The sequence below is a fragment of the Pipistrellus kuhlii genome, unplaced genomic scaffold (genome assembly GCF_014108245.1).
Source record: "Pipistrellus kuhlii isolate mPipKuh1 unplaced genomic scaffold, mPipKuh1.p scaffold_m20_p_3, whole genome shotgun sequence".
Classification (NCBI taxonomy): domain Eukaryota; kingdom Metazoa; phylum Chordata; class Mammalia; order Chiroptera; family Vespertilionidae; genus Pipistrellus; species Pipistrellus kuhlii.
Genome location: NW_023425529.1, coordinates 1530494 through 1598959, shown reverse-complemented (window position 1 = coordinate 1598959; position 68466 = coordinate 1530494). Strand labels below are relative to the sequence as shown.

Below are 68466 nucleotides of genomic sequence, written 5' to 3'. Positions count from 1 at the left end.
GGAAGAAAGATAGAAAGAAAGAAAGAAAGAAAGAAAGAAAGAAAGAAAGAAAGAAAGAAAGAAAGAAAGAAAGAAAGAAAGAAAGAAAGAAAGAAAGAAAGAAAGAAAGAAAGAAAGAGGGAAAGAAAGAGGGAAAGAGGGAAAGAGGGAAAGAGGGAAAGAGGGAAGGAGGGAGGGAGGGAGGGAGGGAGGGAGGGAGGGATGGAGGGAGGGAGGGAGGAAGGAAGGAAGGAAGGAAGGAAGGAAGGAAGGAAGGAAGGAAGGAAGGAAGGAAGGAAAAAAGAGTCAATCTGCTCAGTTTCTTACCAGAGCAGGGCTCGCAGCCCGGCTTCCTTCAGCCTGCCTCCACCTGCCCCTCGTGGCTCCCAGCCTCGCCCCGTGCCCAGGTGGGAGCGGCAGGTGGACGGGGGGAGGACGTGCTCACCAGGGACAAACGTGCTGCTTCCCGCAGACCAGCGGCCAGGCGTGCCCACCTGCCCCCCGCCAGCCTGAGCACGGTCTCCCGCAGGCCCACACCTCCCGCACCTGGTGCCCAAGCGTGCAGGTGGGCCCAAGTCCCAGACAGAGGCCCTGCCCACAGCCCCGCAGGCCGGCGACCGAGGGCGAGAGGCCCGGGGGTCCGGAACGGCCCAGCCCTCCCCTTGCCTTCAGTGGATCCGATCCTCACAGCGGAAGGAAGGATGGGCGGGTGCCCAGCTGGCGTGGCTCAGTGGTTGCATGTTGACCTATGAACCGGAGGTCACGGCTCAATTCCTGGTCAGGGCACAGGCCCAGGTTGTGGGCTCGATCCCCAGTGTGGGGTATGCAGAAAACAGCCGATCAATGATTATCTCTCATCATTAATGTTTCTATCTCTCCCTCACCATTCCTCTCTGAAATATATATATATATTTTAAAGGCATGGGTAGATGGGGAAACTGAGGCAGACAGAAATAAGACCGAGAGTTCAGTTCTTCCAGTCTGCAGTTCCAGGGCTGAGGATGGGACTCCTCATACCTCCTTTCCCCCCCTCCCCCCCACACACACACTCACCCACACCCTCCACTCCCACGATTGTGGAATGCATGGGCCCTTCCTCCTCAGATACAGTGCCCCCCCCCCCGGGAATTACCGGGTGACCCAGTAACTCCCCACCTAAGTAGATACCCAGCGCTCGCCAGCCCTGTCCCCGCCATCTCTCGTTAGCTTCTCTGAACTCCAGCTTTCTCGTCGCCACCGGTGGAGCTGATGAGAGGACACACCTCATGATGCAGGGAGCCTTGAGTGAGTGACTGCCGTTTGAACAGACATTTTTTCCAGGACTATATCATGGCTAATGAGCACACGAGGAGATGATCAACATGATTAGTGGGAGATCAAAATCAAAACCATGATGAAATCCCAGTTCACACCCAGCAGGCTCACGATAGTCAAAAGGACAAATAGTAACGAGTGCTGGCAACGGCGTGGAGGAGTGAAGCCCTCCTGCCTCGCTGGAGGGCATTGAAGTGATTCAGCCGGGCTGGGAACGGTGGAATAGTTCCCCAAAATGTTAAACACGGAGCTACCAGGAGACCGGTAATTCCCCACCTGAGTCCACACCCAGGAGGAATGAAAACCCAGTCCACACAAGGGCTTGTACAGGAATGTTCCGAGCAGTTTCCTCAGAATAGCCAAAAAGCGGCCCTGACCAGTTCTGCTCAGTGGATAGAGCGTCGGCCTGCGGACTGAAAGGTCCCAGGTTCGATTCCGGACAGGGGCATGTACTTTGGTTGCGGGCACATCCCCGGTGGGGGGTGTGCAGAAGGCAGCTGGTGGATGTTTCTCTCTCATCAATGTTTCCAACTCTCTATCCCTCTCCCTTCCTCTCTGTAAAAACCAATAAAATCTATTAAAAAAAAAAAAAAAAAAAGGATAGCTACAATAAAAAGTGGACACAGCCCCCGGGTCTGCCCATGGATGAATGGATAAACAGATGTGGTGTATCCACACGACCGAATACCATTCAACCATAAACAGAACGGAGTGTGCCCTGACCGCGTGGCTCAGTTGGGGCGCCGGCCCACACACCAAAAGGTTGTGGGCTTGATCCCTCGTCGGGGCACACACAGGAGGCAATCAAGCAATATTCCTCTCTCACATCGATGTCTCTTTCTCTCCCTTCTCGCTCTAACGTCAATAAACATATCCTCGGGTGAGGGTTAAAAATAATAAAATGCTGATACATGCTACAGCGTTTTTGCTAAGTCAAAGAAGACAGTTACAAAAGACCGAAAACTGTATGATTCCATTTATATAAAACTGGAAGGCCAGGTCACGGATTCCCTCGACCTGACCTGCGCCCTCTCGCAATCTGGGATCCCTGAGGGGTGTCAGACTGCTGGTTTTGGCCCATTCCCCCCAGGCCAGGCCAGGCACCCCACTGGTGCACCAATCTGTGCACCAGGCCCCCAGCATGCATATAAGATCTTTGGTTACTCTCTTCTCGCCCTCCCCCGTCTCTCCTTCCCTCTGAGATTCATCAGACTGAACGGTCGCTTAGCTTTTATATATATAGATGTTCAGAGCAGGCAAGCCAGGGAGCTGAGATGGGTGGTTCCATGGGCTGGAGCAAGGGGAATGGAGTGACAGCTGGTGGGCAAAGGGTTTCTTTCGGGGACAATCTAAAATTATTTTGTACAACTCTGTAAACACACCAGAGACCACGGAGGCAGACACTTGAAATGAGTGAGCTCTGTGGTTTGTAAATTCTGTCAGTTCATCGGTGTTAACCAGTGAGACGCTCCCAGCCTCCTGCTGGGGGTCTGGAGCTCACTGAGTGGCATCAGCTGGGACTGGAGTTCCTGTTATTTGCATCATCATCTCTTTTGTTCTTTATAACAGCCCTGTGAGGTGGCACTTGGCAGCTACGGCAAAGTGAGGCTGGAGAAGTGGGGTGTCCGACACGGGAACTGATGGAACCCCAATGCCTCCCTGGCCTTCTGGGCAGAGGAGAGCAGGGTGGGGGCTGCCCGACAGCTTTCCGGAGGAGGCGGGCGGGGGGAGGGGGGAGCACCGGGAGCTGTGTTCACAGGCCAGGCTCTGCAGCAGGGCCCCAAGGGCTGACCCTCCCACCGTTCCCAACCCCAGGCCTCTGTTTCCCCATCTGTCTAAAGGGCTCTGGCGGTGGTTTTCAAACTGTGTTCCAAGGCACCCCGGGGCCAAGAAGAGGTTTCAAACACCCCTGAGAGAGGATGCTCCTGAAGTCCCCCCCGACTCGCGTCCCCGCCTCCCTGCAGGCCTGGCCCAGCCCCGGAGGCAGGATGTGGCTGCCAAGCGTAGGTGGGGGAGAGGAAGGCGTGGGGGGTCGCGCATCCTGGGGACCAGGAGATGGGAACTCCAGGTGCCTGCGGCCCCGCTTCCGGCTCCAGCCCCGAGAAGAAGCCTCAGTGGCAGCTTCCCCAGTCGCAGCCCTGGCCCGCAGCCCAGAGCGTGTCCCGGAAATGGAGCCGGCACTTCCGCTTCCTCCTGCTGGGGAGACTCTCCGGAGCCTCTGGCTCGGGAGCGGTCCCAGGGCTGGGTCAGCTGTGGCTCCCTCTGCCGAGTCCCAGGCCCGCAGAGTGAGGCTGGGCCTGTGGGCAGTTCCCAGAGCCCCCGTTAGGTTTGTGCAACTCGAACCCTAGGGGAGGAAGGGACACAAGTGAGCAATGGGGAGCCTTGGGGCCTGTGCCCAGGCGGAGCGCCCTTGTCCCATCCAAAGGGCTCAGCAGCCGAAACCAGCTTGGTCCAGCGTCGACCTGTGGACTGAAAGGTCCCAGGTTCAATTCCGGTCAAGGGCATGTACCTTGGTTGCGGGCACATCCCCAGTAGGGAGTGTACAGGAGGCAGCTGATCAATGATTCTCTCTCATCGATGTTTCTAATTCTCTATCCCTCTCCCTTTCTCTCTGTAAAAAATCAATAAAATATATATATATATATATATTTTTTTTTAAATAAAATAAAATAAAAATAAATAAGCAACTCCCCCTTCTCCTCACCCCCACCCCTCCCCGTCTGGTTAGGTTAAGGCTGGAACCCCACAGGTCTCATTCAGGGACAGAACCAGGAAGTGCTGTCTGTAAGATGCAGGTGTCCCCAAGGGGAAAGAGAGAGTTGGTCCATATTCACCCATGTCTCGAAGAAGACTCCAAAACTGGACCAGAGAAGTGGTTAGAAGGGAAACTTCACTTTTCAAAATACTGCTATGTATTTTGTTTGTTGGACATGTGGATGTGTTAGCTCTTCAGCAAATATATCGTTTTTACTTGTTTGTTTTAATTGTCTCTTCTTTTCCTGTCACTCTCTGAGCCTGGGACATGAAGGGGGATTTGCAAGTGTCCTGGGGTCTGGGGCGAGCCGCTCCTCGGGAGTCAGAGCTGAGGGGGGAGGGCAGCTGCCCTGAATGAGGCCTCAGCTCTCACTACAAGCCTGTGAGGTCAGGCAGTTATAACCCCATTCTACAGATGAGGAAACTGAGTCCCACAACCAGGAGTTATAGAGCTGGCTCAGAGCTCAGGGGCCAGGTTCTCAGGGTGTTCCTGCTCCCCCCTCGGTCTCAACCAAGGATTCACAGCCTGGCATCTGTCACTGGCCCACCCCCAGGCAGCCCGCTCCTTCTCAGGCTCCTTCCTGAGAAGCTGCGCCAGCTACACCCTCACACTCTGCCCATCCAGCTGGGCTCAGAGCAGCTGCTTTCCTCCTGGGAATGGCCCAGCCTCAAGTCCAGAGACCATCTAGCTTCCAGCCAGCAGCTTTTCCACGCCAGGACCTCCCGTTCGGCTGGGACCAAGCCTGTGCCTGGGGACCCCCCAGGGCATGCTGCCCCAGGTGGGACCGGCACCTCAAGAATCCACGGTGTCCCCTTAGACAATGCACAGGAGGAGGTTAGTATCCATCGCTTCCTCTGATTGGAGACCAGAGAGTGCAGGCCATTAGCCTGAAGTCACACAGCAGATGGGGACTTTGGGCCAGACACGGCTCCCCTGCAGAGGAGGACAGGAGGACACCTGCTGTGATGGGGAAGGGAGGCGTGAGGGACCGCCATGGGGACGGGGAGATGGAAAGGATGGGCTTCCCTGTCCTTAGAGGCTCCGCTCTGGAGACAGAACCCAGAGGGAGCGGCCGGGGTGGGAGTCCGGAGGACGCCAGGCAGCCTGGGGGTCAGGAGGGCTTCCTGAGGAAGGGGCGAGGGAACCCAGGGCCAGTGTAGCTGACGCGGGAAGTGCCTTCTCCGGGGTGACACAACCCTCCCGAGGCCAAGGGGACGGCCAGACCCGGGCAGGAAGCCCTCAGGCTTTCTGGGCGGAAGTAGAGGTACGTCCCTCAAGGTGGAAGATGAGGTCAGGGCTTGGCCATCAGCAGGAGGTGATTCCTCCGGCCAGTGCCTGCCCCGCCCTGCCCTGCCCAGAAAGATGCCCTGCCGCCAGCCAGTGGGCAGGCCCGGCTGTCCGATGCCCCCGGTGCTGACTCATGTCCACCCGGCTGGCCTGGCTGCAGGGAGGGGGCGGACCCCACTCCACGCCTGACCTTATCAGGCCTTGCTTGTGTCCAGTGGCCTGGGTGTGGGCAGGGCCTGGGCACTTCCCCGCCCCCTCTCTGGCCAGGCTGGGCCGGGCAGCCTGTATGAGCTCATGGGAGCCCACGGCAGGGAGGGGCAGGCAGGGCGGCGGCCCAAGAAGGGAGGAGGTCAGCAGCTTGGCCAGGGTGCCCTGTGGGGCTGCCCGTCGGGCCCCTGCCTGCTGGGGCAGGGCCGGGCATGGCTATTTTTAGTTCTCAGATGAGGAATGGTGGGACCCGGATGTAACAGCTGCTCCGAGGAGTCTTTTCAGTACAGCAGCCTGCCCTGGGGCTGCGCATGCACACACACAGGACACGCCCGTGCACACAGCCCTCGTGCAAATACACGAGAGCGTGCAGAGGCATGTGTCACGCGCAGAAGCATGTACATGGGTGTGCACAGAGACACGCCCCACACGCCTGTAGACATGTGTACCGCATTCATGTGTGCACAGACTTGCACACACGCACCTCGGACAGGCCCACCCAAACACACAGAGGCCTGCACCCCAGGCCCCCCAGGTGTTCACTCGGTGTGCACAGGCCGGGTGAGGACCATCCGCTCTGCAAGCACCCCAGGCCCTGGGTGCACACAGACCTGTCCGCATGGTGGACGCCGCCCCCCTGGTGGCCTCTGACGATGCCAGAGAGAGCTCCAGGCCCGCGTGTAACAGGCCACAGCCACGCGTGGCAGAGCAGAGGAGGCTGGGATGGGGGCTGGGGGCTGGCTTCCTGGGGCTGCTGGTAACAAAGTGCCACAAGCCGGGGGCTCAGAGCCACAGACAGGGACTCACAGCTGTGGAGGCTGACATCCCAAACCAAGGTGTCGGCAGGGCTGCGGGGAGAGAACCCTTCCGGCCCCTCCCAGCCTCGGGCCAGTCCCGCCACCCTCGGCGTGTGGCCTGGTCGCTCCATCACCGCCTGCCTCACATCGCGTGGCTTTTCTTGTGTCTCCATCTTCACATCTCCCTCTCCCTTCTCTCTTTTTAAAAAAAATATATATATATATATTTTTTTTTTTATTGATTTCAAAGAGGAAGGGAGAGGGAGAGATAGAAGCATCAATGATGAGAGAGAATCATTGGTCAGCTGCCTCCTGCACGCCCCCCATTGGGGATCGAGCCCCCAACGCAGGCACGTGCCCTGACCGGGAACCAAACCATGACTTCCTGGTTCGTAGGTCAACACTCAACCACGGAGCCAGGCCGGGCTGGCTGGGCCCCTCTCCGTTGTCTTATGAGGACGCTGTCATTGGACTCAGGACCCACCCAATTGCAGTGTGACCCTTACTCTGATCAATCTGCAAAACCCTGTGTCCAGTAAGGCCTCATTCTTTGGTTCTGGGAAGACCTGGATTGGAGGGGGTGGGGGCACTATTCAACCCTCCAGGGTGGGAAGGCCCATGTGCCTTCTAACAGCGAAAGAGCTTTCATGAATCGAGGCATCGCTTCTGCTGTTTCCTTCCAGCTCTGAGAAGGTCTAACCTCCCAGAAGACGTGATGTCACCAAAGGCCCCTCGCGCCCAGGGCCGACGTCCCGGGGTTTCGGGGCACCGGCCCCCTCGGTGACGAGGTGAAAGCGGGCAGAGTGGGCAGGGCCAGCGCTCCTCCCACAGCCGCCCGGCTGGCCGGGCAGGAAGTTGCCCCTCCAGGTAGTGAGCCTCCCGGTCCCTGCAGATGACCCAGTGACATCCACAGCCCCGCCGCCCCCTGGGGGTGGGGAGCTGAGCGCTGGAGCGCGGTGGGGCAGAGGGAGCGGGGCTGCGGCCCTGCGAGGCACCGATGACCCACTCCCCCAGTGGAGGCCTCCGGGGCTCGGCATTCCCGGGTCCTACATCCTTTCACGGGTGGGGAGGCCAAGGCCCAAAGAGAGGGAGGGAGCCGAAACGGTGCGGCTCAGTGGATAGAGCGTCAGCCTGCGCACTGAAAGATCCCAGGTTCGATTCCGGTCAGGGGCATGTGCCTTGGTTGCAGGCACATCCCCAGTGTGGGGGGGCAGGAGGGGTACAGGAGGCAGCTGGTCGATGATTCTCTCTTATCGATGTTTCTAGCTCTCTATCCCTCTCCCTTTCTCTCTGTAAAAAATCAATAAAATATTTATATATTTTTTTTTTAAAGAAAGAGAGAGAGAGAGAGGGAGGGACTTGGCCAAAGGCACCTCCTGCATTAGGCGCCCTTTGTCGTCTCCAATGGCTTCTCAGCAAAAGCCCTGTCCCCAGGGACCCCTCACCCCCCACCCCCACCCCGTCCCAGTATGGCAGCCCAGTTCCCACTGGAGACTAGCCTTCCCCGTTTGCCCCGGGGGCCGGTACACAGTGAGGTGGATGAGGAAAGGGAGGCTCGGCCTCCGTCCGTCCCGTCCAGTCACTGGTGCTGGGCTCAAGGACACGAAGCTCCCAGCATGCCCTGTGGGTTCAGACAGACCCCATGAGGCGGGGAGACGGTCCCCGGTCACAGCATGAGGTGCACTCGACCGCGCCCCCGGCCGGGGGAATTAATTCATCATCGGGCTGTTTAAAGATTAACGCAGCCTGGCCGTGGGAGACAGGGTGCCCGCGATGGGAGCCCAGAGGAGGAGCTGACCCCTTCCCCGGTGACCCCTGGGCCCTGGGACGGGGGTGTAAAGGAGGCTGGCTCTGCACACACACACACACACACACACACACCCGTCCCTCCCTGCCTCTCCCCTCCCTGCCTGCTCTGCTCTCCGGGGGGCTGGGAGCTAGAAAGGTCAGATGGGACAGGAAAGCTCTCCGAGGACAGCGTCCCGGGCCTGGTCAGCCCTCCATCCACAGCGTGCGGCAGGCAGTGTGACCTTGGGCAGGCCACGCGCCCGTCTGAGCCTCAGTTTCCTCTTCTGCAAATGAGGCCCCGACAGCAGGTGGGTGGGTGAGTCTCCAAGGTGCCATGGAGGCCATGAGCCTGGAGCTTCTCAGGCGCCCCGTGTCTCCCTTCGAGAGGCCTGACTCCCTGAGACCTGGCGCTGTGTCCCTCCCCACCCTCAGGCAGAGCCTCTCCTGAAAGTCACAGTCAAGCTCAAGTTCCAGCCCAGCCCCACGGGGAGAGAAAGCAGCACTTTCCCCGGGGCCAGGGAGGGCAGGTGAGTCAATTTTCTCACCCGGGCTGATTCACATCTGTGCTGGGCGGCGCAGGGAGGAGGCAGACAGACAGACAGACAGACAGGGACAGGTTCCTTCCCCGCAGGGTGCAGTCACAGCCAAAGTCCCAGCTGGCCCATTCCAGCAGGCCACGCTGGGACAAAGCGGGGTGGCCCTAGGTGAAGCCCCCAGAGGCGGTGACATGGCCCCTGAGGCTCAGAGGGGCCGGGATGCCCCTACACAGCACAGCAGAGGCCCTGCCCCCGCCCTCAGCATCCTCCCCTCCCTCAGACGCCCGAGGGTCAGGGAGTGAGCGCAGGTGAGTCAGAGCAGGGAAAGGCCTGTGAAGTCATCCTGCGCCCGGGTCAGCTCGGGAGTCTGGCCCCTGGACTCGCCGGCCGGGGAGTTCCCTGGAGGAGAGCCGTCTGCTCCCCTGGCCGAGCCATGGGGACCAGCCGCAGGGACTCCCAGCCTCCGCTCCCCCTGCCCGGTCGGCCCCCTCACAGCCCCCAACAGAGAGGAGACTCCTCGGACCAGCCCTTGGCCCAGGGCCCAGAGCTGTGCCCCAGTGAGAGTCTGGAAGCGTGACTGCCCTGCTTGTATTCCTCGCTGGGCACCGCACCTGAGCCTTCTGAGCTTGGAGTGCGTGATCAGCCCCAAAGCGGAAGGTCAGTGCTGCCCAGGCCGAGGCCCCGGGCCCAGCACCCGAGGTTCAAACCGCGGCCTTCGGGCTGCGAGGCCAGGAGCACTCACAGCCCTGCTCTGGGCGTCGGTTTCTTACCTGCAACATGGGGATTGAGAAAGCCACCCGGCCCGAAGGCGGGGTCAGAGTCCTGGAAGAAACAGACCTGGGGGTTTAGGAGGAGAAATCCAGGGGAGGGACCGCTCCGAGCTGTGGGCAGGTGGGGTGGGGAGCCCCTGGCGGAGCTGAGGGGCCGAGAGGCCTGAAGCCGGTGGGGGCGAGGGGGCAGGAAGGCCACACACAGGAGAGCCTTGGCAGCCGCAGCCAGAACGAGGAGGGAGCAGGGGAGACATACCCTCCTGGTGCCAGTGTTCCCAAAGCTCCATTCTCCGCCCTCGCCTGTCTGCCAACCTCGGAGTCTGCGGTGAGCTGTGGCCCTAAGACACCACTGCCCCAGCTCCACTGCCCCAGCTCCACTGCCCCAGCACCACTATCCCAGCTCCACTATCCCAGCAGCACTGCCCCAGCACCACTGCCCCAGCACCACTGCCCTGAGCACCACTGCCCCAGCTCCACTGCTCTGAGCACCACTGCCCCAGCTCCACTGCCCCAGCTCCACTGCCCTGAGCACCACTGCCCCAGCTCCACTGCTCTGAGCACCACTGCCCCAACTCCACTGCCCCAGCTCCACTGCCCTGAGCACCACTGCCCCAGCTCCACTGCCCCAGCTCCACGGCCCCAGCTCCACTGCCCCAGCACCACTGCCCCAGCTCCACTGCTCTGAGCACCACTGCCCCAGCTCCACTGCCCCAGCACCACTGCCCCAGCTCCACTGCTCTGAGCACCACTGCCCCAGCTCCACTGCCCCAGCTCCACTGCCCCAGCTCCACTGCCCCAGCACCACTGCCCCAGCTCCACGGCCCCAGCTCCACTGCCCCAGCTCCACGGCCCCAGCTCCACTGCCCCAGCTCCACTGCCCTGAGCACCACTGCCCCAGCTCCACTGCCCCAGCACCACTGCCCCAGCACCACTGCCCTGAGCACCACTGCCCCAGCACCACTGCCCCAGCTCCACTGCCCCAGCACCACTGCCCCAGCACCACTGCCCCAGCTCCACTGCCCGAGCTCCACTGCCCCAGCTCCACTGCCCCAGCTCCACTGCCCCAGCTCCACTGTCCCAGCACCGCTGCCCCAGCACCAGGGCATGAAGGTGGTGGGGCAGGAGAAGGCATAGAAAGGACCGAGGGCAGCAGCTGAGTGGTCATGAATCCACAGCAAGTGGCTGGGACCAGGCGCCCTCTCCGCGCGGGGAGTGGAGGCTGTGAGGGAGGTGACGGGCCTGAGTGGAGTTCCAGCCTGAGGAAATCCCTCCAGGGTGCTCAGAGGCCACCGGCAGGAAAACGGCCTGGAGGGAGGCAGGCACTTGCTCAAGGCCACTAGCAAGTCAGGTCCCGGGAAGGCCCTAAGCCCCACCCCTCATTTTCCAGGCCCGGGGAGGATGCTCAGGCCTGCAGGGGGTGGACTCCCGGCCCAGCAGCACCCCCTTGGCCATTCCAGGCCTCAACCCCGAGTGGCCGGTGTGTAGGCCAGTGAGGCGGCCCCTGCGGGGAGCGGACCGTGAGGGGAGCCAGGCGCTGAATTCCCAGACAGACCGGCACATTCCTGAAGGAGTGCCACCGTGCCATCCCCAACCCCCCCCCCCAGCCCCCACACACAGTGCCCATTGTCTGCCCCAGACACGTGGCGCTGCCTCTGCCCCCGGCCTCCCCCACCCCACTCCCAGGTGGGGCGCCCCGGTCCCGGTGCCCAGCCCCGAGAGGCACCGTGGCATTTACCTTGGAACCAAGCTGGGATCAGACAGGGGAGGGGACTGGCCCCAATCACACAGGCCAAAATCCAAACCCAGGGCCCCAGTTAGTTACTCTCCCCTGGGAACCCCTCTATCCGGTGGGCTGCGGGCACCCCAGTCCCCGCTCCTCCGGGGGGGCCAGGCCTGGGCTGTGACACCCCCATTTTGCAGCCCGGGAAGCCGGCTGAGAGAGGGAGGGAGGGAGCTTGCCAAGGCCACCCAGGAGGCAGCAGATGAGATCTGGCCCACGCCCTGCACCCCGCAGGGAGCAGCCGCACGGGGCAGGCCTGTGGGCGGCAGGAGACCGCGTCCAGGAGCGAGGCCGCGTCCAAGCCAAACCTCGCCGAGGACGTGCCCGTCCACAGAGGCGGGCCGCCTGTCCACGCTGGCTCGCCGAGGACGTGCCCATCCACAGAGGCGGGCCGCCCGTCCACGCTGGCTCGCCGAGGATGTGCCCTGTCCACGCTGGCTCACGTCCCTGCACATGTACGAGCCCACAGGCTGGCAGCAGGGCTGAGGCCGAGATAAGGGGAGGACTCAGGGGCAGTGGAGAGAACGCAGACTCGGATCAAGCCCAGTCAGTGCTCTGCAGGCAGTAAAACTGAGCACTAAATATCTACCCCTGAATACACCAACTTCCGACCTCAGCCCCTAGAATGACAGTTCTGATTGCCCGCTCCGGCTCCCGGTTCTCCTCAGCTGTCAGGGTCACCCTGACCCAGTCTAGCCAGGGACGGCGTTATCAGGACATGTTCCCGGGTCCCCCCGTTGCCTGCTGTGCCTCCCGGACACCCCGAGAGAGCCTCCTTCCCCCACATCCTTCAGGCCCAGCCCTCATCCTTCCACCGGCCGGCCTGGTCCCTTACCTCCTGGCTCCTCCCCATCTCTGGTTCATGGCAGATTTACTTGTTTTTCTTGTCCTCCCCTGCTCCCCTGCTAGGACGAAGCTGTGTGCAAGTTGGGATTTCTCTCCAGTGGATGAGGGAAGAGAAGAATCTAGACTGATGATTAGGTTCTTTGGTGGGTATTCTCAGCATACCCGCCAAAACGGCTCCCAGATTAAGACACGATGATTTCTGGCCCCAGGAGCTCCCTGGTCCTCTCTCTGGTCAGTGCTCCCCCGCCCCCGCCCGGGGGACCTTCCTCCTGCCCTGCCTGCTTCTGACCCTCACGGACGCGGAGCCACACGGTTCCCCCTTGCGTGCCCTGCCTTTTGTTCTCCGTGTGAGGTGCGTGGGGCCGTGTGTCGGGGGAATCTGTAGCCTAAGCCACTGGGTGAGCACTGGTACCGTTTCCTGAGCCAGGGACAGCCAGCCAGGAGAGGGTGGGGGGACCCAGAGCTTGGTTTGGGGTGGGGGAGGGGAGCGGGCAGCCAGGAGAGGGTGGGGGGACCCAGAGCTCTGGTTTGGGGTGGGGGGGAGCAGGCAGCCAGGAGAAGATGTGGGGGACACAGAGCTCTGGTTTGGGGTGGGGGGGAGCAGGCAGCCAGGAGAGGGTGGGGGGCCCAGAGCTCTGGTTTGGAGTGTGGGAGGGGAGCGGGCAGCCAGGAGAGGGTGGGGGGGACCCAGAGCTCTGGTTTGGGGTGGGGGAGGAGCAGGCAGCCGGGAGAGGGTGGGGGGACCCAGAGCTTGGTTTGGGGTGGGGGAGGAGCAGGCAGCCGGGAGAGGGTGGGGGGACCCAGAGCTCTGGTTTGGGGTGGGGGAGGAGCAGGCAGCCAGGAGAGGGTGGGGGGCCCAGAGCTCTGGTTTGGGGTGTGGGAGGGGAGCAGGCAGCCAGGAGAGGGTGGGGGGGACCCAGAGCTCTGGTTTGGGGTGGGGGAGGAGCAGGCAGCCAGGAGAGGGTGGGGGGCCCAGAGCTCTGGTTTGGGGTGTGGAAGGGGAGCAGGCAGCCAGGAGAGGGTAGGGGGACCCAGAGCTTGGTTTGGGGTGGGGGAGGAGCAGGCAGCCGGGAGAGGGGGGGGGACCCAGAGCTTGGTTTGGGGTGGGAGGGGAGCAGGCAGCCAGGAGAGGGTGGGGGGACCCAGAGCTCTGGTTTGGGGTGTGGAAGGGGAGCAGGCAGCCAGGAGAGGGTGGGGGGACCCAGAGCTTGGTTTGGGGTGTGGGAGGGGAGCGGGCAGCCAGGAGAGGGTGGGGGGACCCAGAGTTTGGTTTGGGGTGGGGGAGGAGCAGGCAGCCAGGAGAGGGTGGGGGGACCCAGAGCTTGGTTTGGGGTGTGGGAGGGGAGCGGGCAGCCGGGCACGGGACCTAGGCTGCAGATAAAAGTCGGGCCACATAAGCTCATCGATGATGCTGGAGCCAGGAGAGTAGGCGAGAGTGAGAATTAGCGAGACTATCAGGGAGGCATCTCTCGATGCCACGGACGGACGCCTCTGCCAGGAGGCAATTAGAGGCCTCGGTCTGGAAGCGCAGCCCTATTCCAGCAGAGCACCGAGGCCCGGAGGGAGGAGCCTGCCCGAGGTCACACAGCGGGGAAGGCGGAGCGGGAGCCTTGCTCTGCCTCGAGAGCCCTGCCCGGCCTCTGGTGCACCACGCCGGCCGGCGTGGGGAGGCCCAGCGCCCACCCCAAAAAGCACCAGCCCGCAGTGAGGGTCTGGAGCAGCGGAGTCGTCCCTGCAGGCTCCCTGCGGGCCTGGCAGGGTAACCCCACCTGACGGCACTGTCTCCCCGACGGTGACATCACTGGCTGGTCAGACGGCTGAGGGGCCGGGATGGGGGGCGGGGCCCTGGGGGGGGGCTGGAAACATGTCATTGGCCCCGGGGCCACCCCCCATCGGCAGCCAAAGGCCTTGGAGGAGGACTGGTCCCGGGAACCTTGGAAGTGAGAGGAATGGCCATCAGCGTGCCCACCACCGCGTCCCAGGGCCCGGAGGTCAGTGCCCCTCCCACGGTGTTATAGCAAGTCAGGGGCGGCCCAGCCACCACGGCTCAGTGGCTGACTGTCGAACCAGGAGGTCACAGTTCAATTCCCTGTCAGGGCAAATGATTGGGTTGCAGGCTTGGTCCCCAGTGTGGGGCATGCAGGAGGCAACCGATCCATGATTCTCTCTCATCATTGATGTTACTCTAGCTCTCCCCCTTTCTCTTCCTCTCTGAGATCAATAAAAATATATTAAAAAAAAAAAAAAAAGAAAGAAAGAAAGAAAAGAAAAGAAAAAAAGAAAGAAAAAGAAAAGAAAACCGCCGAAACCGGTTTGGTTCAGTGGATAGAGCGTCGGTCTGCAGACTGAAAGGTCCTGGGTTCGATTCCGGGCAAGGGCATATATCTTGGTTACGGGCACATCCCCAGTGGGGAGTGTGCAGGAGGCAGCTGATCAATGTTTCTCTCTCATCGATGTTTCTAGCTTTCTATCCCTCTTTCTTCCTTTCTGTAAAAACTCAATAAAATATATTTGAAAGGAAGAAAGAAAGGAAGAAAGAAAAAAAGAAAGAAAGAAAGAAAAGAAAGAAAGAAAGAAAGAAAGAAAGAAAGAAAGAAAGAAAGAAAGAAAGAAAGAAAGAAAGAAAACCATTAGGGGCAGATCCAAGGAGGAACCAGCCCTCCTGACCCCCAGCACAGTCTCTGCCCTCCCAGCTGAGGGCACCCTCCCCAACACGTGTTGGGTTTGGGTTCTAGGGAAGGCAGGGGGACAGGGGTGGTGTTCAAGGGGGGTCCAGAGGCTGCCAGGCCAGGCCAGGCCGTGGCCTGTGTCCACAGGAGCTCACCCTGGGGTGAGGGGGGGCACAAGCTCAGAACGTTTCCCGCCACGGGCTCCCCCCACCACCTCATCTCTGTGCTGTCCCGCTGCCCAGAAAGCATGCAGCCTCCGTCCTGGCTCCTGCCTCTGCGAGGCTGGGAGACGGCTCTCAGACATTATTAAATGCTCCCCGATGTTGCAGCCGGCTTTTAAACACGGTCATTATTAAAAGTTCATGCATTTAAGCTTGCACTCATCGCTTCCTAATTTTTAAAAACATCTTTATTGCCCAGCCAGCACGGCTCAGTGGTTGAGCAACAACCTATGAACCAGGATCACGGTTCAGTTCCCATCAGGGCACATGCCCTGGTTGCAGGCTCGATTCCCAGCAGGGGGCGTGCAGGAGGCAGCTGATCCGTGATTCTCATCATTGATGTTTCTCTCTCTCTCTCCCTCTCTCCCTTCCTCTCTGAAATAAAAAAAAAAAGCATAGTAGGTGCTCAATAAACGCTTGAATCAGTGAATGAACACATGGATTTCGAGGAACGCTAAACCTGTCCTCGCCTGCATACACGATGGGATTGAAAACAAGGGTTGGGGCATGTGGTCAGCACCCACCTCCCTGCTTCCTCTGCCCCCTTCCCCTGTCCCCCTCAGGTGTCCCAGCCTGCGGCTCCCTCCCGCCCCCTCCCAGGCCTGACACCCAGCCTGCTCCCGGCCCCTTCCCACAGCGCCTCCTTCCCCAGGGCTTGTTGGGAGCAGCGGGAGGAATGTCTGGCCCCGAGTCAGGGGAGGTGCCCCGGCAGGCAGGCAGGCAGGCGGGCGGGAGGCCGCACGCACACGCCAGGGGCCGCTCCGAATTCCAGCTCCCACGGGCCTGCTGGGAGCGTGCCAAGCGGGGCCAGGGAGGGGCGGGGAGCCCCGCTCGCAGCCAGGAGGGCACAGGGGGTTTGGGAAGGGCCGGGAGGGGAGGCGCAGACAGTCTGGTGGCCGCGGTCAGAGCCCAGCAGGCGGAGAGCTCACCCCTCCCAGAGCCCGGATGGGAAGACTGAGGCCCCCTGGTGTCAAACTCGGAGCGCCCGCCTCTTCCTCGGCAAAGAGCTCGGAGAACAGGGGTGTTGTGGGGCAAGAGGGGTTGGGGAGTCAGTCTGTAACCAGAAACCAAATATCCAGAGAAGGGGTGTCTGAGGGACTATTAACATGAGGCCCCTGGAAAGAGCTCTGAATTGGGGGTGGGGGGGCCAGGGCGGAAGGGGGTGGGTCTTGAGATGCCCTGCCTGGGGGGGACCAGGAAAGCCCCCCTCCCTGGCTGTCCCTGGGGTCCCCACTTGCTCAATGGCGGCTGCCCCAGGCGGGCACAGAACTATCGGTGCTGGTGAGTTCAGTGGGCGGCAGGAGAGGGTCCCCGGGGGAGAAGGAGATGGCAGAGGAGCTTATGGGGGTCCTCAGCCTGGCCTACCCCCTCTCCCCCATCCCCTCCTGTCCCAGGGCAGGGCCAGGTGCCGTGAGCTCAGGAGCGGCCCCTGCCCAGCTGTCAGCGCAGGAGCTGCCGCCAACGCCCACACCAGCACACCTGTGCGCCATGCACCCGCCACCACCGTCCCCCCAGCTCCCCCTCCGCCCCCCGAGCCTGTGGCACCGCAGCCCAAGGTGTGGCATCTGGATCCAAACCTCTGGAATCAGGGCCTTTGAAGTGGATGCTGACACCCAGAGGATTCCAGGGCCATCACACAGTGGGACGTGCTCCGTTCCAGGCGCAGGGACGCTTAGAACCAAATCATTTCAGAAACGCAGCAGCAGCCAAGACCTGTTTGGCTCAGTGGATAGAGTGTTGGTCTGTGGGCTGAGGGGTCCCGGGTTCGATTCTGGTCAGGGGCATGTGCATTGGTTGCGGGCACATCCCTGGTAGAAGGTGTGCGAGGAGGCGACTGGTCGATGTTTCTCTCTCATCGACATTTCTGGCTCTCTATCCCTCTCCCTTCCACTCTGTGGAAAATCAATAAAATATATTTAAAGAAGAAAGAAGAGAAGAAAGAAGAAAGAAGAAGAAAGAAAGAAAGAAGAAAGAGAAAGAAAGAAAAAGAAAAGAAAGGAAAAAGAAGAAGAAAGAAAAAGAAAGAAGGAAAGAAGGGAAGGAAGGAAGGAAGGAAGGAGACGGAGGAACGGAAGGAGGAAGGAGAGGAAGGAAAGGAAGAAAAGAGAAAGAGAAAGAGGAGAGAGAGAAAGAAGATGAGAAAGATAAGAAGAAAGAGCCAAAGCCGGTTTGGCTCAGTGGTAGAGCGTCGGTCTGCGGAAAGGTCCCGGGTTCGATTCCGGTCAAGGGCATTTACATTGGCTGTGGGCACATCCTCGGTAGGGGTTGTGCACGAGGCAGCTGGTCGATGTTTCTCTCTCATCGACGTTTCTAGCTCTCTATCCCTCTCTCCTCCTCTCTGTAAAAAATCAATAAAATATATTTAAAAAAAAAAAAAGAAAGAAAGAAAAGAAACACAGCAGCGTCTTGCGACCAAAGATCAAAACCGCGGGAACAGAGTCGGGGGATTCTGGGAGCGAGGGCTCTCAGAGGCGGCACATTCCCAACAACAATCCGTTGTCCCAGAGGACGTGAGCCCTGCGTTCTTCCCATCACCCGGGCTCTGAGGGTGGAGCAAGCCAGGCCTGTGGGGGGCGGCCCATCTGGCCCTGCCTGGACCAGCAAACGTGGGAAGGGAGAGGGAAGGGAGGGGGCGCTCCGGAGCAGACAGACGCGCTGAGGGCCTCTCTTCTAGCCCTGGGCCAGGAGAGGGGGAAGAGAAGGAAAAAAGCCGCTGGTGGCACAGGTTTGGGCGGCGGGTGTGTGGTCAGAGGGGTGGCAGGGTACCCCGCCCCCACCGGCTACGGGAGCTTGGAATTTTCTCCTGGCAGGAAGGGCCCACCCTCCCGTGAATGGAAACAATCCTTGGCATCTGGCCCCCGAGGTGTGCGAGGTCTTAAACAATCGGCGTTATTATCCTCCCTGCCTCACCCCGTCGCCCCGCCCCGTCCAGTGCGGAGGGGAAACCGAGGCAGGTGGAGGCTCGGTCTAAACCAAACACCCGAAGGTGCCCGGGCGGATTCCAGCGGTCCCCAGCCCTGACCGCGGAATGTCAGCGCTGAGTGGCAGGGGCGGGGCCTCGGTCTGCTCAGGCAGAGACCGGAGAGGGCAGCTGTTTGCCCAGAGTCAGCCAGCCCAGGGTGGCAGTCCCTCTTTGCCTCCACTAAGGCTCACCTCCAGCCACCTCCTCCAGGAAGTCCTCAAGGATCACACTCCCCTGGACCCTGTGCCCCTGAAGACTTCACCACTCTACCAGGCAGTGTGCTTTAACCGCTCGGCCTGTCCTCTAAGTATTTTGTGCCAAAACATCTCACCTTCTCAGCCTGTGTTTTCGTGGTGTCTCCCCATCAGCCTGGAACCAGAAGCCCTGGCTGAAGCCCCCATACCCCTGTTCAACCACACACCGTGGATCCCAGACAAAGTCCAGCACAGCCTGGGCTCAGGTAAGGGGGGCCTATGTCAGCGCTCCAGCCTCAGCCTGGGCCTCATGGAGCTCCTTGCAGCCCCCACCGGGCCATGGCCCACCCCGGCAGCCCCCCCCCCCTCCTTTCCTGGCCAGAGCACCCTCCTCCCTAAGCCTCTTCTGAGCCAGCTGCCCGGGCCACGCCGGACCTTCCTTCAGCGGCAGGTGCCCCGAGGCTGGGCTGGCTCCCCCACAGCTGGGTCGCAGGCCAATGCCAACGTATTTAACCCACTGCCAGTCTCGGCCCTCACGGCCTTCACCCCTCACTCCTGCTGCCCTGCAACAAGGACAGGAAATGAGTCCTTGTCTGATCATCCCCGCGTTTCAGATTATGAGACGGAGGCACATTGTGGTTCAATTGCTTCCTCGAGGTCATGCAGTCGGGGGCAGAGCTGGGATGGGGACCCTGGAAGTCTGGTCCCGGAGCCAGGAGGTCACACAGCTCAGGGATGGGGAGGACAGAAGGCCCCAGGCACGGGGCGTCCGGGAGCGGCCAGGAGCCGGAGGGCCCACCTCACCCCCGGGGCCCCGAGAGGCCCAGGAGCCCCGCTCCCCCAGAGCTGCACACAGACGGGGACGCGGACACACGCCCGGGCCTCGGGGCTGCCGCCGGAAGCTCTCCGCTGCCCCAGCCTTTTTCACTTCAGCTTTTCCCAAAATGCTCGGAGGAAGTGGGGATGCTCCCCGCTCTCACGCGCTGCAACCACATCCCTTCCCGCCCGGTTCTCTGGAAACCGGAGGGCAGCGATGGAAGGGGAGGGCAGGGAAAGAGGCAGCAGCCACGAGGAATCAGCTCCACAGAGGGGAGCCGGGGGGCACGCCGTGAGGGAGGCAAGGTGAGCCCCAGGGTCATCCGTGCCAGGCGCAGGGCGCAGCTGTAAGCAGGGAAGTTAGTCCTGGCCAGTGTGGCTCAGGGGATAGAGTGCCGGACTGTGGGCCGGAGGGTCCCTGGTTCGATTCTGGTCAAGGGCACATGCCTGGGTTGCGGGCTCGATCCTCAGTTGGGGGCAGGCAGGAGGCAGCCGATCCATGAGTCTCTCTCATCATTGATGTTTCTCTCTCTCTCTCTCCTTTCTTCTCCAAAATCAATAAAAATATATTTTAAAAAAAAACAAAACAAAAAAAAACAGGAGTTAGGGGAGGCCTCACAGAGAAAGTGGCATCTCTGTGAATTTGTAGAAGAGGGGCATTCCAGAAGGAGGGAGAGCTGTGCAAAGGCCCTGCGGCAAAGGCCCTGTGGCCGGGGCCGCGCCGTGTGAGAGGGGCGCTGAGGGGAGGACAGCGTGGCCCCGGAGAGTGCTAGAGCGGGCGAGACTGGCCCGGCCCTGACTCCGGCCCTGACTCGGGCTCTGCTCTGCCTCCAGGGCGGCTCGTTGGGGTTCAGGGAAAAGGACGGAAGCCCTTTTTATTACTGTGGTAAAATACACATAACATAAAATGTACTCCTATTTTTTTTTAATATTTTATTGATTTTTTACAGAGAGGAAGAGAGAGGGATAAAGAGCTAGAAACATCGATGAGAGAGAATCATCGACCAGCTGCCTCCTGCACATCCCCCACTGGGGATGTGCCCGCAACCAAGGTACATGCCCTTGACCGGAATCGAACCTGGGACCCTTCAGTCTGCAGGCCGACGCTCTATCCACTGAGCCAAAACCGGTTTCGGCACTCCTACCTATTTTTATTTTTATTTTATTTTTAAATGTACATTTTAGTGGTGCGAAATGCACATGTACATGTTTATACCTCTTCTCATCGTGTAAGCCTGAAGCTCAGTATGGAGAAATGCAGGCTGACTTGGTGTTAACGGGATCGCTCCGGCTGTGGGACAGAGAGCAGACACGAGCGTCCAGAACAGGAGCAAGGAAACCAGACGGAAGGCGGGAGGGCGGGCACAGCCCCAGCGCGGGACCCCCGGGCTCCGCCACGCCCTGCTGCCCTGAAAAACCATTCATTCTTCAATGTGTCTGCTCATGCCTTCCGTCACCTGGTCTTTCAACAGCACTGAACACCTACTGTGTGCTCAGCGCTGCGCTGAGTGCTGAAGGCACAAAAACAGCTGCACAGATACAGCGCTGACTGGGAAGAGAGAGCCCAAAACAGCAAAAATGATCATGTAGTGACAGTCCTGCGGGCGGGAGGTGAGAAACAGAGAGGACAGAAAGAGCAAACATCAGCCCTAGCCAGTTTGGACAGAGCGTCAGTGGGTGGAGCATCAACTTGACGACTGATGGTCCCGGGTTTGATTCCAGTCATGGGCATGTACCTCAGTTGCGGGCTCCTCCTCGGTCGGCCCTGGTCAGGGCACATGTAGGAAGCAACCAACTGATGTGTTTCTCTCACATCAATATTTCTCTCTGTCTTCCCCTCTCTTTTCCACTCTCTCTAAGAAAAATCAATGGAAAAATATCCTCGGGTTAAAAAAAAAAAAACTAGCCGAAACCAGTTTGGCTCAGTGGATAAGAGCGTTGGCCTGCGGACTGAAAGGTCCCGGGTTCGATTCTGATCAAGGGCATGTACCTTGGTTGCAGGCACATCCCCAGTGGGAGGTGTGCAGGAGGCAGCTGGTTGATGATTCTCTCTCATCGATGTTTCTAACTCTCTATCCCTCTCTCTTCCTCTCTGTAAAAAATCAATAAAATATTTTTTTTCAAAAAAGAAATTTATTTATTTATTTAATACCGTAAATAAATAAGGATAAAAGCAAAGCTGCAAACTCCCAGACTCAAAGCCTCATGTAGATCTAGCCAAAACCCTGAGAGCCACGCCAATAGCTGGCAGCTGATGGGTGCGTCAGGCGCAGTGGGCTGTGGGTTGGCCAGACCAGGCAGAGCCACGGGGCGGCCGTGGGAGCCTGGGAGGCAGCCGCCCTCTCTGAGCCCTGGTGTTGCCATCCGTGAAATGGAAAAATGAAGTGTGTGTGTCCATGCCCAGGTGTGTTCACAGACACGGGTGTGTACGTGGGCCGGTGTCCCCTCTGCTCAGGCTCCCTCATAGAGTGGGGGGATGGCACTCCTGCCCTGGGGAAGGGATTGCCTGGTGGGCAGGGTCCCCCAAGGTTGGTGGGTGGAGCCAGGTGGGTGCAGCCTGTGCAGGACCCTCCCTCCGCACTCTGAGTGCCGGCACGGCCCTGGGGGAGCCCGGGCCAGGACCTAGCCTTTGCTGGCTCTTCCCCCACCACACGGAGCCCCCTCAGTACAACCTCAAGGCCTGGGGAGGCCGACACTGGCGGCCGCACACGGTGGAGGCACGCGGCCTGGGAAGCGCTGGTGGGTAGACTGGGGCCGAACGGTGAGACGCCTTGAGTGGCACACCAAGGTGCCCGGCGCAGAGTGGGCGCTTAAATAACGGTCTGCAAATAGGAATCGACGGGTGTGCAGAGCGGCGCCTTGGAGAGCGCCGGAGCAGCAGGGCCTGGCTTTGCTGCTCTGTCAGGCTCAGGGTCCTGCCCGCCCAGGAGGCAGAGAGGCGTCGGGCATTGTGCTGGAGCACGGGGCTTGCGCTCGGGGCCAGATCCGCCGTCCACCCCCGGCTCTCGGTGCGGATCTCGAAGGCTCGCACCAGCCCAGCTCCTCGGGGGGCGCCCAGTGGGGTTCGGCCCCGGGGAGTCTCCGGCAGACCAGGGGGGAGGCCATGGTGTTGGAAGTGCCTCACAGCCAGCTCCCCGGAGGAAAGGCCCGGATGGAGGGTCACCCGCTCCCCTGGTGTAAATGCTTCCACCGGGAGGAGCTGGGCTCAGAGAGGAATGGGGGATGGCATGATGTCTTTTTTCTTTTTTTTTTAAATATATATTTTATTGATTTTTTTTTTTTTTTACAGAGAGGAAGGGAGAGGGCTAGAGAGTTAGAAACATTGATGAGAGAGAAACATCAATCAGCCGCCTCCTATACAACCCCTACTGGGGATGTGCCTGCAACCAAGGTACATGCCCTTGACCGGAATCGAACCCGGGGACCCTTCAGTCCGCAGGCCGACGCTCTATCCACTGAGCCAAACCGGTTAGGGCCACGTGATGTCTTAATGGGCCTTACTGTTGCCTTGCTGGCACGTTCAGGGCCCTGGCCACGATGGAAAACGAAGTGTGTGTGTCCGTGCCCAGGTGTGTTCACAGACACGGTGTGTGCATGGGCCGGGGTCCCCTCCATAGAGTGGGGGGGACGAATCCTGCCCCGCGGAAGGGGTTGCTTGAGCAGCACAAGGCACGTGCCTGCCGGAGGGCGGGGGGTCTTCACACCACCATCCCTGCCTGGGTCCCTGTGTTTCGCCCAGGCTGGGCCCGGCGTGGGGCGGGGCTGCTGACGGAGCTGTGGGAAGGGACGAGGTGGTGGCCGGGAGGATGGGGAAGTCGGCGGCTATCTTTAGCGTCTTCTCTCACAGCACTTTCCTCCACCCGGGGAGTGGGGCTGGGGCACGGTGGCGCCACTTCTCCCGAGTCACATGAAGCCAGTGGCCTGGAGGCCAGCTGCAGGGCCAGGGCGAGGGCCGAGGAGGGTGGGGCCGGCCGTGGCTCCGCGCCCCTACCTGCCGCTGGCACCCTAAGCCCAGCATCCCCCACCGCCCCATCTGTAAGCAAGTGAGCCCACGGAGCCTGTGAGGGCAAAGGGACACGGGGCGGCTGCTGGGTTCCTGCCCCACCCCCACACCTCACAGGAGACTCCAGGCCCCCACAGCTGAGTGGATAACACGGACTCCCTGAGCCTGGGATCTGAATCCCTGCTTGGCCGCTCCTGCGAGTCTGAGCTGAGGGGCTGTTGCTCCGGGCCTGTTCCCTCTTCCTCGCTGTGAAAGCAGGAGTGGTGACAGGAGCACCACTCAGCGCACAGCTCCCAGGGCTGTGATGACCCCTCAGTGAGGTGCAGCGCCTAAGATGCCTGGCGGGCGTGTTCTGGCTTTGCCGCCTCAGAGGATTCTGACTCTGAGCCCACGTTTCCCATCTGTGAAACGGAGACGGTGGCTGCAGGATTAGACAAAGCAGCTCTGAAAGGGGCTGCAGAGGCTTGGCACACAGGAGGTGCTCAAAGACGAGCACCCCGTCCTTCTCCCTTGAGCTAAACGATGCTTTGCAGACAGACCCCTAGGAGCCGGGAAAGGCCAGAGCGAAAGGGTGCTGGTCTCAAATCCCAGCCCTACCAGTTAGACATCGTGTGCCCCCGGGCAAGGGGCTCAGTCTTCCTGAGCCTCAGTTTCTTATCTGTGAAATGGGATAATAACAGACGCCGTTTCAAGGGGAAGATCAAATACACAAATACATACGCAGTACTTAGGGCAGTCCCTCTACCTGCCGGCTTGGCACTGCCCTCTGGAGGCATCCCAAGTCACACGGACGCTGGTATTGTGGGCCAGGGACTGGGCCGTGTTGTGCTGGCGGGCCCGGGGGGCGATGGATGTGGAGGACACAGCAGGACCCTGACATTGTAAGTTCTGATGTGTTGTGGGCTCTGAAGGTTCCTGGGTGCTGCTTCCCGCACTCCCGGGATCAGGGGTGTTCTCTCCCGCCTCCAGTGAGGCTTGGGTGAGGCCTCGCCTGTCTGCCTCCAGCCCTGCTTCTGAGCCTGCTGCTGGCAGGGCGGGAGTTATTTGGGCTCCTGGGAGCAGGCCAGGGGTCTGGGCCTGGCCAGGCTGAGCAGCGACACAGCCCATGGCGGCAGGGACCCATGGGAGATCCAGACATGCAGCTGCGTGCTGAGAGCCGTGCCGAGAGCCGACAGGAGGGTGCAGGCAGCCCCCACTGTCAAGGTTGTCAGCGAGGATCCAAGGGAAGGCACTTTGGGGTTTAGCCCACAAGGTGGCAGCCAGCTGCCCACCCCCACCCCCCACGGCCATCCCCAGGTGAGCTCAGCCAGTCAGTGGCTGTCGTGCCTTTTAAGGCGATGGCTCCCGCCACCTCCTTGTTCCCACTTGCTCAGAAATTCCCAGGTTATTTTTTTAATTTTTTTTCTCCAGGAGGAATGGAATGAGACTCTTTGTTCTGTCACCGCAGGATTCCAGCGGGGCCTGTCTGAGGTTCTGGTGACAGGAAGCACCTGCCAACAGGCACTCAGAGATGCACCCGATGCAAGAGACTGAAGCAGCTCCCCAGGACTGCAGGACCTGGTCTGGGATGCCCAGGCCCATGCACAAGCAAGCTGAGTCCGAGGTGCAGGGAGTAACATTTATTGGGCACCTACTATATGCCAGGCACCTACTATATGGTGGCAAGAGGGACCCAGTGCTGCCTTCACTAGCTTCCTCAGACCTTCCTCCAAGAATCTTGAGGGTCTTTGCATCTGCTATTTCCACAGCTTGAGTTATTCTCCTCATACAACCAAGATAGCAGGTCACCAACAGATGTGACTGAGGCTTGGATCTGTGCTGGGATGTGCCCATGGTCACGCACTGGCGGGGGGCAAGCAGAAATGATGGGGATGTGGGGATGGTCAGCAGCCAAGGGCTCAGCTCCCAGGTCAGGCAAGCCTGACCCTGAAAATGGCCCTACGCAGGTTCCATGTGTGGAGAGATGAGAACAGTTCTTAGGTGGAGGTGTATCTATGGTGCTGGATGCCTGTGCATGTTCTCAGCCTGGAAGCATACTACCCTGGGGATCCTATATTCCCAGAACCATCCTACTATAAACTATCTGTAACTGGACAGAACCCTGGTCAGGGGTTAAGACCTAACCAGGATGTCAGACCAGCAAAGCTCCAGGGCTGGCCTAACTGGGGAGGGAGGCCCAGCAAGATGAGCAAGTGGATTAGGTGTGATCAGCTCAGCCCACTCCCTTAGACCTGCCGGGACACAGCCCTTAGGCCTGGCTCTGCCTTGCTGGACTCGCAGGAATGGAGCTTCAGAGGACACCCTGAGGGGAAGGGATTCTGCCCCACCCCCCAAATAAAAAAATAAAGGCAGGAAGGCCAGCCTGCAGGGCTGGCCCAGCCAGGTGCCACCCTCTCCCACCCCCTGGTGGCTCCATCCTGAAATGCAGCTCCAGCCACTCAACCCTGGATGACAGAAGGGCAGTTAGTAGGGGACGATCATCTGCATTGGCGAAGTGGCCATTTAGGGCTGCTCCAGTTCAGGAGGGGATTCAAACACATGGGGGCCCCAGGCTAGACTCTTGCACACCAAGCCTTACCCTGCCTCTGCCTGTCTTCTCTGGACCAACCTACATTTTAAGGCCTTCCTTCATGGTGGTGCCATGCTCAACCCACACAAGAGGGAACCAGAGCCCAGGTAATTGGTGAAGTCCTGCCAGCCCCCAAAATGCTGGACAGAGCAGTCACTCCAACTGTGGCATCTGTAAGAGCTGATGTGGGAGCAGCCTTGACATGCCAGCTGGAGTTCACCGAGGAAAAACCCTTCCTAGCGGTTTTGAGCTAAAAGCCAAAACTCACCAGCACTCTGGTGCCAAGCTTGGTCAACAGTAGGTGCTCAATATGGTCAACACAGCACAGGGCAGGGCCCAAAAGGGTCCAGTGAGCGCCCAGCTGGGGGAGCCTGGACAAGGTTTAAACGCCACATGGCCATGCTCCTGTGACGCTGGCCAAGTGAAACCAACAAGGCAGGGCCTTCCTTGGCATCAACCCTGGCATTTTCTCCAGCTCCAGGTGCGGGGCAGGCCTCCTGCATGACACCCCTCTCCCACTGCCAGAACTTGGCTGCAGGCCACCGACCGAAACAAGCCTGAACTGGACCCCGCTCCTGCACGGATTAGGAACTACATCGCTCATTTGTACACAACAGACCCAGGGTCTGCCCTGCCGTGCCATGCCCATCACCTCCTTCCCATCTCCACAGCTGCCACCCAAGCTGTGCAAACACTTCTACAGCTGAGCCCCAGCCGCCTCACCCCTAACACTGTTCACACAGCTTACCGCCCCCGGCTGGCTTTGAAGTTCAGGGGCAGACCCAGACTCCAGGCATGGGGTAGGGCAAAGGAGAGCAAATGGGGCCAAGAGACCAAGGGCAGCACGCCTATGGGAGCACGCGGGCCATGTGGAAATAGCCAAGAACGGGAGAAGTCAAACCAAAGACAGTTATCACTGGAAAATAACTTTTATTGAGAGCCCACCAACAGCACAACCTGCTCCTGACATTAGGCTCCTTCTTCCTTTGCGATCCGGTCCTTCTTGAGTGGTCCCTGTCGGAAAAGGAGAGGTTAGAGGTGGAGGAAGGGACCAGAGATTTCCGGGCAAGCCTCCCAGCCCAGCCCCAGGTGGGCAGCGGACAGCTGCCAGGTCGGTGCTCACCATGAACGCCTTCTTCTCCTCCACGGTCTGGAAGCGGCCGTGGCCGAACTTGGAGGTGGTGTCGATAAACTTAAGGTCAATCTTCTCCAGGGCCCGCCGTTTGGTCTGCACCAACAGGGACTGTGGCCAAGAGGAGAAACGGTTAGTTAGAAGAGCTGGGCTTTCTCTGCACCTTCTTACTCCCCAGACCTCCCTGGAGGCGGAGGGGCAGTCTGGTCTGGCTGGTTGTATCCAAGGAGCTGGCCCAGCACGTGCAAGCAGAAGCAAACAGCTGGGCCAGACTGGAATTTCCTCCTCCAGGACTTCAAAGACCGTGTGGAAGGAGCAACAAATCCCCCTTCCTTTGAACTCCCCTCCCTGATGGCTCGGCCTGTCTGTGGATTGTTCCTGTTAATAAACTCTGCTCCCTACAGGTTCCCGGTGCAGGTGCCACCCGGGGCCCAAGCCTCACCTTGCGGAGGGTGAGCACTCGCTTCTTGGTTCCCACCACACAGCCTTTCAGCATGACGAAGTCATTGGTCACTTCGCCGTAGTGGACAAAGCCACCCTGGGAAAGAGCAGGGCCATCAGGTCAGCACATACCACACGGAACCCTTCAGGTTCAGGGTGTCCCCAGCCACCCCCAGGAATGCTCTCCTGCAGCCTGACTGGGACACTGCCAGCGCTCATTCCCGAGCCTCACCAACAGCAGCTGGGCCGGAGCCCCCGTTTCTCTCCCACCCCAACCAGAGGACCGATGACAGGCCATTTCCAGAGAACAGAGCTGGCTGCTATGCAGGGACCAGCAATTGACTGCAAACTTGGCCTCATGAGTCAGGCAGGCCCGAACAGGATCAGGGACCCAGCCCTACTGGCTGAGCCTGGGGCAAATCCACAAAGGGGGGTGACATCTGCCAGACCCAGGGCCTCAGAGGCCAGAGAAGACAGCTGGCTCCCAGCTCGTTCCTCACCAGAGGGTTGATGCTCTTGTCAGACAGGTCGTAGTCGGTGGAGGCGTTGTTCTTGATTAGCTTGCCGTCCTTGATGAGGTAGCCCTGGCCAATCTTATAGATCTGCACAAGGGAGAGAGCGTAAGTAAGCCTTGGGAAAGAGGACACAGGCAGGATGGCCGTTAGGGACAGTAATGCCCACTGAGCGGTGGCCTAGCCTGCAAAGGACTCTGGGAAAGCAGTTCTGAACTCAGTCCTGATGGGGTGCCCCAGACTCAGAAGTTACACACAAGCCAACAAGGACAGCTAATTCCAAGTGACACCCAGAGGCTCCCCCACAAATAGTGGTGACAAGACTAACTCTCCTTCCTATGATGGGGTCACCTTTCCCCTCCCAGGGTTGAACCCCTGAATGACCCCATCTAAGCACCTCACCTTCTTGTTGATCTCGGTGCGGTGATGGTAGCCTTTCTGGCCAGCCCGGGCCACCGAGAAGGCCACCCGGGCAGGATGCCACGCCCCGATACAGGCAACCTTCCGCAGCCCTCTGTGGGTCTTGCGTGGCAGCTTCTTGGTGTGCCAGCGGCTGGTGACCCCTGGAATGGACATAGGCTGTTACTGGGGTGCCAGGCACTCTTGACATCGGCCCTTGCCTGCTGAGAAGACCCAGTCGGCAACCACAGGGCTGTTCTCAGAAGGAAGGCAGCAAGGAATGTTTCCGCACAGTGACTCGGGCGCTGTGCCCAGCGCTCATTCCAGAGCCTCATCACTGAACAGCAGCTGGGAGACCCTCCTCCAGAGTTTAAGCCCAGCAACCTGGGCCGCTGCCCAGCTCACCTTTGTAGCCTTTGCCCTTGGTCACTCCGATGACATCAATCATCTCATCCTGTCCAAACACCTGGTTCACGGGGACCTGCTGCTCCAGCCTCTCCCGGGCCCAGTCCAGCTTCTCGGCCACCGTGCCTCCGTTCACCTGGATCTCCATGAGGTGGGCCTTCTTCTGGCGCAGAGGAAGCAGGCGCATCTAGAAGGAAATGGACGCAGCTCAGCCCCCTGCTTCAAGTTCTCCAGCAGAAAGAACATGGTGACCTGACTGCCCACTGGGCACAATTCCCCTTTCAGTAAGACACACACGGCTCACACCAAGATATGCCCACTTGCCCAGATCCCGGCACCAACAACCCGAATGGTCCTGTCCACTGACTGTTCTTTGGACAGTGCCTTTCAGGTACTGCCACCTACCTCGCTCTATTAGCTACCAACAATTCACCTACATTTTGGAGAGCAGGGAAACACTGCAGCCAACTGTATAAACTGCAAGCTTAGAAAAGGAAACAAATGCAGGCCTAAAGCTTGTAGCCGCCCTACAGAACTTTCCTCAGTGGACTGATGTGGTCACTAACTACACAAGGCCACTCAGCACTCAGGAGTGGGGCTTACACCCAGGGAGGGGCCCAGAGCACCGAGGCCCTCCCTATCCAGGCCAGGCCTCCTTCTGCCAGGTGTGCGATGCAAACAGGCATTACTTCACCACTGACTCTTCACTCCTTTCAGTAGTCAGACACTGACACTTAATCATGAGTCACCACCAATTCCTTCAACCAGTTTTCATTACAACGGGGCATCGTTTCCCTAATAACCAAAAGGGACACAGTGCCCTCTGCTGACAAGGGACAGAAAGACCAACCTACAAGTGGAAGTACTGGATGTCTTTCTGTCCAATGGGCCATGACCTGGTCCTAAGAACCGTCTGGCCCGTTGCTGTGTTAATTTCAAATATCCCCCAGGCTGCTCACTGACCGATCTCCTAAATCTCCTAAGTTTTGATGAACCTGAACCAGTCTAACCAGCCCCCTAAGTCCCCAAGTCTTATCACTTAGAGGATGGACTGGAGGTGACTGAACCTCCCAAATAGGCAGCATCTGATATTCGAAGCCCCACGTGACCATAAGCCCCCGCCAGAAAGGAAGCTGCAGGGGGCACCCTGGCAAGTGCTCACCTGGGTGTGGGCGATGACGCGGATGACCTGGCAGTACTTCTTCATGCTGTTGAAGTCCTTCTCCAGCTGCTTCTTGCCATCGTCGTCTTGCCACTTCTTAGAGTACTTGGTGAAGGCCTTCTTCTTGGACTTATGCCTTCAGGAGCAGAGCAGAGTTGGGGAGGGGCCGGGTGCAGGCCTTCATCACCCTCCAGGGGGTGAGAGGAAGGCACACGGGCACCATGTGGGGATGGGGCTCATTGCCGGCTTCTAAGGAGCCTTTTCCACCGGCAAGCGGAGCCTGGATGGAGCTCATCGGGCAAAGCCGAGCGGAGCTGGGCAGAGGTCCACAAGATTAATACAAGTCACCAACATCCAAGCACACGCTAATTCTTGCTCCGGTCTAGCCATTACCCAGACCACACACCCAGGCAGGACTGCTATCTCTTGATTTCTCATGGGACTTTCAATACTTCCCAGAAAGTAAGAAAGAAAATACTGAAAACTGAGTCCTAAGCCAACACCCACTAAGCTGCTCCCAGCTCAGGAAATCAACTGCTCCAAGGGCTGCCTCCAGAATTGTTCTGTTCGAGGCAGCTAAACCCCCCCCCCCCCAGCGCACCTCCCATCACACTGAGCAGCCCTGCACACGTGCTCCTCCCAGCCCTCACCTAGGACCCCTCCCTTACCAGTTCTTATAAAAGCGCCTTTTGCACTCATCGCTGATGTGCTCAGCAAAGATGGTTTTGAAGGTGCGGAGGCCCCGGGGGGTCTCCACGTAGCCCACGATGCCTACCACCACCATGGGCGGTGTCTCCACAATGGTCACGGCCTCCACAACTTCCTTCTTGTTCACCTCTGCGGAGAAAGCAGGCAGTCAGACTCCAGTGGTCTACCGAGAATCCCCAAGGGTTAGTGTTTTACACAAACTGTCAAGTGCTCATGTAGGCTGGGAGGGCAACTTGCTTATAACACAGGTTACAGAAGCAGGGCCCACGTCAGCATACACCGACCACTTTTAGCTTAAAAAAATATAGGACCTGCCCCGCCTGTGTGCTCAGGGGTTAACATTAGCCTATGAAGCAGGAGATTCCCAGTGAAGACACATGCCCCAGTTGCAGGATCCATCCCCAGTAGGGGGCATGCAGCATTAATTTTTGTATCTCTCCCTTTCCCGTCCTCTTTGGAACCAAATATATATATATATGAATAACCCTAATAAGGCAACAGCATGGTTTTCATTCTCTTTGTCATAGAAAGCTCTGTAGACAACACATTTCTTACTACCTGGATAATACAAGCACTCAAAGTCTAAAAGGGTGTCAAGATATCTCTACGGCCAAAGCCGGTTTGGCTCAGTGGATAGAGCGTCAGCCTGCAGACCAAAGGGTCCCGGGTTCGATTCCGGTCAAGGGCATGTACTTTGGTTGCGGGCACATCCCCGGTGGGGGGTGTGCAGGAGGCAGCTGATGGATGTTTCTCATTCTCTATCCCTATCTCTTCTCTGTAAAAAATCAATAAAAATATATTTTTAAAAAAAGATATCTCTATGGTCAGGTAGACATCAGCTACCATGGTTAAGTAATCAGGGCAGTGTTCCACTTGGCAAGTTTTCTACTTCGAAACTCACAACCCAGCCCTAACCGGTTTGGCTCAGTGGACAGAGCATCGGCCTGCGGACTCAAGGGTGCTGGGTTCAATTCTGATCAAGGGCATGTACCTTGGTTACAGGCCTATACCCAGTAGGGAGTGTGCCTGAGGTAGATGATGTTTCTCTCTCATCCATGTTTCTAACTCTATCCCTCTCCCTTCCTCTCTGTAAAAAATATATATTTTTTAAAAAACAACCTTACAACCCAGGGCAGTCTTCATGCCTTTTAGGTCCGCATACTTCTCTACGCTGTGGCTCTTGACAAATTTACCCACACCATGCTCCTTGATGTCAATACATCCCTCCAACCTACAAATGGTAGTGCCAGCCACCTGGGAATGTTAATAGTCTTAAAAAATCGTTTGAGATGTTCTGTTGGTTTCTCAAGTCTCCCCTTTTACAGCTGGGCCCCAACTAGTCCAGTCCCCACCCTCAATCCCTAACTCCCCACCAGCTGGGAGGACCACACAGCGTGTACGTACTGGATCCTGGCCTGTCCACCTCCCGCACGATGTGGGTCATGCCGGCCTTGTAGCCCAGGAAGGCTGTGAGGTGGACTGGCTTGGAGGAGTCATCCTTGGGGAAGCTTTTCACCTTCCCCCGGTGCCGGCTGCTGCGCTTCCGAGGCAGGAAGCCCAGGGACCCATGCCTGGGAGCAGAGAACTTCCTGTGAGACTAAGGAAAAGACCGACATTTAGTACCAAAACTTGTAATTCACTTCTGGGTTCCCAGATGTCCAAATGGTCCCATGAGGGGTCTCGGCAGTGCTGAATCCAGACCCAGCTAAACTGGGTTTGCCTTTTGTAGCATCGCACATCCTGCTGTATTCATCTCAAATGCTCTTTACAATTTAGCAAGATGAACTACCCCCCTTTTCTCTAAATCAGATTAAGAGGTGGCTTTATTAGTCGTAAAGTTCCTGAGCACCGAGACTTCTGGGACAGGCAGATGGGCAGCAGGTAATGGCACTAGAGGCTCCTGTGCCCGCGGTGACACAGGCCACGAGAACGCAGAGCCAAATCAGAACATGACATTCAGCACAGAGTCTCTGTCCGCCCGTCAGTAAGTTCATCATTTGTGGTTTCTGGGAACTCGAGGCCCAAGTTGTCCCAAGCGTCCCTGAAGTTTCGGAATGTGGACTCAACGCCCTCTACCGTCTCCCCTCCTGCCGACTGCTTTGGTTCCTAAACCTCCCAACTGGCAAGAATTATGTCGTCTGGCTCCCCGCCCACGTCTAGGACGGCCTGGCTGAAATGCTCACCGACTCCCATCTAAACTAGGACCAAATTGGTAAGGCCGAGACCCAGAAACAGCCCGTGGCTTAAAAATTGTCGGACCCGGGCACGCTAGCCCAGCTCAGGCCTTCTCCCCAGCAAAGCGATAGGGCCAAGGCCAACCACAGGCCTCGGTGTTTCCCGAAAATAGGCCTGGCTGCGGCCCCCGCTGAGCGTCCTGTGCTCTCACAGCCGGTCCTCGGCGCTGGGGGAGCCGCGATGGCGCCGATGCGCCGCGGACTCAGCCATGCCGCCATGGCCGGGGAGGAAGACGCTAAGAGAGAACGTACCATGCCGCCGCCAACGCTGCCGGTAGAGATCGGCCGGCGCTCGGCGTGCGATATATAAAGCCCCGCCTGGCTCCGCCTCTTCCGGCGTACGAGCGCGCACCCGCGGCGGACGTCGGGTCAGGGGGCAAGCACCGATTCCCCTTTCCACGCATGCGCGTCCTCGCCTTCCAAACTCCAGCGGGACGGGAGTTTGGAAGGAGGCGTTGGAGCCGCTACGGCGAGCGCCTGGGTTCAAACTTAGTAAAACGCCGCGGAAATGTGGCCGAGGGCTTCCTGCAATAAATGTACAGCAGATTCGGACGCGCCATTCCTCTGAAGGAAGATAGCTGGCTGCGTCGCTTCTTTTCACATTGAATGCAGTCACCTCTGGGGTTGAATAACTCAGCTGTGGGCTTCTGCCCAAAACAGTTTCACGCACGGAACCCATTTCCGTCCCGCTCAGTGGATCAGGTTTGTTGCCATTTTGCAGGCACGCAGTTGGAAAGCGTTGCGCTGCTCTAAGTGGGAGAGAAAAGATCGCACCCCTGGTTTTCTGACTTCCAACCGAGAGCCCCTTCCACTGCACCCACTTGCCTTCAGTATGTCCTAATGTGGGCCCTGGCCGGTTTGCCTCAGTGGATAGAACATCAGCCTGCGGACTGAAGGTCCCTGGTTCGATTCCAGTCAAGGGCACATGCCCTTGATCCCTAGAAGGGGGACGTACAGGAGGCAGAAGATCAATGATTCTCTGATTTTTCAATCTCTCTCTCCCTCTCGCTTCGTCTCTGAAATTAATGAAAATATATATTTTTTTTAAAAAAAAAAAGATTTAACAAAGAATGCCACTGAAGATCCTGGACAAACTTGGCAGTCAAGAGAAAGGACAGCATCCATAGACCTGCACTGCAGTATAGCTCACTGGGATATTGCCTTGCATCTCAGTTTCCCACTTGTCAAAAAGAGATTTATTCATTCATTTAACAAATGTGGGGGACCCTTTCCCCCGCCCCACGTGGGAGTCCATTTTGTGGGACTCTCCCTCTCCCCACGTGGGAGTCTAGACTTGTTCTTCAACAAACCTCCACCTTTGCTATAATAAAAATTTGAAAAAAAAACACCCCCACACACAAATGTGCCCTGAGCCTGCCCTGCCTAAGAATGGCTGTAAGGAGTCAGCTGGGTGTGGAGAAGCCAGCGAGGCGGTGGGGATAGGTAGAGGGCTTTCACTCTTCCATGCCAGCCCTCACGGCGGGTGCCTGGAAAGGGGCACTGAGGGCACTGCATTGTAGAGTGCTCCTCTCTACCTAATTACCCTATCAAGGGTAATTATCTATTCTGGTAAAGGTCACAAAGGAGCAGAATCGGGAGACACTCAGGATGGATGGGATCTGGAGAGTACTTGTGTGAGTCTCTGGGGCTATAGGGGTGGGAAGAGGAAGCAGGAAGGGCCCAAGTCAGGATACCCATTTTGGAATATGAGGTATATAGTGTTATTTCTTAAAGGGCGAGATAAATTTATATGTGTGGGTTTGGATTCATTTATGGGGTTAACTGCATCCTTTCTCCTTCCAAGAACATGTCTTAGGCTAAAGAAAAAGGTGAGGGAGTGATGAAGGGAAATAAGACGGGATCTCACCCAAACACATTGCAGAACTCCGCCTATGCTAGAGTAGCCCCCCATTTGGTTCTGAGCCTGTGTGAGGCCAAATATAAACCATGACAATGAGGAGTTACATGCTTGGCGATATCCACACGATAAAAAGAAGCCATTGCCATGTGCGCATACAGCAAGGATGCAGCAGTCTGCAAGCCAGGAAGCAGGTCCTCGCCAGAACCTGAGCATGCCGGTACCTGGTGTGAAGCTTCCTGGCCTCCAAAACCCTGAGAAATAAATTTTTTGTTGTTTAAGCCGCCTCCCCCCCCCCCCGCCCCCACTATCCCTCCACTCCCCCCACCCACCCACCCCAACTCAAAACCAGCCAACCAACCAGTGGCCAGAGTGCACTGTGCCTGAAATCTGAAATAAAACCTGAAACAAACTCCTCTAGGGAGAAGAATCTCCACAAAATACCACGGCCTGGGGGAGTCTATTTTGAAGTAGTGGCATTAGAAAAGCTTTAAGTTAAAAAAATTTGGCTCTCAAAAGAAATTTCAATCATTGTGCTGTTGATATTTGGCTCTGTGGACTAAATGAGTTCGCCAACCACTGCCCTAGGCCTTTACTACGCTGGGCAAGGGGGGATGGTACGCAATATGCAAGATACACGCATACCAGGCAGGGGCTGGGCCGGGGACCTGGTCTCAGCTCAGTCACTACTCTGTGTCCTTGGGGAGGTCCCTGGTGTATTCTTCCCCTTTCTCAGCCTCAGTTTCCTTTTCTGTAAGTATAGATAATAGGACTTCAGGGAAAGAGGGTATATGAAAATGTGCCAATTGTGAATGTAGAGTGCTCCTCCCTACCTAATTACCCTATCAAGGACACTTTTATATTCTAGTAAAGGTCATAAAAAGAAGACCTGAACAAATGGAGGGACATCCTCAATTCATGGATGGACTCACCTAATGTCTTTAAAATGTCAATTGTCTCCAAATTAATATGTAAAGGATTGGGGGGGGGAGGGGGGAAAGGGAGGGACTCATAGACTGATTCTAAGATTTATATGAAAAATCAAGGTCCTTACAAATGTAAGGCATTTTTTGGGTGAAAAAATATGGAGCCAAGAAGAGAACTTCCTCCACCAAATATTAAGACATATTACAAAATCATAGTAATAAAACCATGTAGAGGCAGAAAACCACCAAATATTAAGACATATTACAAAATCATAGTAATAAAACCATGTAGAGGCAGAAAACCAGGCAGAAAAATGGGCTGGAATACCGAGCAAAGACATAAGCCAGCTACAAATGGGAACTTGGTCCATGAACACGTGACATTGCAAACCAGTGGGGAGAGCACAGACCATTTAGCAGAGTTAGAGGCACTGGTTCACTAGCTGGAAAAATTAATTAATATGGATCTTGCAGTAGGTTGAATAGTGGTCCCCAAAATATATGTCTACCTAGAACCTCTGAATGTGGCCTTAAAATAATTCTGTGTCAAAGAGGCATATCTTGGGGTGACATATTCTGGTTTTCTTCGATGATGTTTCTGCACAGGGAAATGGTGCACATCCCGTTAGCCTGTAGGCAGCTCTGTATCCAGAAACACGAAAAGACTTTCAATAAAGACAGCAAATATGGAACAACACAAATGCTATCAACCTATTTATTTAAAGATTACAGCCTGGCTAGCATGGCTCAATGGTTGAGCATCAATTTATGAACCAGGAGGTCACAGTTTGATTCTAGGTCGGGGCATATGCCTGGATTTCCGGCTCAATCCCAGTAGGGGGCATGAGCCAGAAGCCAATTCCAGCATGTCAGCAGGGCTGAATCATCTGGAGATGGCTGAGGGCATTTCCCCACACCTAAAAGATTTGGATAAAGGATTGCTGGCTGCCAGACACCTAAAGGCATTTCAATCTATGTGTTATTGCCTCCTGCTGGCCAAACACCTGAACAGCTGTAGGCAATTCCCCAATCTGACAATGGATTCTGTATACCAAACCCTGACCTTTGTTGTATATCTACTTTGCCTTAAGACAATTTGTGTTAATAAAAAGCAAGAGTCCTGAGACAAGAGAGAACTTAGTTCCTTTAGCAAAGTCTTCTCTGGCTCCCCATGATGCCTTCCAGAAGTATGTTTCGACTCTGGACTCTTGATTAATTTACACATAGCGCTTCTCCAGGTTCCTGAACCTTCTAGATGCTGGATTAAGACCACTGACACTAGGCGTGAGGAGGCAGCCATGCACTGAGCCTCTAGATCACTTATAAAATAATTTGGGGCAAGCTGATTTTTAAGTATTGCAAGCACAATTTTAATATGCAAATTAAGTTTTACAACCTGAAAATAAAAAGAAATTTCTTTTTTTTAAAAATATATTTTATTGATTTTCCACAGAGAGGAAGGGAGAGAGAGAGAGAGAGTTAGAAACATCGATGAGAGAGAAACATCTATCAGCTGCCTTCTGCATGCCCCCCAATGGGAATGAGCCCTCAACCAACGTACATGCCCTTGACCGGGAATTGAACCTGGGACCCTTGAGCCCGCAGGCCAACACTCTATCCACTGAGCCACACTGGTTTCAGCATAAAAAGAAATTTCTCAAGTTTGGCTTTATTATCTTTATTGTAATATTTTGTATTCATTAATTTATGTTCTTACTTTTATACATTTTTTTTTTGTTTCTAATTTTGGGTGGTTCACTCTTTGGACCTTTATCTGATTTCTTAATTTGGTTGCTTTACTCATTAATTTTCAGCATTTTTTCTAGGGTAAGCATTTAAGATTTTAAAAATTCCTTCTGCATACTACTTTCACTGTATCCTCCAAATTACAATTTTAAGGTTTTTTTTAGTTTTAAGTATTTTCTATTTTCTTTTTTTTTAAGGTATATTTTTATTGATTTCAGAGAGGAAGGGAGAGAAAGAGAGAAACATCATGATTAGAGAGAATTATTGATCAGCTGCCTCTTATATGTCTCATACTGGAGATCAAGCCCACAACCCACATGTGTCCTGACTAGAAATCAAACCAATAACTTCCTGGTTCAGAGGTCGATGCTCAACCACTGAGCTACGCCAGCCGGGTCAATCTTTCAATTCAGAGTGAGGTATGTACAGTCATTACGTTGCAGAATGACTTAAGGTTCTGTCAATTTTAAAAATATATTTAAAAAAAATAAATAAAAATATATTTTATTGATTTTTTACAGAGAGGAAGGGAGAGAGAGAGAGCTAGAAACATCAATGAGAGAGAAACATCGATCAGCTGCCTCCTGCACACTCCCCACTGAGGACGTGCCCGCGACCCAGGTACATGCCCTTGACCGGGATCGAACCTGGGACCTTTCAGTCCGCAGGCCAAAGCTCTATCCACCGAGCCAAACCAGTTTCAGCTGTTAATTTTCAATGGAATATATTTTGCATCTATTTGATTTGCGAGAGTGAAAATTAATAATTGCAACTAAAATTGCGGTCAGGAAGGGGGAGCTCCCGTGCCCTACTGCTCATTCTCAATTACCCTGAACAGGAAGAGACATACTTGGCCTCTCCAACTGGGAGGTGCATTGCTTCCCTACCCACAGCAAGAAGGAAGGCTTTCCACTGAGCCAAACTGGTTCTGGCTACGCATGAATCCTTACAGCTCATTTTTGTTGTTGGTACTGTGAGTGTCCCCATTTCACAGCCAGGGAAACCAGTTTCGGCTCACCCTAAACTCTTACTTTCCTCCAATGAGCTTTCATTTTTCCTTTGCTAGTGACTTCCGTGCCCCACCCTGCTCTCTATTTTAAATGATTCCTCAGGGAATCGCTACTTGCTAGATGAGATCTGCCTGATTTTATGAATCATTTTATAAAGCCAATTAGATCTTCAAATTTCCTCAGCTGAGTTTTGTTTTTTAGGGAGAGAGGAAAGAAGAGAAATATTGCTCGTTGCCTCCCACCCTGACCAGGGATTGAACCCTCAACCTGGGTATGTGCCCTGACCAGGAATCTAATCTGCAACCTTTTGATTTATGGACAACATGCCAAGCAACTGAGCCACACCAGCTAGGGCGGTCCTTTTTCATTTCTGCCGGATGGTTTTTGACGGTCTCTAGTTCCTGTTGATTGCTTCATTAGTTCTTCAGTACGTCAAATATGCCGAAACTGGTTTGGCTCAGTGGATATAGCGTTGGCCTGTGGATTGAGGAGTCTCTGGTTTGATTCCTGTCAAGGGTATGTGCCTTCGTTGTGGGCACATCCCCAGTAGGGGGTGTGCAGGTGGCAGCTGATGAGATGTTTCTCTCTCATTAATGTTTCTAGCTCTCTATCCCTCTCCCTTCCTCTCTGTAAAAAATGAATAAAATATATTTTAAAATATATATTCCCATTTTATATCAGGATCACGACATCTGAATCCTTTGCTGGCCTGATTCTGCTACTTATTATTTCTGCTGATTTTATCTTGCTATCTTGTTGATTTGTGTGTTTTGTGATATTTTAACTTTGAGCTCTTATTTGGGGAAATTTTATCTGCTGGAATTTTCCAAGGCTTGGATTGAGAAGATTTGCATTTTCCTGGGCCCTGCGGGGGTCACCAACCCAGCACCATTTGAAGCAAAATTCTCAATCTGGGATTCTTCAGAGTAGGCAGACAGAGTGAACTAGGGCAGGAGGGCTGGCTGGATAAGGTCAGGGTCCCCCTCTATCCTATGTGAAGCCTAAGACCTCGCCCTCTGCCCTCTGGCTCAGGCTGCCACAGGGAGCATGTACCTCTGGACATCAAAGCCTGCTGTGGGGTCCAAATCAGACCGCGCCTTGGTGGGCCCAGCCGCCTCCCTGGTCTCCAGTTCCACCTCAAAGCTGCTACCATTTCAGGGCGGCAGGGAGCAGACACCGTGTCCAGGAAGATCACCTCTCTGTGTTCACGCCTTCCTTCCTTTTTGGTCTTTTTTGCCATCCATTCTTTTTTCCGTAGCATTTTCTTTTTTTTTGGCTATGTAGACTTTCATATTGTTGGTTCTGTTCTTTTTCTTCGTAATATTATTTCTCTGAGGTTTCCAGAGATGCTTATTTTAAAGACTAGAGGCCTGGTGCATGAAATTTGTGCACTCAGGGGTTGGGGGTCCCCTCAGCCCAGCCTATGCCCTCTAGCAGTCCAGGAGCCCTCGGGGGATGTCTGACTGACGGCTTAGGCCCCACAGTCAGACATCCTTAGTGCTGCTGAGGAGACAGAAGAGGCTCCCACCACCGCTGCTGTGCTCGCCAGCTGTGAGCCTGGCTTCTGACTGAGCGCCACTCCCCTGTGGGAGCACACTGACCACCAGGGGGCAGCTCCTGCATTGAGCGCCTGCCCCCTGGTGGTCAGTGCATGTCATAGCAACATGTGGTTCCACCGTTCAGTCGATTTGCATATTAGCCTTTTATTATATAGGATAAAGTCTTTTTTTTAAATATTTTTATTGATTTTTTTACAGAGAAGAAGGGAGATAGATAGAGAGCTAGAAACGTCAATGAGAGAGAAACATCAACCAGCTGCCTCTTGCACACCCCCTACCGGGGATGTGCCTGCAACCAATGTACATGCCCTTGACCGGAATAGAACCTGGGACCTTTCAGTCTGCAGATCGACGCTCTACCACTGAGCCAAACCAGCTTTGGCTAGGATAAAGTCTTATCTTTCGCTAACTTCATCTCATCTGCAGTGGCTTCATGGCCCGCTTGCCGTGTGGTGGATTTGTGCCTATGGGATTTCAATAAGGCTTTTGGAATTTGGGTTTCCAGCCTCATGTGGAGGGGCAGGGTTTTGTTTCCCCTTGTCTTTCTCTTTCTCTCTGAGCTTGCCCTGCCTGTCCAGGCTTGGATTGTTGTTGCCTCTACCCAGGTTTGCCAGCCCACGATCCAGAAGCAGACCTCACAGTGGCGTTTTAGGGTTCCTCCTCGGACACACTGGGGACATTCGGCCTCAGGGGAGGAGCCAGCAGGAGGCTTGCTTCAGCATTCGCTGTGCACGCAAGAGCTCTGAATCCCTGTCCTCCCTCCCTGCACCCACCGCTTTCTCTAAGCCGCAGTCCCAGGCAGGGACCCTGCCACTTTATTTTTTTGCTCCCCAGTGGCAGAGTGCCATCCTTTGTCGCTGGCTTCAGACAGAGGCCTGGCTCAGGTTCTGTCTCTCGTGGTGTCTACTTGGACCCACAGCCCCACGCCCTTGGCTTCAGCCCTCTCGCATTGCTCTGTGAATGGAGCAGAAGTTTCTGTTGGTCTGTGGTTATGGTTGTTATCTAGTCCCATGCAACAGACACTCCATGGCTTTGTGGCTCAAAACAACCGCCGTTTTATTGTGTCAAGATGTTGCGCTTGCCGAAACCGTTTGGCTCAGTGGACAGAGCGCCGGCCTGCAGACTGAAGGGTCCCAGGTTCGGTTTCTGTAAGGGCACGTAGCTTGGTCTCGGGCACATCCCCGGTAGAAGGTGTGCAGGAGGCGGCTGATTGATGTTACTCTCTCATCGATGTTTCTAACTATCTCTCTCCCTTCCTCTCTGTAAAAAATCAATAAAAAATATTAAAAAAAAAAAAAAAAAAGATGTTGCACTTCAGGTCACCAGATCCACCCGGGTCAGGGCATATACTCCGGTTTTGGGCTCAATCTCCAGTAGGGGGCGTGCAGGAGGCAGCTGATAGATGTTTCTCTCATGGATATTTCCATCATCGATGTTTCCATCTCTCTATACCTCTCCCTTCCTTTCTGTCTCTCTCTCTCAAAAAGAAAAAGAAAGAAAAGAAAAAAAAGGGGGGGGGGGAAAGTGCCTGAGGCAAATGTTTAAATTAGTAATAGCCCAAGCAACTCACCCTCACACAGACCTAACACCTTCTATACCAAAGAGGCCTCAAGGGGGCAGCAGAGGAGCAAAGGCGCGATGCCCCTTGGCCTGGGCTGGCGATTCCAACTGGCAGGATGTGTAGGCAGCTCTGGGTTTGCAAAAGCTTGACCTACAAAGAACAGCTTGACGCCCACCTTTGGCCTCGCCGCTAACGCAGAGCAGAAAGTACATGCAGACGGTAGAAGAGATGTCTCCATAACCTGCGTGGTAGCTCTCAAGTAAGGCTTCATGCAGGAGCCTGGAAACCTACTCCCCTTTTATAGCTTCACGGTTTTAGGAAAATGCCTCCATATCTTGTATCTATCTTGTTGAAAACCATCTGGGAGGGGGAGGCTAATAATGTGCACTAAGCTCTTTCTTTGTATCAGGCACATTTTATGCATTCTGTCAGTTAATTAATCCTGACAATAGTCCTCAGAGGTAGCTACTATGCTTATTTTTTTAAAATATATTTTTATTGATTTCAGAGAGGAAAAGAAAGGGAGAGAGAGAACCATTGATCGACTGCCTCCTGCATGCTCCCTCTTTGCCCATTTTTTAATTGGATTGTTTTCCTTTTGTTAAGTTTTATGAGTTCTTTATATATTTTGGATATTAACCCTTTATCAGCTGTATAACTGCCAAATATCTTCTCCCATACAGTGAGCGCTCTCTCTCTCTCTCTCTCTCTCTCTCTTTTTAAAATTATATTTTATTGAATTTTTTACAGAGGAAGAGAGAGTGATAGAGTTAGAAACATCCATGAGAGAGAATCATCCATCAGCTGCCTCTTGCACACCCCCTACTGGGGATGTGCTCGCAACCAAGGTACATGTCCTTGACTGGAATTGAACCTGGGACCTTTCAGTCCGCAGGCTGACGCTCTATTCACTGAGCCAAACTGGTTTCGGCGCTTATCTCTATTTATTTATTTTTTTTTTTCAGATGAGGAAACAGGCCCAGAGAGGAGAAACCATTTGCCGAAGGTCACACAGTGACTGTGGGGGGAGACAAGACTTTCATCCAAGAATATCTGAGTTTGGAACTCAGGTTCCTAAGCACCACCCTTCCTGAGATTTGATTCATGGGTGTGATCGAAGCTTAGTGCGGGAAGATTAGGGACAGTGTCTAAGTTCTTCAGTCTCATGCCCCGATGCCCAGCACCAAGCCTCCTGCAAGGTGGGCTCTGAAGAAATATTTATTGAATGAATACATGAATGACTATTAGTCACTGATCTGAATATCACTCACCGATTTGGCCCATCACACTTGCACACATTTTCCCCCTATGTTATAATTTTAAAATTAAATATAATTTACATATAGTGAAAATTACCCTTTTTATGGACAGTTCTGCAAGTTTTGACAAACATAGTTAGTCAATCATGTAATCACCATAAAGAAGAGATAAAATGGTTCTATCACCCCTCTACATTTCACATGCTGCTTAGAAGTAAATTCCACACCCTCCCCTGTCACGTCAGCCCCCTCCTAGACCCTCCCAGCCCCTGGCCTGTTTTCTCTCCCTATGCTCTTGCTTTCACCTGAATGTCACATGAAGAGAAACATGCAATCTGCAGTCTTTAGAGTCTGGCTTCTTTTTAAAAATATATATATTTTATTGATTTTTTAAAAATAATTTTATTGGTTTTTTTTACAGAGAGGAAGGGAGAAAGATAGAGAGCTAGAAACATCGATGAGAGAGAAACACCTATCAGCTGCCTCCTGCACACCCCCCACTGGGGATGTGCCTGCAACCAAGGTACATGCCCTTGACCGGAATCAAACCCGGGACCCTTCAGTTTGCAGGCCGACACTCTATCCACTGAGCCAAACCGGTTTCGGCGAGTCTGGCTTCTTTCACTGAGTATAATGCATTTGAGGTCCACCCATGTTGTATCCATCCTTGGTGCCTTATTCCTGATTAGCATTTTACTATACTACATGGCCGTTCACAGTTTATGTATGCATTTCCCAGGTGAGGGACGTTGGAGTTGTTTACAGGTCTTGGCTATTAATAAAATAAAAACTGCTGTAAATATGACTGCAGGCAGTTTTGTGTAAACATAACTTTTCATTTCTCTAAGGTGAGTACCGAGGTAAGCAACTGCAGACGCGTGTGGTAAATGCACAGGTAGCTTCATAAGGAAGTGTTTTCCTCGGTGGCTGTCCCATTGTGGTATTCTCACCAGAAATGTCTGAAAGCTCTAGATGTGCCCTGGCTGGTGTGGCTCAGTGGGTGGGAGGGTCACCCTGTGCACCAAAACGTTTCAGGTTTGGTATCTCATCGGGGTTCATTCGGGAGGCAGACCATGGATGTTTCTCACTTCTCTCTCTCTCTCCTCTGTCCTTTCTCTCTCAAATCAATAAAAACTTATCCTCGGGTGAGGATTACTTTTTTAAATGTACATAAGGCGCTCTCACGCCCACTACGCATTTCCTCTGGTGTTCTGACATCACAGAAGGCAGGATGCAAACACCTCTGAGATACCCCCCTCCAACCTGCTCCTGGGACCCCCGGAGGCTCCCTGGCGGCACAGAGAGAGGCCCCAGGACTGCAGGCCGCGAAGGGCCACACCTGGACGGTGGCTCCTCCCCCCGCACTGCGCCCCCAGCCTGGGTTTCCCTGAGACCTAGAGCCCCAGCCTGGGCTGCCGTGGGGTAAGGGGCACTGGGTCCATTTACTGAGCACCTACTGTGTGCCACGCCCTCGGCCACCACGGGGAGCACGAAAGACCAAACCTACGGCCCCCGGGGGACGACAAAGAACAAATCATTACACACGGCATTCCTGGGTTAAGGGACAGGGCAGGGCGCGGGGGTGGGGAGATGTCCATAGAGAATGCATGGCCCCCGCTCAGCCTCCTCCTCTGCGCCCGGGGCTGGGGGGGTGGGGGGAGCGCAGACACGGGGACCCGCATGACGTCAGTGCAAAGCCAGGCGGCCGGGTCCTCCGTGGAGCGGGGCTAGGGGGCTCCGAGAGGAGACTTAGTCCTTCGCAGCTCATTCATTCGTCCCCGAAATCCTCCTGCGGCACCTACTATGTGCAGAGCCCCTCGGGGGAGGCCGAGCGCCGTCCCTGCCTCTCCTACATCAGAGGTAGACAGAGCGACAGGAGACAAGCCCATACATAAGGGAGGTGGTAGGATAGCTTAAAAAAAATAAAAAAATAAAATAAGGGGGTGGTGTCAGCCAGAGCCTCAGGCTGGGGCGGGGGGTGGGGTGCAATGGGGGAGGGGGCCAGACAGCCCCACAGCCCCGGGGGGACACATCCCGCCTCTATTGCACACACACCTCCTCCCCACCCGCCCGCCCCGCAAGGAGGTCACCGCGAGCGAGCGCGCCCCCCGCAGGCCCCGCGGCGGACGGCCGCGCCGGGCGCTCGGGGCGCGCTCAGCCCGCGCACAGCGCCCCCTGGCGGAGCCGCGCGGGCGGGCCGGGCTCCGGGCGGGGGCGCCGCGCAGGCGCAGGGCCGGCGGCGCGCGGAGCGAGGGGCGCCGCGGGTGCAGCACGATGGAAGGGGGTGCGTACGGAGCGGGCAAGGCCGGGGGCGCCTTCGACCCCCTCACCCTGGCCCGGCAGCCGCACACCATCCTGCGCGTCGTGTCCTGGGTAAGGACGGCGGGCCGGGCGGCGCCGGGGGCGGCCGGGCGGGCGGGGGCGCGGTTAACGGCGGCGGCGGGCGCGGGCGGACCCGGACCTCGGACCCCGGACCTGGGCAGGGCCGCGGCCCCCGGGGGAGCGGCTCTGGGGGCGCCCGGTGCCCGCCCCTCCCTCCTCCTCCTGGGCCCTGGGGCGGGGGGCTCGCCGCTCGCGGGGGCCGGGGGACTCGCCGCTCGCCGTTCCCGGGCCCCCTCTTCCCGGGGCGGGGGGACCCCAGTCCGTGCGCTCCGCCCCCGCCCCCGGCGCCGCCGTGACCTCCAGGCCGCGGCCCTGCGGCGCGCGGCTCGGGTTGCGCGGCCGCCCGGGCGGACCGGTGGCCGCGGGGCCGGAGCCGGGTTTCAGGGGCCTTTTTTGGGGGCGGGTCAGGGCGGGGAGCCTCCCTCCGGCGGGGTGCACGCCGCGCCCGCGGGCCGGTTCGGAGGGGAGAGGACGGGCCTCCATGGAGCGATGCCTCGGGAGCCAGATGCCGGGAGCCGCCTCTCCTGCGCGGCGTGACCTTGGGCTGGAAGCCGCCCAGGAGGGAAGCCTGGGGTTACGTTTTGAAGCCGGAGGGTCCCCTCCTCCCGCGGCCTCAGTTTCCCCGTCTGGGAGGAGCCTCCTTGAGGCATCCTTGAGCTCGGGAATCCCTGCATCACCTTCCCCCGCCCCCCACCACGCACCTGGGTGCCTTGGGGTGGGGAGGCCCTGGGGAAGGGCCCCTCCCCGCAGTGAGAGCGGAAGGGCCTATTCTGGGCCTTCAGCCTGGGGGGTGGGGGGGCCGGACACCCCAGGACAGAGGGCTGCGTGGGGTCCCGGTTCAGACGGAGAGGGAGGAGAGGAGGCCGGGCCCGGGGAGGGGTGCCAGGGCTGCGGCAGCACCCGGGGCAGGAGGGCTTGCTGAGGTCGGGGAGGGAGGCACCTGGGCTGCCCAGGGCTGGCTGGCCAGTGCCCGGACGCCCTCACTAGAGGGTCTTGCTTTTTCGGCCCGGGGACAGTTCCTGTGCGTCCAGACAGGAGGTCCTGGGTGCGAGGTGCTGGTCGGGGACCCCAGGGGGCTGCACCTATAGCCAGCGAGGCCTGGGGGCTCCAGCTCCCTCCTTTCCTGGGCTCTCAGGGCCACATTGGGGTCCCGTGGAGCTACCTTTTTTTGGTCGAAAACCCATTCAAACCTCTTTGCGTCCCAGGAAGTTGCTCACCTTACGGGGACCCGCTCTGACAGGCCAGGGGAGTCCTGTACTGCTCCTCTCTGGCTCCCTGGTGCTGGCACAGGGCCTGGCACCCTTGGCACACCCAGGAGGGTCTGTGGCACTGAATTCATTCGCCTTTGCCAGCCTCCCTCCCCAGAGACCCAGCTGGCCTTTGGCGAAGGTGGAGCTCGAGGCGTGACCTGGGCCAGGTGGGCTGGCTGCGTGCCCCTGGCCTGGGAGGGGGCTGGGCAGGTCGCCTGCTGGGTCACTGCTGACTGTGACGGCTTCCTTTAGCAAAGCGTGATGGAGCCTGCCGGCCCCGAGGGAAGGCGGGTGACTCAGACTCAGATGCAGCCCTTGGCCCCACTGTGGGGTGAGCCAGGCACCCTCAGGCCGAGGGGTGAAAGCAGGAGAGGGGGTGTCCTGCCTGCCTCGGGAATCAGAGAGATTTCATCGAGAAAGGGATGCCAGTTCGGGCCTGGCGGGGTGAGGAGGGTTTGCAGATGTGCACCTTGGGGTGCGGGGAAGACATTCCCTGCAGGAGGAAGGAAAGGTAACTTTGGATGAGTACTGCCAAGTGCAGGGGCCTGTGGAGGTTACCCAGTGGGCCCTGCGGCTGCCGTGTCACACTGGGAGAACCTGGCCTCAGGGAAGCCAGGGTTACTGAGCATGTCGGTGGGAGATGGAGAACCGGAACCCACATCTTCCTGCCTCCACAGCCTCCTCACCCTGATGCCTTTGTATAGAGATTCTTTTTCTTTTTTTCTATTATTTTAAAAATATATTTTTATCCACTTCAGAGAGGAAGGGAGAGGGAGAGAGAGCTAGAAACATCAATGATGAGAGAGAACCACGGATCGGCTGCCTCTTGTACACTCCACACAGGATGGAGTCTGGAACCCAGGCATGGGACTTGACCCGAATAGAACCGAACCCCAACCACTGAGCCGCACCGGCCTGCCTAAATATAATGTTCTTTCTTTCTTTCTTTTTTTTTTTTTTAAATATATTTTATTGATTTTTTACAGAGAGGAAGGGAGAGGGATAGAGAGCTAGAAACGTCAATGAGAGAGAAACATTGACCAGCTGCCTCTTGCACACCCCCTACCGGGGATGTGCCGGCAACCAATGTACATGCCCCTGACCGGAATCGAACCTGGGACTTTTCAGTCCGCAGACCGACACTCTATACCACTGAGCCAAACCGGTTTCGGCTATAATTGTTCTTTCTGGTCATAAAAGTGAAACCTGTCAGTTATAGGAAAATATAAAAATCACTTGTGATGGTTGCACAACAGTTTAAATATACTAATATCACTGATCTGTACACTTAACAATAGGTAAGGTGGTAAGCTGTATGTTATGTGTGTTTTATCACAATGAAGAAAAATTTGGAAAAAAGAAATCAGGTGCCCAAGCTGGCTTGGCTCGGTGGATAGTGTCAGCCTAAGGACTGAAGGGTCCCAGGTTCGATTCCGGCCAAGGGCACATGGCTGGTTGCAGGCTTGATCTCCAGTAGAGGGGGGGTGTAGGAGGCAGCCAATCAATGATTCTCTCTCATCATTTATGTTTCTATCTCTCTCTCCCTCTCCCTTCTGCTCTGAAATCAATAAACTATGTTTAAAAAGAAAGAAAAGAAACCATGTGAAATCCCACCATTTAGGGTGGGGCTGCTGTCTCCTTCCAGCCTTTTTCCTTTTTTAAATGATTTTTTGAGAGAGAGGAAGGGAGAGGGAGAGTGAGAGAGAAACTTCAATGTGAGAGCATAACATCGATCACACACACACACACCCCCTGGGGATCTAGCCTGCATGTGCTCTGACCAGGACTCAAAACAGGAAACCTTTCAGTGTACCAGACGCCCAACCCACTGAGCCACACTGGTGGGATGTCTTCCAGTCTTTTTGGTATGTTGGGGAGCATGCCCCTCCCCCTCCTGCTCCCTGGTACCCCGGGCGGAGAGCTCCATCTTCACTAACGAAGCCTGTGCCCCAGGGCAGGGGGACCAGTCCTTCCCGGTTTGCTGGCATTGGCAGTGCCAGGTGCTGGGAGCCCCCAGCCTCAGGCAAACCCAGCCTGCTGGCCACTCTACCCAGGACTCCTGTGCGGCCTAGGCTCCCGCAGCCCCGGAGGCAGAGGCGCCGGCCGGCCCTGTGAGCAGTGGGCGGGTCATTCTGTAATATCTGTAAGAAAATCTTTTTCTGAAAGAGGTCCCCAAACCATCTAAGCTTCAGGGTCTCCCCAAACCTGGGCCCGCCCTGGAACCTGAGCCCTCTGAGCCCCCAGGCCCTGCTGGGGCAGAAGCAGGCCCCAGGACCCCCTGTCTCAGCTCCCCTCTGCCTCTGTGCCCCCCCTCCCTCCTCCCCCGCCCCCCCCCACACCTGTCAGGTAATTCCATGTCGGTAAAGGTGGGGGGAGAGCTGGTGAGCCCTCCAGCAGCCCTGCCCTGGGGGAGGGGGATGGCGGACTTGGGACAGTGGGTAGGGCCAGCCCAGAGCTGCTGCCTCTGAACCAGGCTGTGGGGAGATGGGGCTGTGCTGGGGGACAGGGGCAGGGGATCTGCTGCCCCTCCCTGCTGTGCCCACCCCTGTGCCCCATTGCCCCCTCTGCCTGTAGGGGCTCCTCTTTGCTGGAGCCGAGTGGGAAACGGGGCTCCAGCAGGGAACTGGCCGGTTTGACGTGAGGGACCACCTTCTGTTTAGAATTCTTAGTCTGTCAGGGGTTCCCGTGGGGAGGGATTTTGGTGCTGGTAGATGAGAGGGCGTTTTAAGTGCATTCCCTGTCTTGGCAACATGAAGCAAGAAAATGTTTGAGGCTTTGCCATTTTCGGGGCATTGGGGGTTCTGTAAGTGGGGTGTGTGGTTCCCCCAGAAGACAGGAGCGAGGCACAGTGTGGAGGGAACGTGTCTGCCCATTCCAGGCTCGGACTGTCGGGCGCAGTTTGAAGCCAGTCTCCGGGGTCCCCATTCAGTACACACTCCCCGTGGCTGCCCTGCCTGGGTCTGGGGGCACCAAGGGGCAGCTCATCAGCTCATCGGGGAGACTTTACACCCTTTGTCTTCATCACCCCACCCCTTAATAATCACAGTTAACACTGAGAGTAAAAGCTGACCTCACTCTGCAAACGCAGCGGCTTCAAGACCAGACCCCTTGTCCCAGCTCCGGACTGGATGGCGCGCTCTCGTCATCAGCCTCAGGGGTCCCAGTGGGGACAGAGCCTCCAGCCTTCATTCGTTTGTTCCACGTGTGCCAGGTCCCCGTCAGTGCCAGGCTGTGTCCCACCGGATAGGCGCTCAGTCCAGTGAGAACAGGATTGAGTGGACAGGCACAGTCTCGGAGGCCTGGGGCGCTACAGAAAATCCAGTGGATTGTAGCTACCTCTGCTGGTGGAAGCATGGAGGGCTTCCAGGGGGAGGTGGCTCCCGAGCTGATTCCGATAAAGAAGTGGGGAGGGGAGCAGAATGTGCTCGAGGTCTGAGTGGGCTTTGGAAATGATGGTGAGGTCTTGGGGGCCCCGGTATATTAGTGAGAACAATGAGTCAAAAGGCAAGTAGGGGGAGACAGCCCAGGCAGGGCCTCGGGGGGCAGGCACACGAGCTGGACTTGATCCGAGGGCCCTGGGGAGCCATGAGGGTTTTAAGCAGAGAAGAGCTGTGTTTCGGAAGCTCCCTGTGACTGCCAGCGTGCCGAGGAGAGGGCTCTGGGCAGGTGTCCGGCAGGAAATGTGTGGTCTGTCCAACCTGTCCTCTCCCCGGCACCTCCCTGTCCCTCCCTCAGAGAGCGAGTCCCTAGGGAGGTCCGGAGCCTCTGGCGGCATCGCCGGCAGCACGGAGCCTTTCTCACCTCTCCCCCCGCCGCGCCGAGCCCTGGCGGGTCCATCCTGCAGGCCGGAGGTGGGGTCAGCGCAGGGTGGTCTCCTGGAGATGTTGGCTGATAGGATTCTGCCAGGCGTGTTGGCATTCCCTGGTCCCCGGGCAGCGCAGGAGCTCGGGGGGCCTGGGAGAGTTTCGGGGGGACCAGGGAGCTCTCTTCAAGAGCAGGACCCCCAGAACGGGAGCCCCTGGGAGCCTCTGTGAATGTGTGACATGGGAGTGCGGCGCCTGGGTGTGGGGACAGATAGAAGGTTTGTAGGAATAAACATTTAAAGGGCCTGCCGCCGAAACCGGTGTGGCTCAGTGGATAGAGCATCAGCCTGCAGACTGAGGGGTCCCAGGTTCGATTCCAGTCTAGGGCATGTACCTTGGTTTCGAGCACATCCCCAGTAGGGGGTGTGCAGGAGGCAGCTGATCAATGTTTCTCTCTCATCGATGTTTCTAGATCTCTCTCCCTCTCCCTTGCTTTCTGTAAAAAATCAATTAAAAAATATTTTTTTTAAGTTTAAAAATAAAATAAAGGGCTGCCATACGACCCACTCCTCCTGGGCACATACGTCCCGGTCCAGTGGGCTTTGCGGCCCCCACTTGAGGTGAAAGCTGAGGTCGGGGACGTTAGCTGGCGTGGCCAGGATCGCACCCCACCCTGACCTCAAGGACAGGGCCACAGTTTCCTGCGTCCAGGTGTCCCCGCCCGGGTCTGCTTGTGCAAGGCTGTGAGGCCGGCAGGCTGGCCGGAGCCTGGAGAGGAAGAACAAAGGCCGGGGGAAAGGCAGAGAGGAGTTAAAGCCGAGGAGGAGGGGGAGGGAGAGGGCAGATGGCAGCACTGGCGAGGGAGCCACCCTGCCTGTCACGGAGGAGCCAGCTGTCTGTCCAGGGGAGGAGAGGCAGGGCGGGCGCTTGCTGCACCCACTCCCACCGGACTGGCCGCTGACGTGAGCGAGATGCCAGGCTCTCTGGGCCTCAGTTTCCCCGCCTGTCAGGTGGGAAAGGGACGGTCTGGATGTGGCTGATGGTTCCCAACCTCCGCATGCTCAGAGAGCCCCCTTTGCTGCCGGTGGACTGTAGGCTGGTGACTTTAGGACTGCTTGGTCTTCCAAGAAGTGACGTTAAGGACCACTCGCCCCTCGCCCCAATGTTTGGGGGGGCCTGGGCCCCAGGCTCACGTGCGTGGGCAGAGCAGTGTCAGTGGGGCCTGTGTTTCCAGGGGAGTCCCCCCTCAGCATGGACTTTGTTCGGCTCCTCTCTGCAGGAGGAGAGGGTGCGGAAGAGGGCTTGGGGAAGGGGCAGCTCTCAGACCAGACTGCTTAGAAGGTCACTGTCCAGGAGCCCCAACGACCGGGACTCCTCCAGTGACTCTTGGGGGGCGGGGACTGGGCCTGTGTGCCCGCCCTCCGAACGGCCCCGGAGGCAGCTTCCCGATCTTTCCCCCAAGATGGGAGTCTCACACCAGCGCAGACCGGCCAGTCCCTCCGGTGAGCCAGCCCCGGCCACGTCTCCCCCCTGCGCGGTGCCTGCCCTGGCCCGCTCCCTCCAGTGCCGCCTCGGCCTCCTTCCTGGTCATTGCAGCACCGGAGCCATAATCCTCCTTACCTCTGGGCCTCTCACTTCCTTGGCTGCCGCCTCCCTCCAGCCTGTCCTCAGCTGCCTCAGCCACTCGCCAGGTGTGCCCCGGGCCTGCCCATTCTCTCCCGTGGCTGCACACACTCAGGCGGCTGCCTCTCCCCACCCCTCTGCCTTCCCAGCCCTCTCCCCTGCCTACCCCGACCCCCGCGCCTACCTGATCGCCTACCTGATCGCCTACCTGATCGCCATCAGTGGTCCTTGGGCCTGGGACCTCTGAGCCATTGACCCTCCTGCTGTGCACGCTGACCTCCCCCAGGTGGTCCTCCCTGTCCCTAGACTCCGCCCTCTCACCAATAACCTTCCCATCTTCCTTCCCCCTCCCTCTCCACCCCGGCTTTGCCCTCCCCACGCTGGCTCTCCCGTCACCGTACACACGTGTCATTTCCGCGCCTCACCATCCCCGGGTCCTGTAGGCTGTATGGCCACCACCTCCGGTCTCCCCTCCGGTGTCCTCCCCACGCACTGCCAGGCTTTCTCCCCCGCTCGCCGGCACCGTGACCTTCACCTGCCAAACCCCTTGGCTGCCGTCGTGGATGGATCGCTCTCCGCACCTGGCAAGCAGGGCGGGCTGTGTCCTCCCATTGGACCCAGCGGGGAGGGCGGTGCTGGTGTCTGCTCTGGGGGAGGGCGGTCAGGTGCCCGCTCTGGGGGAGGGTGCTGCGTGCAGAGAAGCCAGGGGAAGTACGGAGAGAGCAGGCACTCGGTCAGGGATGGGCCATGATGATGATGATGATGATGATGATTGATGATGATGATGATGATGATGATGGTGGTGGTGGTGTCGTCGTCGTCGAGATGAGAGGGGTGGGCCAGCGAGGGGAGGAGTTCCAGGCAGATGGAAAGGCCGAGAGGCCAGGAGAGCAGTGACAGGCTGCAGGGACCGGTCTGTCAGGTCAGAGGTCAGTCACTGTCATCCTGGCCTAGACCACGCCTGGCATCCGGAAGGCCTCCACATGGGGCGGACTGCTCCCCCTTCCTCCTTCCCCCGCCGTCCCTATTCATCTCCCCCCGTTCCCCCAGCCCTGAATGCCCAGCTCAGCGTCACCTCCCCCTGAACTCCCCCCCGCCCTCCGGCTCCGCGCGGCTGGCCGGAAGGACTCAGCAGAGGGCTTTCCGCCTGTGTCTTCCTCTTCTCCTAGAACTGAGGCAGGCCCTGGCCGGCGTGGCTCGGGCGGGTGAGGGGCCTGTGCGCCGAAAGGTGGCCAGTTTGATTCCTGGTCCCGGCCCCGGCCCAGTTTTGGCGTCGGTTCCCCGTCAGGGTCATGCAGGGGACAATCACCAATGTTCTCTCTCTCTCATCAATGTTCCCCTCTCTCTTTCATTAATGTTTCTCTCTTTCTAAAATCAGCAAAGACATATCTTTTTAAAAACTAGAATGCCAGGCAGGGCCTGGGACCAGTCCCTCTCTGAAGACCTGGGCTGTGGGGGAGGAATCAGGAGCAGTCGCAGGCATGCAGGGGCCGCGGCAGAGGCAGACACTGCCAGGACGAGCAGACCCTTCTTCCCCGCCGGGACCCACCGAGCCTCGGTTTCCCCCTGGAGGCCGGGCGCACGGAGGTCCTGCCTGGGAAGGCTCAGCTGTGTGACCCCCTTGTTACCCAGCCACGGGGGTGAGGGTGCGGACAGGGCGGGGGGAAGGGGAGCCTTCAGGTCACTTTGGGGACGGGTGGTGGGGGAGGAGGTCAGGGGGACCGCTCACCAGGCCCCTGCCCAAAGGAGCCCGTTCCCTGCCCCCACCGCTGAGAACCAGAGGGGACGGCACAGCTTGTGGGAGGATTACAGCCTAATCCCCAGCAGGTCACGTCCGAGGCTGCAGGAGGCGGTGCGGGCAGGGAGGAGAGAAGGGACCCGGGGCCCACCCGCCCTGCCTCGGCCCTCAGCCCTGCCTCAGCCCTCTTCGGCCCTCCTCAGCCCTCCTCAGCCCGGCCTCGGCCCTCCTCAGCCCTCCTCGGCCCTCCTCGGCCTGGCCTCAGCCCTCCTTGGCCCTCCTCAGCCCTCCTCGGCCCTCCTCGGCCCTCCTCGGCCCTCCTCGGCCTGGCCTCAGCCCTCCTCGGCCCTCCTCGGCCCTCCTCGCCCGGGAGGCTCTTCAGGAAGCCGAGCGGCTGCCCGGTGCCGTCACGCGCCCTGCCGTGCTCAGCCGTTCTCCTCACATGACGCTGGGAGGCAGGGCCCCATCTCGGGAAGGGGAGCCCCAGGCAGTCTGACTCATTCCTCAAAGGCACGGGCTCCTTCCTTCCCTCAGCTGCCCCGGGGCAGGAGGCAGGACGAGGCCCTCGGGGGGACACTGGCCGGAGGCAGGCTCAGCCGCACTGGGCAGCCCGCTGGTTAGGGAGGGAGGGCGCTCCCCGTGGTCACAGGTGTGCAGGTGAGGGCACAGCCAGGGGTGCTGCGGAGAGAGGACTCCCCTCTCCCGGCTTCCGAGCTGCCTGTGCCTCCTTCACCCGTCAGCCTCACCCCCTGCTCCCCTCGGAGCCCCTGCCCCCGCCTGGCTCCGGGGTGAGACGTACACCCAACAAGTGAACCACCAAACAGCACAATACAGAATACAGTCACGTGACGGCATCGTCAATAAAATAAACGGAGAATATGGTGGATTGGGAGTCCGGTCTGGAGGGCTTCTCGGAGGCGGTGTCGCACACGGAGGTTTTGCAGTTGAGAAGGGCCTCCGGGGTCTCTTGCTGATCCTGGAGTTTGGAGTCTGGAATTCACTCCTTGAGTGGCCTGGTTCCCCTCAGGAACGGGGCTGGGGACAGGACCCCAGAGTCAGGGCCTCTCTGAGCCTCAGCTTCCCTCTGGGAGTGTTTCGTGGGGGCTTTTAGGTTTCATTGTATCGTTAGAGGTTTGGGTGAGGGTTAGGTGAGAGGCTTGTGATCCATGTCCAGTGATGCCAGGCCCTTGGGGGGCTGTGTGCTGTCGCAGAGGCTCATGGGGGAGACTCACGGGTAACTGAGTCTCAGCAGGAGTGTGTGCGGGTCAGGGTTGGGGAGGAGGGGTGCCAGAGGTGGCAGGTGGTCACCGCCTCCCAGGGCGTTTTGCAGGGAGAGATGGAGTCGCCTCTTTGGAAGGTGAAAAAGGTGGGAGGGGCATTCACTTGGGAGGGGGGAGCAGCAGTGCAGCCCCAGCCCTGGGGAAGGCTGCGGGGGGGCTGGCAGGAGAGGCCCGGAGGGGGCTGGCGGTTTTCTGCTTCTGTCCATCCCTGAATCCAATGGTCCAAGATCCTGAGATTCTGAGATTCCACAGTTTGTTCCAGTTTGTTTTTCTGAGTTGGGCACAGCTCTGCTCCAGGTGCCAGCTGGAATCCATTTTTAAAAAGTGCCAGGACTGGATTATAGAGATGGCAGAGTACAAAGAGCCTGGCGTGGCTGGTTTACCTGGACGGGCCTTGTGTGTGTGTGTGTGTGTGTGTGTGAGCATTTCTCTGCAGCCAGGGAAGGTGTTCCTGTGCCTGCCAGCGACCCGCGGCCTCCCGCACCCTCCCTGCTCCCGCACTCCTGTCTGCGGCCCGCAGCAGACCGCCAGTCAGCATGCATTCCCCTCGCTGCCACCATTGCCGCCCCATTCCATTCTGGTTAGTGTCCGGTGCTCCCTGGCAGCTGTGTGCTCCTGGCTGGCCCTGCAGGTCTGGCCAGTCACCGGAGGCCATAGGCACCGGCGTGGATTCAGTCTCGGGTTTGGGATCGGATTCCCCCTAACCAGCCCCGGGACCGAGCAGGCTCCCGGAAGCAGCGGTAACAGGAGAATAAGGACGCGGCCCTCGGGGGCTAATTAGGAGTCACTGAGGGCCCGGAGGGATCCCTCTTTGTCTTGCCTGGGCCGCCAGGGGGAGGGCGGAAACCGAGGTGCAGGCCTCCCCCTCCACGCAGGGCGTGGGCAGCTGAGCTGAGAGTCCTGGAGGGCGTCCGGGAGGCCACAGGGGCTGGTCTGTGCCTTTGGCAGCGCTCCTTCCCTGCCCCGAGCCTCAGTTTCTCCGCTTAGACTCAGGCCTGGTTCAGGTGCGGCTCCCCGTCCGGCCCAGCCTGCAGCCTGCAGGGACCGAACGCGCAGCCTCTGTTCTGACCGTCAGCCCCTCCCAGCCTGCTCTTCTCAGCAAGGGGCCCCCGCCTCCAATCTGTCATAGCTCCGTGTGTCAGCCAGGGCTGTGGCCTCACCTGACGCCTGAGGGGGGTCCATGTTCAAGTTCACTCACATGGTGCTGGCAGGACTCACTTCTCTGTGGCTGTGGGACTGAGAGGCTCAGGTCTCTTCTGGCTGTTGACCCTCAGTTCCTACCCAGGCAGGCCTTCCCAGGAGGCAGCTCGCCCGTCGGAGGGAGCAGGCAGGAGGGGCCGAGAGCCAGAGTTGGTAGCTTACTCACAGAATGAGGTCCCGTCACTTTTTCCGTGTTCTGTGGCAGGTGCCCTGGGCTCGGCACACAGACCAGGTGTGAGTACCGGAAGGGGGGTCCTGGGCCATTGAGCTGGCTGCCGGCCAGACTGAAGTGGACCTGATGGGGGTTAAGTGAGGGGCCACAGGTGACTCACTCCTGGTGCTGCAGGCTGCCCTGGAATTGGCGGGATTGTGCCAGGATTATTTCTCCGTTCATCGCTCCTTGCACGTGTCAGGGCCTGGACAGCAGGGGAGGGTGGGACCAGGGACAGACAGGTGGGGCCTGGGGCCTCTGTGGAGGGAAGGGGTGCACAGGATGGGGGTGGAGGCCGAGCAGGTTCCCTGCCCAGGAGCACAGGAAACCCCTGGCTCTGGGAGGCTGGTCCAGACTCAGAGGAACCTCGGTGTCAGGTCCCAAGAGGCCTTCTCAGGACCTGGCTGGCCCGGGGAGGGGGGAAGGGTGATGGTGGTAGTGGGGGGTAGGGGGAGCATATCTGCAGTGAAAGGGTCCTCAGATCTGGGGTTGAGGATGGAAGCATGGACCCTGCCCTGTGCTGTGTGACCCGCGTCGGTCGCGCTCCCTCTCTGGGCCTCCCTCTGAAGACAGGCAGGCTGAGAGGTGCTGGTGGGGACCGCCCCCCATCCCGCCCTCCCTGCCCTGCAGGTGTTCTCCATCGTGGTGTTCGGCTCCATCGTGAACGAGGGCTACCTCAACACGCCCGCGGAGGGCGAGGAGTTCTGCATCTACAACCGCAACCCCAACGCCTGCAGCTACGGCGTGACGGTGGGCGTGCTCGCCTTCGTCACCTGCCTGCTCTACCTGGCCCTGGACGCCTACTTCCCGCAGATCAGCAGCGTGAAGGACCGCAAGAAGGCTGTGCTGTCCGACATCGGCGTCTCGGGTGAGGGCGGCCCCGGCCCCGGCCCCGGCCCGCTGACCCCTCGCACCCCTCCCAGGCGGGTGCGGGGACAGGCTGGGGCCCGCAGGGAAGCGTGGGGCCGGTGCTGGCCTGCAAAGCCCATGGCCGCCGCCCTGGGGGCCCCCTGAGAACTAAACAGGGTAGTGACTGAAGGCGCTGGCGCACAGTAGGTGGCCTGGGAGGGTCAGACCCTGGAGCTGGGAGCCCAGGTGGCCTGCTGCTCTTGCCCTTCAGAAACGTACCGTGACCCCCGTCCCTCTAGTCTGGAGAATCTGATTGGTGAGGGCGTAGGCTGAGCGTCAGTAGAAAGACATCAGCCTCGCTAGCCTAAGGCCATGGCCTCGGTTTTGTGGCAAGGACCTCCCTCCATTTCCCGGCCTGGGACTCAGGATGGGCCTGGCGGCTGGTCTGGGGGCCCTTAGACCTGAAGGAACTAGAACAAAATTCATGGTTCTCAAACTGGGTCCCACCGAGCCTCAGGGTGCCCAGCAGTGCCTGTGGGCGGGGCGGAGCGGGGCTCCAGGGCGCCCATGCTTTCTGAGCAGCTCGGGCCTCTCTGGAGGGGCCTGGGCACCACAGGTCTTGTCTGTGGGGCTCCCCTGCCGAGCTCCCCAAACCTCGGCTCCCAGGGCCCCTCACTGACGGACCCCCGGGGACTTTGTGAGGCTGCAAGCGCATTAGAGGGTGAGGCTCAGACCCGCTGGAGCTGAGCCACACACTTGTCCTAGCCCCGCCCCTTCCCCCGCCCTGACCTCTGGGGGGCTGCAGGCAGGGGTGATGGGGGTCGGGGCGCTCCTCCCGGAAGCTGCAGGCCTTGGGCGGACAGGGGCCAGTCAGGGGCAGCCGGGAAGTCTGTGCTTGGCCGAGGTAGAGAAAGGCCGGCCCGGCTGATGGACGTTCTCTCTCTGTCCCTCCCTCCCCGCCTCCCCTCTCTCCCGCCTCTCCCTGCCCGCCTCTCCCTGGGCCTTCGCTGGATCCTTCCCGTGACTGACCTCCCTGTGCTCGGCCCCCTTCCCTGTGCTCCCCTCCCTGCCCCCCTCGGGGGTGGGAGACGTGCTCTTGAACCTCCCCCTGTTCCTTGGTTCCTCATTTCTCCCACCTAACCCCCCCTCCCCACGTGGGACCGTTCCGCCTGACACCCCAGCCTTCTGGGCCTTCCTCTGGTTCGTGGGCTTCTGCTACCTGGCCAACCAGTGGCAGGTCTCCAAGCCCAAGGACAACCCGCTCAACGAGGGGACCGACGCAGCCCGGGCCGCCATCGCCTTCTCCTTCTTCTCCATCTTCACGTGGGTGAGTGCCACCTGCCACCAGGCCCCGGCCTGCGCTGCCAGCAAGGCAGGGACTCCATCCTGCTCTGCCCTCCGCCCCGGGCTGCCCCCGAGGAAGGAGACGGCTCCCATTGCCAGAGAGGACAGTCGGGGGGGGGGGGGAGGGCAGACCCTGCGTGGTGCGGAGCGCCACCACGGTAGCTGGGTGGGTGTCTTCTCTCCTCTGTAACAGGCGGCAGTGCTGAGGCTTCTCAGCAGGGTGAGGCTCCGAGGTCTTAGGCTGGGTAGGAGCCCAGGCTTGGAGGCAGCCTCTAGTTCTCCGGGCTGCTGTCTTCCCATCCGTAAAATCGGGCCGTTAGACTGGGGGAAGGGTGTCGCCAGCTCAGGTGCCCCCCTGGCAGGCCAGGCGGCATGTCCATGCCTGACCCATGGGCACCCTCTCCTGTTCAGAAGTAGGCAGGGCCCTACAGGGGCCAGGACTTCCGCTTTCCAGAGAAGCCAGGCTCGGAGCTCCTATGTGAGTCTGCTCTGGGCATGTGGGCACTGTATCGCGTTAAGGAAAAAGGTCATGAGGCTGTCTCTGCGCAGCCTGGCCGGACACAGCCCTCGTGGGCTCTGAGCCCCGGGGTCGGGAGCGCCACCAGCGAGACAGCAAGATGGCCTGGAGCCTCATTCTCTTACCCCTTCCCTCATCTCCTGCGCATGCCCGGCTCGCATCGCCCTCACCCCAGGGCCCCCTCTCCCAGACCTTGAGCCTTCTGCAGGGAGGAGCCCCACGCCGCACCCTCCTGGCCTGCCCTGGGCGACTTCTTTCTCTGGTGGAGGCCCGGGTATTCCTTTCTCAGGGGACCCCTCGCCTGATGCAATATTGGGAGCTAGAGTTTGCAAGGGGAGACGTGTGGTCCAGGCCCCAGCAGGCCGGCTGTGGCCGCTCCAGACCTCTGTGACCTCCAGGCTGGGAGGAAAGACCCGGTGACCCCGGGAATTCAGACAGAGAAGCCCCCTGGCCTGCAGCGAAGAGCTAGGGAGCAGCAAGCCCTGAGGTGGAGGAGTGGGCGATGGGACCCTGAACTCGCAGAGGAGGGCGATGGGCACCGTGGCCGCTGAAGCCTGCGCCCTGCCGGCCTCACCCCCGCTCTCTCCTGGCAGAGCCTGAGCGCAGCCCTGGCCGTGCGGAGGTTCAAGGACCTCACCTTCCAGGAGGAGTACAACACGCTGTTCCCCAGCTCGGCACAGCCCTAGGCCTGCCCGGCGCCCGAGCCGGGGGCCCCGGGTCCCGCCCCTGGCCGGGGGGTGGGCAGCTGCCGCCTGCACCGGCCAGGGTGCCAGGGCCGCCAGAGCAGGGGGCTGGCTCGAGAGGCCAGTCAAGACCCACCACTTCCCCGTTACCTCTTTTGTTTACTCTTCTTGTGTTCATCCACTCAGTAAACGTTTATTGAGCAGCTGCTTTGTGCCTAGTGATGAGGCAGAGGGGCCCCTGGCCCCAGGAGCCCATGTGCAGGGCAGGGGAGACCCCAGACCGCAGTCTCCCTCAGGGGACCGCCATGGGCCGTTAGAGGGTGGGCCGCGGCCCCTGTGCCGGCTGCCGGGGTGCTGAGCCGCGACGGTGAGAGGGCCTGAAGGCTGACCTTACAGCCCCAGTGGAGGCTGGCCGCCAAGGGAGGCCTGGCTGAGGACATCAGAGGACTCCAGTCCTGATCGGCTCTCATGTGCTGTGTGACCCTGGGCAAAGCCCTGCACCTCTCTGAGCCTCCGTCTGATTCCCTGGACTGAGGAGTGAAAATGGACCAATCTCTCAGGGACATTATGTGGATGAAACAAAGGCTGGCACAGAGATGCTCAATAAATGTGGGTTCTTTTGTTCCTTCATTTGTTCCCTCATTCATTTATTCACTCAAGTCATGTACTCATTCATGTATTCACTCACTCTGCCCAGGGAGGCAGGGACACGTCCACGGTCTGACTTTGGGGTGATTCTCATGTGGTGAATTTTTGTGCTGCTGGACGGTGGCCTCCGGTTCTGCACAGGTTCCCTCCGTGGGGCCCTCGGCTGCCTGGGCAGGAACCCACCTGTCCCTCCTCGCTCTGCAGAGCTGAGGAGGTGACGGAGCATGAGCAGGCCCCAGAGCAGAGCGCAGAGGGAGCCTCCTGGCACCGGGAACGTGTGAGTGCAGGCTGCTCATGGCGCAGTGAGAGGCCTACTGTGGGCCTGAGCTGAAGGAGCAGGCACGTGGACACCAGGTTTCTGGGCTCCGAGCAGAACTCCCCGCCGCCCCTCCACAGCCCAGTCATCGGGCCCAGGCGCTCCTGTGCCCCTGCCGGGGGCCCCTTGACCTGGATGGCGAGCAGGCTTGGCTCGGAGGGCAGAGGAGTGCCCTGTTCGCACTAGGCGCCTGTGGTCAGAGGCCGTGGCTCCAGGCCCGTCTCCCTGCAGGAGAGCAGCCTGGACAGGCGAGCCGGGCTCCCGGAGAGCCAGGTCTGCAGATGCTTCTCAGGGACTCACCCGTCCCTTCTCCACGTGCTCCTGCCAGCTTGCCGATGACGCCACCCCAGAGGGGGCTGTCCCCCTCCCTGCTCCTCAGGCTCCTGCGTGTGAGGGGCCGGCAGCCAGGACCCCACTCCAACACAGAACATACAGGAGGGCCCCTGCTTCCCTCGGCCGGCTCCTCCCGGCCTGCCTCTCCCAGGCCCCCGACACTGCTGTCAACAGCCACGTCCCAGGAAGGGCTGCCCCTCGGACCTTTCTCCACTGACACAAACCGCAAGTTAATGCCTAGTCACTGGGCTTCTGGAACTTTCTGGAATTAAACACCAAGCACCTGCGTCAGACCCTTTGCATGATGGCCCTTTGGTGCTTTGTCAGGGGGCTGACCAAGAGAAGGAGCTGTGGCCTGGGAAGGCCTGTGCTCAAGTCTGTGTTCTGGCGCTAATCCTGCCTTGAGGGCTCCCTTCTCTAGGCCTCAGTCTTCCCAGCTCAGAAATGGGGATGTGGGTTCTCATCCCAGGCCGGTTACCTGGCTGCAGAGACTGAGAGGTCTCAGTGTAAACCTGTGAACTACTTCACAGTGACATGTGACTTACTCCCTAGCTCGGTGTGGTCAATGTCATTGTCCGCAATGACAATATAGTTGCTTTTACTGAAAAATAACTCCCCACTTATGCGTGGGTGCTGGAGCCAAGTTGTTCCCGCCTGAAAAAAAAGGGCTTCAGTGGTCACATAAGAAGGTCGGTGAATGTGGTGTGTAGTGTCGCCCCTGGGAATCCAAGCGTACGTTAAATGGTAAGGCTCTGACAGGTCCTTGCTCCTGAAACGTACTCTGCTTAACAGTTTCCCAGATGCGTCGGACCACGTGGATTCCATTAGAATTAGGTTCAGCCGCAAATAACAGTGGTTTAAACGAAGCCCACGTCTGGGAAGACGGACCGAGGCTGGCGTAGGGGCTGGCTCCGGAAGTCTCTAGTGACTCAGGCCTCTGTCATCCCGACAGCGTGGCTCCTGGACCTCATGGTCCATTTTAGCAGCTAGAGCTCCAGCCATCACATCTGTATTCCAGGCATCAGGTCAAAGGTGAACGAAGACCTTGGGGTGGTCTCTTGGCCAGAACTTAGTTGTTTGCTTGCATCTAGCTGCAAGAGAGCCGGACGCCTTAGGGGATGGCAGCAGTCCCCTGTCCGGCCAGGAAACTTCCTTTCCCCGGTCCGCCTAACAGCCCCAGTTCGAGGACACAGTTCGAGAAGGAAGTCGTGGGCCTTTGGGCCATTTTAGCACACCGCGGCGGAGGCTAGAATTTTTGGAGGCCCAGAGCGACCTCTGGGTTTGGGGGCCACGGGGCGGGTGACTTCTGAAGTTCTGGACGATGTGGTTCTGGACAGCTTCCCTTCCATCATCGGTCACCTTGGTCCGTCTTTGGTGCTTTAGGATATTTAACCCTCTGTTGCCTGTGTCTGGTGAACTAACCGCCACTAACCGCGTGCTCTTGTCTGTCTCTCCCCTAACCTCCCCCTCCCTCCTGTCCTTGTCCCCCCGGCCCTCGTCCCCAGGCAGGCCAGGCTGTGCTGGCCTTCCAGCGGTACCAGATTGGCGCCGACTCGGCCCTCTTCTCCCAGGACTACATGGACCCCAGCCAGGACTCCAGCATGCCTTACGCCCCCTACGTGGAGCCCAGCGCCGAGCCGGATCCCACCGGCATGGGAGGCACCTACCAGCAGCCAGCCAACGCCTTCGACGCCGAGCCCCAGGGCTACCAGTCGCAGGGCTACTGAGCCGCAGTGACCGCTTCCTCCTCCTCCTCCTCCCCCTCCAGTCCCCGCCTGCCCCAGCCCCAACTGCCCCTTCCCCCTCCTCCCACGCCCCGCCCCTCCCTCCCAGGCTGCCCTGCCCAGCACCTCATCAGCCTCCCAGTCGCTCCACTGAGGCCCAGGGCGGCTTGGGGCGGGAGGGGCAGGAGGGAGTTGCAGGGTGTGTGTCTACATGTGTGTGTCCAGCAGGAGCCTAAGGTGTTTGCATTCATCCATTGTGTCATCGAGCATCCATGGAGCACCTACTGTGTGCGGAGCCCGTGCTCCGCACGGGTGTGAGAGAAGTGGTGTCCGGGGAGGGGGAGGGGATGCGAGGGGGGGCCTTTCCGTGCCAGCGGTAGGAAAGGTGAGAGTGACGGGTGACGCTGGGAAGGTCAGGCTGCAGGGTGACTGAAGACCCCCAAGACCCCAGGGCCACCCCCTGCTGGGTGTGACGCAGCAGCCCGCGAGGGGCATGGGGCTGTCTGTGGTTGTGGTTGTAGAAACTGAGGCCCAGAGAAGTCAAGGTCAGTCGTCGGTCACTCAGGAAGCCAGTGATGGAGCTGGGGCCGAGCCGAGGCTGCCTGATGGCCAGGCACCTGCCGTCCCCTGTCCCGGCCTCCCCACCCCCCAGCCTGGGGCTCCAGTGCTTGGTGCCCCATTATTCCGGGAGGCCCCGGGACCTTCGCCCTGAGACACCCCAATTCTGCTGAAAGCTGGGGGCCTGTTCCGCCCTTGCTCTTCCCAACTGGACAGCCCTGCCTCCCGGCCCCTCACCATGTCCCCCCCGGCCCCTTCCAGGGGGTAGTCCCCTGCATACCACTGTGCTGTGTGTGCCTGCGGGGGGCTCTGCACCTTCTCCGTGGCTCCCGGAGGACTGACCACTGCCCCTGCCCCTGCCCCGAGGAGAGGCCAAGGCCCTGCCACGGCGGGGGGAGGCCAGGAGGGGAGCGCCTGGCCAAGGCCACAGCGCGGGGCAGAGCTGGGCGGGTGCCTGGGTGTCTTGGCCCCAGCTGCCCAGCAGGTGGCCCGTTCCCCGCCCTGTGACCTCCCAGGAAACACCGGGGCTGGGACATGGTCTTGCCCTCCTCTGGGGCCAGCCAGGGGCCGGGGGCTCTGTAGCCACGGGCAGGAGGGGCCCTCCCCTGGCCGTCAGGAGGCCCACGAGGGGCGCGCTCCCTGCGGGCGCTGAGTAGAGAACAAGGACTCTGGGCCCGCATGGCCAGCCTAGAGCTGCCGCCGTGTCGAGCTGCCCAGGATGACCGGGGAGGCCCGGGGACCGCAGGCCGCGGAGGAGAGCAGCAGGTGCCCCGGTGTACGAGGAAGACGGGGGGGGGGGGTCCCACAAGGTGGGCTCCTTATTGAGGAGCCTCGGTCAGTGGGAAGTGGTGTGGCTGTTCTCACGGGAGAGCCCTCAGGCGGTGATGGCAGCTCTGGGGCACCCGCGCTGGGACAGCAGCTGACAGCCGCCCTGAGGCGAGCACTAGGCCCCCCACGGACCCGGGTGCCCGAGGGGCTGAGGCCCCCGGGAGGGTCCTGAGGACGGAGGAGTCACACAGCGGGGAGGGAAGGAGAAGGAACTTCCTGGCCAGAGAAGTAGCATTGTCCCCACTTAACCGGAGGGGAAACCGAGGCTCGGGGAGTGTGAGGTAGCAGTGGGGCATGGGTTCGGACTCAGGTCTGTCCACGCCCTCCCCAGGGGCAGCACTGCGGGGAGAGGACCCCAGACCAGCCTCCGCATCTGAGGAAGGGCCGTCTCCCCAGAGGTGTGGGACCAGGAAAGGGGGTGGAGGTGTTTCTGGCAGAAGCTCTGAGCCCCTGCAGGAGGCGGTGAGACGTCTGTCCCCACTCCCACTCCCCACCGGGAGCCGCCCCTCCTGACGGGCACTGGGAGACCCCGGGTGAGCCCCGCTGAGATGGTGCGGGCTGGAGGGCAGGGCACATTGCAGCGTCAGCCGGCCCCTGGGTGTTCATTGCAGACTCCCTGCCGCCTGGGCTGGGAGCGTTTACAAGACCCCGGCAGGAGTGGGGGTCCCTGACTCCTGCCGCAGCCTTCCTGACTGGTCCTGGGGTACAGCCCAGACTGCCACCATCAGACAGGGGCCGGCCCACGGTGGAGCTGAGAAACGGGGCCAGAGGTGTCAGAGGGCAGGGTGTGGGTGCATGGAGGGGACCGCGGCTCCTGACTCCCCTCCTGGGAGCTGGGGAAGCTGTTCTTTGTCCACTGAGGACCCCCGGGGCCCAGCCGTATCCCCCTTCCCTCCCTATGCCCCTTCCTTGGAGAAATGCCCCTGACCTTGCAGAGTTTGGGTTTTCTTCTCCCATCGAGCACCAGACAGCCGGGCAGACTGGTTCCACACGCGTTTAGAGTTGCATGGACCCTCCAGGCGAGAGTCGGCCAGAAGGCAGTGACTTGCCAAAGTCAGGACAGAGCCTGCGGCTCCGGGTCCGGGCCGCCTGCCTGGGCGTGGCTCCCGGTCTGCTCTGGGGTGTGACATGGAGACGACATTCCCTCCTCCTCCAGCCTTCCCAGGTGACCCTTTATCTTCAAAGACTTTGTCAGGGTCCCAGGCCTCCCCCATGTAACCAAGAACCCCCCCTTGTTACCCTCTAGGGGCCCCCAACTTTGAACTAAGACCCCAGGACTCTAAGGAGCACGAAGGGGAGCTCCCCTCTCAAGAGTGTGTGGGAGGATGGGCTGGTCCTGCCGGCTCCCTGCGCTGCGCCTCCACGTGACCCTCCCCGCCCCCCGGTGCCCGCCCTCCTGCAGCGTTACTGCCTGTGTATAGTATAAATATATATATTTTCTATATATAAGATGTATAATATAAGGCTCTGCAAATATATCTGTGTGTGTGCGTGTGTGTGTGTGCAGTGAGCGGTGGTCCCCATCCCGGGCCCATCTCTGGATCCCCCACCACCTGGCTAAGCCTCTCAAGTGAATCCCGTGGCCCGTGGCTCCCTCCTCTGTGACCTCCGTCCATTTGTGATGAACCAAGTGAAGGTGGTGACTTCCGGTGACAGTAATAAAGTGCAGACTCAAACCCTCCGCGGACTGCAGAGTGGCCGTTTTCTCTGTTCCTCGCGTGTGGCTGGGAGCGCCCACCGCCATCTCCCCGGACCTGGGACATGTTTGTTCACCTTTGTTTAGGAAAAAGTAAAGTCATTACAGTGGAAGTCAGCGTCCCCCACTTGGCATATGTGCACATGCTACACGCACAAACACGCATGCACATACATTGACATGACCTATTCTGGACCCTTCCCTGACCTCCAGACGCAACCAAGATCAGGAGCTTGGCCTCATTCCTTCCAGACCATTGCTATGCTTCTGTGTTTGCATATGTTTGTAGGGCACTTTTTTTGTTTTTTGTTTTTTTTTAAATTCTTTATTGAAAGTATTATAATACATATGTCTCATTCAGGACATTATTTTTTAAAATATATTTTTATTGATTTCAGAGAGGAAGGGAGAGGGAAATAGAAACATTAATGATGATAGAATCATTGGTCGGCTGTCTACTGCACACCTCCTGAGGATCGAGCCTGCAACCTGGGCATGTGTTTTGACCAAACCGTGACCTCCTGGTTCATAGGTTGACACTCAACCACTGAGCCACACCAGCTAGGCTGCAGGACACTTAAAATAAAAAAAAAAAAATATATATATATATATATATATATATATATATATATATATATATATATAATATTATATATTATATATTTTATTTATTTATTTATTTTACAGAGAGAAAGGGAGAAGGATAGAGAGTTAGAAACATCAATGAGAGAGAAACATCGATCAGCCACCTCCTTCACATTCCCTACTGGGAATGTGCCCGCAACCAAGGTACACTCAACCACTTTTTAAAAATATATATATTTTTTATTGATTTTTTTACAGAGAGGAAGGGAGAGGGAGAGAGTTAGAAACATCCATCAGCTGCCTCCTGACCACGGTTAGGACCCTTTATAAAGTTAGTGGCCCCCAGGCCCTGTACAGGCCCAGCACCGCGCTGGCCCTCCGAGTTCCGCATTGGACAAGGAGCCTTGCTGTCTCGGGGAGATGACGGTAAGCCCACATGCAAGCAAACGTGAGCTGTGCGAAGTGCTGAGGACGTGGGCAGAGCTGTGGAAGCCTGGCGCGGCCAGCTCTGGGGCCGTGACCCTGAGCCCGGGCTCCGGAGGAGAGGGCTTCCCTAGGGGGAAGGGGCGGGGAGGGCACCGGAGACACCACGTCCTGCCCTGGAAGAGCTCAGCGGGAGGGGACGAGGGAGAGGCAGGCCGGAGGGTGCCCGGGCCCCACGCTCAGGGCCTTGAGGCCTCCGAGCAGGTCTGGTTCATACTGAGTATTGGGGAACCCACAGAAGGGTGAGTGACCATCTGGGCGGGAGCTTTCATTTTTTATTTTTTTATTTATATATATATACATATATATGTATATATATGTATATATATGTGTATATATATATTAATATATTTTATTGATTTTTTACAGAGAGGAAGGGAGAGAGATAGAGAGCTAGAAACATCGATGAGAGAGAAACATCGACCAGCTGCCTCTTGCACACCCCTTACTGGGAATGTGCCCGCAGCCAAGGTACATGCCCTTGACCAGATTCGAACCTGGGACCCTTGAGTCCGCAGGCCGATGCTCTATCCACTGAGCCAAACCGGTTTCGGCTGGGTGGGAGCCTTTAAAAGGCCACTCCAGTGGTCAGATGGTGGTCAAGAGGTTGCTGCCCCTCCTTCAGACAGGAAGATCGCCATGGCGTTGGGAAGAGAAGTCAAGATATATTTGAGAAAGTGGCTGATCAGTACGTGATGGACTGAACAAAGGCGGGTGAGGTAGGTGTGCGAACTCCCAGGGCGGGGGTGGTGTGGAGGAGCAGGTGAGCTCTGGCCTCTGTGTGGCCTGTCAGTCATGGTGCTGGTGGTGCCCAGGTCCCTGTTCCTCTGCAAGTCCCACCTTCAACCCTGCATGGGAAATGCCACCAGGCCTCTGATTGGACAGAGGTGAACACGTGATCCGTGGGCTGCCCTTCATAGGCTGTCTTGGTGCCAAGAGGGCCCCCATGGTTAAGCCAATCAGATTGCTTCCCCCCATGACGGGGCAGAGGGATTGGGCAATGGGGGAGGAGGGAGGAAACTCCAGGAGAGGCAAGGGTTCAGAGAGGAAGGAGTGAGTGGCAGGTTCCAGCCTACCCAGTTCCACTCCCTTTGCTGCAAGGCTTACTAACAAGAGTCTTACCAGCCTTGCGAGGCCCACGCCAAGGCTGCTCCCCACCTGAGGAGCAAACCCCTGGGACACGGTGGGACCCAACAGACCCAACACGGGTCAGGCCTGCCCCCTGTTCCACCTGGGCCTCACCTGAGCAGCCCTTCCCCCAGTCTTCAAGAAGATCAACGGAATGGACATCACTTAAGGGTCATGTGGCCCTCCCTCCATTGCACCTTCTGCCTTCCTCATCATATCCTCTGACTTCACAGCTACCAAAGCACTTTTCACATATGTTATCTCCAAAAAGAACTTCAAAATTTGACATCAGCCCTAGTCAGTTTGGCTCAGCGGATAGAGTGTGGCCTGCAGATCAAAGGGTCCCCAGTTTGATTCTGGTCAAGGGCATCTGGGAAGCAGGCTCCTCCCCACCTGGGCCCTGGTTGGAGTGCTTGCAGGAGGCTACCAATTGATGTGTTTCTCTCACATCAATGTTTCTGTCTGTCTTTCCCTCTCTCTTCCACCCTCTCTTAAAAAAAAAAAAATCAATGGAGTGTCCGGGCCTTTGGAGGCGTGTGGGGTGGGGGAATCAACGGAAAATTATCCTCGGGTGAGGACTTAAGAAAAACCCACAAGCCGAAACTGGTTTGGCTGGTGGATAGAGCATCGGTCTGCGGACTCAAGGGTCCCGGGTTCGATTCCCGTCAAGGGCATGTACCTTGGTTGCGGGCATATCTCCAGTGGGGGGTGTGCAGGAGGCAGCTGATAGATGTTTCTCTCTCATTGATGTTTCTAACTCTCTAACCCTGTCTCTCTTCCTCTCTGTAAAAACTCAATAAAATATATTAAAAAATAAAAATTAAAAAAATTAAAAACCTCACAAAATTTGACATCAACATCTGAAGGACTAGGCTCTGCCGC

General features: G+C 58.0%; 2 protein-coding genes and 3 non-coding genes across 8 annotated transcripts; 1 reads left to right on the top strand and 4 right to left on the bottom strand.

Moving 5' to 3' along the window:
• Positions 1-26406: 26406 nt before the first annotated feature.
• Positions 26407-32878, bottom strand: RPL3 (ribosomal protein L3). Its single transcript, XM_036456010.2, has 10 exons — positions 32739-32878; positions 31657-31849; positions 30213-30381; positions 29545-29680; positions 28383-28569; positions 27981-28141; positions 27567-27668; positions 27068-27163; positions 26617-26736; positions 26407-26507 (listed from the first exon to the last, which is right to left on the bottom strand). Exons 1-10 carry the CDS (start codon positions 32739-32741, stop codon positions 26463-26465), a joined length of 1212 nt encoding a protein of 403 aa, XP_036311903.1. The 5' UTR covers positions 32742-32878; the 3' UTR covers positions 26407-26462.
• On the bottom strand, positions 28230-28323 carry LOC118731096. The gene has a single exon (XR_004991790.1). It is a non-coding gene; the product is annotated as a small nucleolar RNA U83B (small nucleolar RNA).
• On the bottom strand, positions 29681-29734 carry LOC118731108. Its single transcript, XR_004991801.1, has one exon. It is a non-coding gene; the product is annotated as a small nucleolar RNA U82P (small nucleolar RNA).
• Positions 32191-32254, bottom strand: LOC118731040. Its single transcript, XR_004991742.1, has one exon. It is a non-coding gene; the product is annotated as a small nucleolar RNA SNORD43 (small nucleolar RNA).
• An 11717-nt stretch (positions 32879-44595) lies between the features above and the next one.
• On the top strand, positions 44596-65371 carry SYNGR1 (synaptogyrin 1). 4 transcript variants are annotated; one of them, XM_036456013.2, is made up of 4 exons: positions 44596-44778; positions 56523-56760; positions 57923-58068; positions 62154-65371. In XM_036456013.2, exons 1-4 carry the CDS (start codon positions 44680-44682, stop codon positions 62307-62309), a joined length of 639 nt encoding a protein of 212 aa, XP_036311906.1. In that variant the 5' UTR covers positions 44596-44679; the 3' UTR covers positions 62310-65371. The 4 variants fall into 4 exon arrangements, with proteins under 4 accessions (XP_036311906.1, XP_045443432.1, XP_036311905.1 ...); XM_045587476.1 differs by lacking the exon at positions 62154-65371 and adding an exon at positions 60481-60603; XM_036456012.2 differs by having other exon boundaries at positions 44599-44778; positions 62088-65371.
• The last annotated feature ends 3095 nt before the right edge of the window (positions 65372-68466 follow it).

Bases quoted from the DNA above. Each gene is read 5' to 3' on its own strand.
- RPL3 (XM_036456010.2), bottom strand. The intron at 28,570-29,544 runs GTGAGCACTTGC...ATTTCCTTCTAG, and splicing joins GCGTCATCGCCCACACCCAG to ATGCGCCTGCTTCCTCTGCG. The intron at 27,164-27,566 runs GTGAGGAACGAG...GCTCTTTCCCAG, and splicing joins ACAAGAGCATCAACCCTCTG to GGTGGCTTTGTCCACTACGG.
- SYNGR1 (XM_036456012.2), top strand. From the start codon at position 44,680: ATGGAAGGGGGTGCGTACGGAGCGGGCAAGGCCGGGGGCGCCTTCGAC. The intron at 44,779-56,522 runs GTAAGGACGGCG...CCTGCCCTGCAG, and splicing joins TCCTGCGCGTCGTGTCCTGG to GTGTTCTCCATCGTGGTGTT. The intron at 58,069-62,087 runs GTGAGTGCCACC...CCTCGTCCCCAG, and splicing joins TCTTCTCCATCTTCACGTGG to GCAGGCCAGGCTGTGCTGGC.